The sequence below is a fragment of the Dreissena polymorpha genome, chromosome 14 (assembly GCF_020536995.1).
Source record: "Dreissena polymorpha isolate Duluth1 chromosome 14, UMN_Dpol_1.0, whole genome shotgun sequence".
Taxonomy (NCBI): Eukaryota; Metazoa; Mollusca; class Bivalvia; order Myida; family Dreissenidae; genus Dreissena; species Dreissena polymorpha.
In genome coordinates this window covers 8,404,908-8,476,996 of record NC_068368.1, presented here as the reverse complement: position 1 = coordinate 8,476,996, position 72,089 = coordinate 8,404,908, and the positions used below count along the sequence as shown (strand labels likewise).

Sequence of the window (72,089 nt, the reverse complement as noted above, 5' to 3'; positions counted from 1 at the left end):
CAAGTCTCACTATTGCCGGTAGAGCCCAGGTCCATCCCGGTTTGCTAACGCCGGTCGACCGGCGGGAACCGGGATGATTCATATAATTTTTTTAACGCGGTCACACTATTTCCCGATGCCGCCCCGGTTAAAGCCGGTCAACAGTCCGGCAGAGTCCCGGTCAACCCGGACTGGCTACGGTTTATCCCGGTGAGGCCCGGCAGAGCCCCGGGTAGTGCTCCGGTTGAGCCCCGGTGAAAGCCGGCAGCGTCCCGGCATAGCCCCCGTTGTCGCCGGTTGTGCCCCGGTTGAGCCCCGGTGAAAGCCGGCAGCGTCCCGGCAGAGCCCCGGTATACCGGAACACCGCCGGCACTCACCGGGGCTATACCGGCATCAGACCCCGGCAGAGCTAAGGCAACGCCCCGGTTTCAACCCGGTAATGAACCGGCGGAGCCCCGGTGAATGCCGGTGGCGTCCCGGCAGAGCGCCGGTTTACTTATGTACCGTAGCTATACCGGGACTATACCGGGGCTCCACCGGTTCATCCCGGATCAAGCACCGGGGCTCCGCCGGCATCATAGTGAGACTGGGCCTTTACCATGATAAAGAACGGTGTTCAGATTGTGCACGTTGTCTCACGGTGAACTTTTCGCGCTCGATTTGCGCGCTCGATCTGCGCAGTGAAATACCATATCCGGTAACTTCGTATATTTCCGAGAATGATAATGAATATGTGTTGTTGTTTTTTTTTCATTTCCTTTTTTCTCTTGAATGTCTCGTTAACGCAAAATAAAATAACAATATTTTAAAATATGTTTATAAACACCAATTTATATAATGTCTTCAAAAAATGTCTCAGAAAAAAAATCTTCTTACTGTCTCCGTAGACACTCGTATCTTTTCGGCATAGACCGTCAAGTTTTCTCGCATGAATATGCAAACAATACAAACTATGTCGTAGCCAATGCTTAGTTATTTTGCTTCAATAATATTTTTTTACAATTTTTATGACACGGTCATGTTATATAATGATGTTATGTATTTACAAGGCGGATTGTTGAGATCTGCGAAGAACAACTTATTGCGCATGAATTTAGGGGTAAATCGGAGTTTTGGGAATATGGTTTTTGGCAGCCAGCAAACTCGGACAGATTAAGAAATTTGTATCATTACTATGCTCGAGGCCAAAAAGCAACGAAAAGTGGTGTACTTACGTTGTTATGAGAATATGTGAACATCATTTAGTGTTTTGAAGTTTCAAAATTGTCGAGTCATTCTCGTCATTTAATAATTATATTTACTATATGGCGCTAATTTCATTCATTAAACCCAATTGCCACTGTAGTGTAATGGTTGCGCTGACGCGCTTCGAAATTGATAATCAATGGTTAAAATCCTATCGCCGGAACGTTTTTATGTAATTGTATTATTTGTCTTTTTCAGCTATATACATGAAAATAATGTATTTACCAAATATTGAATCTGAAACGCGTTACATGGAGCATATGCGATTTAAATAAAAAATAAAGCTATGTTTTGGTAAGTGATGTTTTCAGCGCTGTTAATTGATAAGAAATCACAATAACAAAATTTATTTTCAATGAATTGGAGATCTTTTTAAAAAGTCAGCTTATTAATGAAGCAGTTTTTTTCTTTACAGAAGTGAATCGTCTATTGTCTGACATGCGCGAACATGTATATTATTTTAGCCTTGATATGACTTAATTTAATAAAGGAATTGGACAGTGTACTCTCTCAACATTTTGGGAAGACCCCCGTCACCAAACCATTTGCTTCTCAAGAGTTTGACAATCTGTCAGCAGACGAAGAAGATGATGAAAGTGATGCCAGGAGGTTGACGAACAAGAAGAAGATGAAGAGAATAATGATGGATGTGAAAATAATGATTTGGCTCCGAACGAAGATGAAGATTTGAGGCAAGTTGAAAAGTTCTGTATTGATGGTTGTGGATGCCTTGATATGACTTAATTTAATATAGGAATTGGACAGTGTACTCTCTCAACATTTTGGGAAGACCCCCGTCACCAAACCATTTGCTTCTCAAGAATTTGACAATCTGTCAGCAGACGAAGAAGATGATGAAAGTGATGCCAGGAGGTTGACGAACAAGAAGAAGATGAAGAGAATAATGATGGATGTGAAAATAATGATTTGGCTCCGAACGAAGATGAAGATTTGAGGCAAGTTGAAAAGTTCTGTATTGATGGTTGTGGATGCAGACACGACTTTGCTCATAAACTGAATGTAGAGAAAGTGTATGAACAAATTTTGAATGTCCGTGAAATGGAAAAAAAGCAAAATACCTTTATTTCATGGGCGTTCTTCAAGATGATAAAAGCTCGGCTGTCACAAACAGAGGAACGAAGAGACAGCGAAGTAGGTGTACTTTTAAAGTAAGTGGAAAAATAGTGTGTCGTCCAACATTTCAAGTGTGCTATGACATCAGACGAATTGCGCTCACAATTTGATGTCTCACATGACACAGCATGGCGTCATGCCTAGAACCCACGGCAATTTAGGCCGACGCCCAAAGCACCCACTAGGGTTTGACGACGTTCAGCGAGTAGTCAAATACCTTGAAAATTACGCTGAGCGCGAGGGTATCCCAATGACGGCGGCACCACGGAGAATGGAAAACATACCGCTGACATACTTACCTGCGAGCACTACTAAGCTCGACTTGTTCAAAAACTACACATAGAGAATACTAGGTTAGCGTTGAATACAGAGAAGTTTATGTTGCGAGGCTTAGAACGCTGGAAGCGCGAGCCTTGGCGAGCGCTTTCGGTGTTCTAGCCGAGCAACATAAACTTCTCTGTATTCAACGCTAATCCTAGTATTCTATTTATCCCATTTGATTTTTTCAACGTGACATTTAACATAAATAGATCTAATAACCTTAACAATAATTTTAATTCAGTCATAAAAGCGCTTAAAATCTAACAAATGTAACCATGCGTAGTGATATACATGTATTTGTTTTCTTTGAAAACGCCTTATCGGATATCTCGAACTCTCGTTATCTCGATATTTTTTCTTGTTCCCGCCGACTTCGAGATAACGAGAGTGGACTGTAATTCATTTTATTTTCGAAAGAAAATGATCAAAATCCAATATGGCGGCGATTGCTCCTGACAAAATGCTGTCGATGTCAACATACATGTACACCATCGACGACCTAGTTCTGGCTACCATAACTTTAAATGTCGCTTTTTATGATTTTTGACTGGCGCGACTTTGTACAGGTCTGTCAATACTAAATAAACTGTACGCTGAAGTTTCTGTAACTATCGACGACCTTGACAATTTTGACGAGTAAACAGACCATTGCAGCGACTGACACTTTATTTGACAAAATATACAGGGCAATACGTTTTCCGACCTCGGACGACGAATTTAAGGACGCGCAGAACGTGTTTTTTATATAATGTTATGGGTGTGATCCGATGCATCAATGGCGCCCATGTTAAAATCATTTCCCCGAGAACAGGGAACGACATAAGTACAAACAAAAATCAAAACACGTAAGAACTAGTATCTTACCTTTAATTATCCTTTAAAATCCATCTATTAATCCATTTAACTCAATAATTGACGATTTTGCATCTAGGGTCTTTAATAATTATTTTAGCATACTTAAATAAAGACCCTTATGCCATTCTATCACTTTATTCAAATGAGTTTATGAACGCGATAAACTTTCTTCTTCGTCACACGCTACGTCATGTACTCTACATTACTGCTGTTCAAATGAACCGGAGAAGTTTACCTAATAATAGCCGTTGGTAAACTCGGTTGCATTTGCAGACTTCTGCATACAAATAGTCTGGTTTACTATGTTTTTCCGTCCAGAAAAATGGTAGATTAGCAAAACTATACATTTTTGGAAAGATTATTATATGGGCAATTTGAAAAGCAATGTTTACATTTGCGGTGATACCTGTATGGCAGCCATTTTGGATTTTCAAAATGGCCGCCGTAAAAATACATATTTTACTCTATTTCTGCCTCTAATAACCCTAAAAACTTTTTAAAATATACTAAACCTATGTTTTCAGGTACAAGGAATCCATTGGTTACATAATCAGACTTCTGACTGTAACAGTTCTTTCTTTTGTCAGGAAATATGCATCCAGGGAGCAGCCATTGATACAAAAAATGTTAATATTTTGGTATATTGTTATATTGAGTATATATATTATATATATGTATATTGAATATATATATTTGTATATTTCGCCCTTTCTCTATGCATTCGCTTTCTTACCTATATGTTATGAGGGTGAGTCTATTACTATTACTACTCTGTGAGGATGAGAGCGCAACAGTGCAGAGATATTACTAGTAAAAGCCGTAGATGACAGAGATATTTACATTGAGTGAAACTAAAAAGCATAGAGTACATATATAATAAACCTACGTACTCTATGCTAATTATATTACCTAAGTATATATACAAGCTGGCCAATCAAAATATTGTTTTCATATTTTAATTAAGTCATTTCATTTGCCCGTCATAAAAGTACATACACTGCTCACGTGTTAGTTACATTACAGTATTTATGTTACATTATCTACTTGGTGGAAGTGTATATAGTGTTTTTTTTTCTTTTGTATTTTCAGTGCATAGCTCATCATGAGTGAAGATCCTGATGGAAGCACGTTGTCTTTGGGTACGTCCAAGAAGTCTACAGACTGGAAACTGTTCACCATTTGCCAGGAGAAATAAATAACAAAGGGACAGTTGTTCTAAATCCCAGGACAGAATCGTACCAGAAGTTACTGGACATAGTGGCCGGCAGAGCCAGCGCACAGGATGGAGAATATGTTACCATACAAAGACGTCTCCAGGACTGCACAAAACAAACGATGCTCGAAGCTAAAGCAATGTGGCATCGAAGCTGCTATTCTTGCGCCACTAATGAGATATCCTTGCAGCGCGCCAGGGAACGCTTTGAACATTCCATGTCCACAGGAAGTTATGCTGTCAAAAAACGTGGCCATAAGAGAACAAACTCAGAAACGGAAGCAAACACACCAACCACATCAACGACATTCACACGATCTGCAACAGCACCTTTGTCAAAAGATAGATGTTTCTTCTGTCAAGTGGATGACGGCCAGAGTCTCTTCACTGTCCGAACCGAAAACGCTGGGAATGATCTTAAGAATGCGATGCAAATTACACAATACCCAGTGCTGATGACAAGGTTAAATAATGCAGTCGCACCAACTGATGCCCATGCAATCGATGTGAGATACCACAAGCTGTGCTGGACGAATCATGTGTTTCGTGTCCTCAGGGATGATGCCAGAAACCAAGCCAGGCCCACGACGGCAGACCTACCAATGCAAATGGCATGCTTGATTGAGTTGATCAATATTGTGGACATTGAAACTCAAAACAAAGCGTATCTTCTCATGGATGTCATTGAGACAACATACATCTCGATGCTGGGAGGTAGTGATGAGGCAGAGAAGCACACACCGACGTTGACACGACAATGGCTGAAGGACAAGGTGCTCTCAGAATTGCCAAGTGTAACGTCTGTGAGACAGAAACACAGACAGAAGCCTTCTGTACTTTATTGTCCTGAAGCCTGCGATGAAGATATGGTCAACACGTCTATGATGAAAGACCATGCAAGTGAAATGGATAACGCAAAGATGCTCTACAAAACAGCTAACCTAATACGCAGACGCATTACAGACTCCACCGAGAAGAAACAGATCGATACAGTCACAGTAACAAGCACAAAAGAAGATGTTCCAAATGATTTGTACAGCCTGATACGATGGATTTTGGTAGGACCCACAGAAGAGCTACAGACAGAGATGAGGAGCAGGACAGTCGACCGATCAGCACTGACCAGAAGTCAGAACATAATGTATGCTTTCAAGACCCGAAGGCAGGTACAACACAAACCCAAGCATGCACTGGCCACATTCCGGACACAGTCTGTACGAGAAAATCCACAGGTTCTAGGGTTGGCACTTAGTGTTCACCATGACGCCAGAAACAAGAAGTTGGTGAAACTCCTCCACGCACATGACTATTGTATACCTTATAGCCGTGCCCTGCTCCTTGAAACATCAATTGCCAATGCTGTTGTAGAAAATACAAGAGAGTTCAATGGCCTGTAGATACCACCGTTCCTCAAGAAAGGGTCGTTTGTGTTCTTTGCTATTGACAACACTGACTTTGCAGAGGACACAGCTGATGGGAAAGGAACCACACATGGGATAATCACAGCTGTGTATCAAAAGGCAAATGCTACTGGAGAAACCATCGCACCCAGCTTGGAACCTCGTGAGGCAAAGAACACATCGGTTCTTCTGTATCATGTTCCCATCAAGCCATGCAGCAAACCAAAGCCTTTTTTGAAGCATCAAACATATACCAATGGGTCGCTTCCTATCTCATGAAAAGACGAAAGCTGATCTAACAGTGTACCTTGCTGAGGCAACACTCAAGTACGATGCAAACTCTCCAAAGTTAGTCATCACGTCAGCAGCAGGCCACACTAGAAGCAATCGGTGCATGCAGTTTTACTCAAACAACCACGAGGAAGCTGACACACTGATGATCAGCTTAGCAGCGGCAGCATCACAACGTTGTCCTGAGTCTTCTTCACCCCGGATACAGACGTCCTGGTTCTGGCTATTGCAGCCTATGACAAGCTCTGCAAAAACACATCGATGACGATGGTATCAGGAACCGTGGAGGTAGGGCCAATCTGGAGAGCGCTAGGAAGAGAAAAGGCAGCAGCATAACCGATATTTCACGCGTTTACTGGAGCAGACAATATTGGTCGATTCTCAGGAGTGGGTAAAACGAGGTGGTTTTAACACTACATCAAGGCTGAAAGGGACGTAGTCAGTGCACTGATGAAACTACCGGAAGATGGTGACCTAACGCATAAGGTATTAGAAACATTGGCCAGCTTTTTATGCTTAGCGTATCGCCCAAAAGGTATTCCGATTGCAAGTATTCCTGACCTAAGATGGCATCTGTTTTGCAAATAACTTACAGAAAGTAACAAGTTGCCTCCAACAACTGGTGCACTTGAGGAGCACATTGAACGTGTGCGAGTACAGAGTAGAGTTTGGTGCCAAGCCACTGTCATGTGGCAACAGCAGTTTGACCCACTCAAACATGGCTACCATCAGGGCGAAAAAGGCCATATACTCCCTATCACCACCAAGGTTCTACCAGCTCCGCAGGCCATTGTCGAGTTAGTCAGATGTCAGTGCAAAGCCAATTGCTCAACCCAGCGGTGCTCATGCAGAAGAAATGACTTAACTTGCACCGACCTTTGCTTGTGTGAAACGGACTGTGAAAACGATGCGGACTATATTGTCGGATACGAAACACAGGACAGTGATGACAGTGATGACGAACTTTAAATGGCATATTCTGTAATCGTGTATGTTTGATGCCATTGACTGCCTTTGTATATTTGGTTATTGACTGCCTGTGTAGATGTGAATGATATGACTGCCTGTGTAGATGAAGGCATTAGACAGGATTTTGTATCAATAACATTTTTATTAAATAAAATATTAACATTTTTTGTATCAATGGCTGCTCCCTGGATGCATATTTCCTGAAAAAAGAAAGAACTGTTACAGTCAGAAGTCTGATTATGTAACCAATGGATTCCTTGTACCTGAAAACATAGGTTTAGTATATTTTAAAAAGTTTTTAGGGTTATTAGAGGCAGAAATATGGTAAAATATGTATTTTTACGGCGGCCATACAGGTATCACCGCAAATGTAAACATTGATTTTCAGATTGTCCATGTAATAATCTTTCTAAAAATGTATAGTTTTGCTAATCTACCATGATTTTGAACGGAATATAATTATTGACATTGTGAACCTGACTAAAACATAATTATGTTTAAACTTGCACAATGTGCTATTTTTACCATCTTATACTTTACACAGCTCTATGCCTAACGTGAATTAAATAGGAAAGCAAACATAGCAGATTATTCATGAACTGTGCGATATGTGTATGGCTTGTTGTACATTCTAAATATTTAAGTTAAATGTCAAAAGTAGATCTATATGCTTTGGTTATAAACAATGCACATTACACGAAATAAGTCAAATGTGATCAATTGACAATTCAGAAATGTCGACATACAGTACATGTAGAAAACATGTGAAATAAGTCGCGTTTATAATAAATCGTCAAAAAAAATGGGGAAAATGACGCAATAAGTATGTCATTTTATGACGCCATCAATCAGCTGATTCATTATACGGATGGCGAAAAATTATGTCATATGACTAGATTTAAAGGTTGAAGGTCGTATAATGTTGAAAATTAAGTTTTGTCGACTTTGTTTCTTATGAAAAATCATTCAGTGGTAAAGTAAATATAAATAAAAAAAAAATAACAAAACAAATATCGTGTAATTTTATATTTTATTTCAATATTTCTTTTGGTGAATGTGTCATATATATTTTTTTTCTGCAAAATATGCACATTTTCTTCTTATGGGTGACCTTAAAATTCGATCAATGAACCAAACAATATCGACCTAATTTTAGCGCATATCGCATGACGTCATTTAAAAAGTAGTCCGTGCACGCGACATGTATATTCCACAGTGTTGAATACAAGCAAGTATATTCCACAACGTGTTATACCGTCAATGTCGCGGTGAAAATGGGATAAAAAGCAGTGTACTTCGGAACATAGAGTGATCAAAATCACTGCTTTCAAAGACATATGGTCCAAATGCATTCCACACATTCGGATAGCCTCTCACCGTGATGATGTCTGCACTACGTGTGAAAACATGAGAAAACGCGTGGTAGGCGCTCTAGAAGAAGAGGACAAACTTGAGGCGACGACTGCGTACGGTGACCATATAAGGCGTTCTAAGATGGTATTATGATTATTAAAAAAAAATTGTAACTCCGTTTATATATTTTGCATCTTTTCATATTGGTTTTTGTTTACATTAAAACGACTCAGTAAACACATAAATTTCATTCTGTTTGAATGTGATAATATGACGATAACATTGACTATTTTTTGGAAGAGAAATTATGTATAATTGCTGTCATTATTTGTATTTTCCAAGAAAGAGAGCTCTATAATGAGTGTATACGCAGAAGTCGGGAAACAACGGACGCGGATGGATACCATCATTTCACCTTTGACGTTAGCTTAAGTGTGAGCCTTCCTCATTACTCCAACCAGATGGGAACGCTATACTTCCTGTCATCGAGGAAGATCCATATCATTGGTTTTAGAATAGATGGCGAGACGCGCCAACTTAATTTCATAATTGATGAAAATGAGACTATGGCTAAAGATGGTTGCGATGCTCAAGGCCCGAATGCTGTCATCTCAATGATTGATTGGGCGACCGAAAACCATTTCGGTAATCCGGCGTCTTTTGACATTCATGCTGATAACTGTCTAGGTATACCTATTTATAATAAGTCTATAAAGTATATATTTGTACACTTTTGTGAAAAGTGTGTGTCACATTAGCGTATTGTTTATGGTTAACTATTTTTGTTAATAGTTGTAATTCGGAACTCTCCATTCTGGGTTTTTCCGAAATTTGAGCACGCGCTGTAGGTACAAACAAAAGCCGACTAGCATTTTTTAAACGAGCGTGAATCAATAATTTATATTATCGCTGAATAGTGAACACCACTGTTTCTGCTCAAACGTTCGTTATAGTTGATAGAAATACCATGATTTTATCATTTTTCTTTAGATGAACTAATCTCGATCGTGTTTTATTTGCAAGAATACTATGTTACACGATATAATACTGCATGTACATGTAAACAGCTTCGGTCACGTAACTATGTCATTGAATATACTGTGCGTAGGCCTGGGCATACAGTTTAAATGGAAGTTTGTCAACGAAACTACCAAGACATTGACTCCATCGAATATATATTATACTATTCAAATATATTTAAAATCATACAGACAAGTACAAAAAAACTTACTATCCTCAGTCCATTCGTAGTACTAGAACTAATATATCGTTCTATATCAGTTGGATATTTATATGTCTATTGATATAGATCTATTGTGATACTTTTCTTTAATCTAATCTGAAAAGTAAAGAAAATTATTCGCTTAAGACTAGAACCTTAAGATAAGAAGTTACATCACTAACGAGCTTTACCATACATTCCTTTCATTTGCTATATCTATAAAGCATGCCGAAAAAAAACAAGAACATGAATGATGTTTTTCAGAAGAAATATTGCATATGTCAAGCCGTTTGTATAGGTTCCTTCATTAGCATACAGCTGACAAAGTATGTTTTTCATGTCTTTTAAGGATGTTAGCTACTGGACCCATTCGTATAGGCGGCTGTACATCTGAACGGTGTATTTGGACTTTAATCATGTATTCAACGTCTTATATATGTGTATATCAGTGTTTGATTTGTTATGTGTAATTAATAATAATAATAGTTATAGTTATAACAACAAAAGACTTGAATTTTGACATTTCTTAAAAGAAACACTACCGTCGTTTAAATACTTATTATCCAATACTGAATGAGAAGCAAATCGGATATCGACGCTACTGGTCATTACTGTATTAATGACAATATTTGTACCTCCCGCGCGCGCTCAGAAATCGGAAAAAACGCACAGCGTGCGAGTTCCGAATTAAATATATTTCAAACATGCATTTTATGCAAAAATTTAATAATAATATCAACTACTTACATATTTGTACGTATCTTAACCATATGTTTTCATCATACATCATAATTGTTTTTCTATTTTAGGTCAAAACAAAACCGGTTCCTGTTGGGCTACTTTATGTGGCGAGTTATGTCTGGACAGCAACACACAATCGAGTACCTTATGCAGATATCAAGTTGGGAACTCAACGCAATATACTGATATTAAGATTGATTCGCAATATGAACGTATGAGTGCTCATAATAATTTGATTCATTCGTATATATGTGTTTAATTATTGTTTAATTGTTAACGATATTTATGAAATTAAAATCAAATGAAATGAATGAAGTTAAATGCATTTAATTGACAGAATAATACAAAAAAATATAATAAATATAGCTTTCAAGACCAAACACGCAACTAGAATTATTAAGTGTATTACCTGATTACCATAACAGGACATGTAAAAGGCCACGTGGATGGAGGGTTTGGTAATTTTAAGACGCTTGACAGATTGTGAAACTGTGGACCAATTGGAGGCCGTGGTAAATAAATCGTCTAAAACCAACATCGCCGTGCGATACCCGGCATCAGTGTGGCCATACCACGTGTTCGTGACGACATTTTGGGCTAACGCGCCAAGACGAAAATTGTAAATATTGCCTTCTCTAAGAAAATTCAAATCCATGTAAGTATCTTATTATTTACTCGATGTTGACGAAATAAAGCCCACGCTATAAGTACAGTTAAGCACTGTTCCCGGTTATATAAAGAATTGATACCAGATCAGTAGTTTGGTCTTTCGTTCTAGGCAAACTGATAGTGTTTACGTTGCGAACGACAAGCACATTTTAAATCTTCAAAATATTCGTTTTTTTTATGCCTTTTTGCAGTGCACTAATATATCCGGCCAAAAATTCCATATACAATGTGTTTGGTTATATTATTTTAGCCTTGATATGACTTAATTTAATATAGGAATTGGACAGTGTACTCTCTCAACATTTTGGGAAGACCCCCGTCACCAAACCATTTGCTTCTCAAGAGTTTGACAATCTGTCAGCAGACGAAGAAGATGATGAAAGTGATGCCAGGAGGTTGACGAACAAGAAGAAGATGAAGAGAATAATGATGGATGTGAAAATAATGATTTGGCTCCGAACGAAGATGAAGATTTGAGGCAAGTTGAAAAGTTCTGTATTGATGGTTGTGGATGCAGACACGACTTTGCTCATAAACTGAATGTAGAGAAAGTGTATGAACAAATTTTGAATGTCCGTGAAATGGAAAAAAAAGCAAAATACCTTTATTTCATGGGCGTTCTTCAAGATGATAAAAGCTCGGCTGTCACAAACAGAGGAACGAAGAGACAGCGAAGTAGGTGTACTTTTAAAGTCAGTGGAAAAATAGTGTGTCGTCCAACATTTCAAGTGTGCTATGACATCAGACGAATTGCGCTCACAATTTGATGTCTCACATGACACAGCATGGCGTCATGCCTAGAACCCACGGCAATTTAGGCCGACGCCCAAAGCACCCACTAGGGTTTGACGACGTTCAGCGAGTAGTCAAATACCTTGAAAATTACGCTGAGCGCGAGGGTATCCCAATGCCGGCGGCACCACGGAGAATGGAAAACATACCGCTGACATACTTACCTGCGAGCACTACTAAGCTCGACTTGTTCAAAAACTACACATAGAGAATACTAGGTTAGCGTTGAATACAGAGAAGTTTATGTTGCGAGGCTTAGAACGCTGGAAGCGCGAGCCTTGGCGAGCGCTTTCGGTGTTCTAGCCGAGCAACATAAACTTCTCTGTATTCAACGCTAATCCTAGTATTCTATTTATCCCATTTGATTTTTTTCAACGTGACATTTAACATAAATAGATCTAATAACCTTAACAATAATTTTAATTCAGTCATAAAAGCGCTTAAAATCTAACAAATGTAACCATGCGTAGTGATATACATGTATTTGTTCTGGTACGCAAAATAGTCTTTAAAAAATTCACACACAAACTGTAAAACAAGTAAAAATATCACCATATGCCTACATTCAATTTTACGCAGTATGCGAATTTTAATACATTACGACCGCGAAAAGACGATTTTACTTTACTATAATTCATTTTATTTTCGAAAGAAAATGATCAAAATCCAATATGGCGGCGATTGCTCCTGACAAAATGCTGTCGATGTCAACATACATGTACACCATCGACGACCTAGTTCTGGCTACCATAACTTTAAATGTCGCTTTTTATGATTTTTGACTGGCGCGACTTTGTATAGGTCTGTCAATACTAAATAAACTGTACGCTGAAGTTTCTGTAACTATCGACGACCTTGACAATTTTGACGAGTAAACAGACCATTGCAGCGACTGACACTTTATTTGACAAAATATACAGGGCAATACGTTTTCCGACTTCGGACGACGAATTTAAGGACGCGCAGAACGTGTTTTTTATATAATGTTATGGGTATGCCGTGTGTGATCCGATGCATCAATGGCGCCCATGTTAAAATCATTTCCCCGAGAACAGGGAACGACATAAGTACAAACAAAAATCAAAACACGTAAGAACTAGTATCTTACCTTTAATTATCCTTTAAAATCCATCTATTAATCCATTTTACTCAATAATTGACGATTTTGCATCTAGGGTCTTTAATAATTATTTTAGCATACTTAAATAAAGACCCTTATGCCATTCTATCACTTTATTCAAATGAGTTTATGAACGCGATAAACTTTCTTCTTCGTCACACGCTACGTCATTTACTCTACATTACTGCTGTTCAAATGAACCGGAGAAGTTTACCTAATAATAGCCGTTGGTAAACTCGGTTGCATTTGCAGACTTCTGCATACAAATAGTCTGGTTTACTATGTTTTTCCGTCCAGAAAAATGGTAGATTAGCAAAACTATACATTTTTGGAAAGATTATTATATGGGCAATTTGAAAAGCAATGTTTACATTTGCGGTGATACCTGTATGGCAGCCATTTTGGATTTTCAAAATGGCCGCCGTAAAAATACATATTTTACTCTATTTCTGCCTCTAATAACCCTAAAAACTTTTTAAATATACTAAACCTATGTTTTCAGGTACAAGGAATCCATTGGTTACATAATCAGACGTCTGACTGTAACAGTTCTTTCTTTTGTCAGGAAATATGCATCCAGGGAGCAGCCATTGATACAAAAAATGTTAATATTTTGGTATATTGTTATATTGAGTATATATATTATATATATGTATATTGAATATATATATTTGTATATTTCGCCCTTTCTCTATGCATTCGCTTTCTTACCTATATGTTATGAGGGTGAGTCTATTACTATTACTACTCTGTGAGGATGAGAGCGCAACAGTGCATAGATATTACAAGTAAAAGCCGTAGATGACAGAGATATTTACATTGAGTGAAACTAAAAAGCATAGAGTACATATATAATAAACCTACGTACTCTATGCTAATTATATTACCTAAGTATATATACAAGCTGGCCAATCAAAATATTGTTTTCATATTTTAATTAAGTCATTTCATTTGCCCGTCATAAAAGTACATACACTGCTCACGTGTTAGTTACATTACAGTATTTATGTTACATTATCTACTTGGTGGAAGTGTATATAGTGTTTTTTTTTCTTTTGTATTTTCAGTGCATAGCTCATCATGAGTGAAGATCCTGATGGAAGCACGTTGTCTTTGGGCACGTCCAAGAAGTCTACAGACTGGAAACTGTTCACCATTTGCCAGGAGAAATAAATAACAAAAGGACAGTTGTTCTAAATCCCAGGACAGAATCGTACCAGAAGTTACTGGACATAGTGGCCGGCAGAGCCAGCGCACAGGATGGAGAATATGTTACCATACAAAGACGTCTCCAGGACTGCACAAAACAAACGATGCTCGAAGCTAAAGCAATGTGGCATCGAAGCTGCTATTCTTGCGCCACTAATGAGATATCCTTGCAGCGCGCCAGGGAACGCTTTGAACATTCCATGTCCACAGGAAGTTATGCTGTCAAAAAACGTGGCCATAAGAGAACAAACTCAGAAACGGAAGCAAACACACCAACCACATCAACGACATTCACACGATCTGCAACAGCACCTTTGTCAAAAGATAGATGTTTCTTCTGTCAAGTGGATGACGGCCAGAGTCTCTTCACTGTCCGAACCGAAAACGCTGGGAATGATCTTAAGAATGCGATGCAAATTACACAATACCCAGTGCTGATGACAAGGTTAAATAATGCAGTCGCACCAACTGATGCCCATGCAATCGATGTGAGATACCACAAGCTGTGCTGGACGAATCATGTGTTTCGTGTCCTCAGGGATGATGCCAGAAACCAAGCCAGGCCCACGACGGCAGACCTTCCAATGCAAATGGCATGCTTGATTGAGTTGATCAATATTGTGGACATTGAAACTCAAAACAAAGCGTATCTTCTCATGGATGTCATTGAGACAACATACATCTCGATGCTGGGAGGTAGTGATGAGGCAGAGAAGCACACACCGACGTTGACACGACAATGGCTGAAGGACAAGGTGCTCTCAGAATTGCCAAGTGTAACGTCTGTGAGACAGAAACACAGACAGAAGCCTTCTGTACTTTATTGTCCTGAAGCCTGCGATGAAGATATGGTCAACACGTCTATGATGAAAGACCATGCAAGTGAAATGGATAACGCAAAGATGCTCTACAAAACAGCTAACCTAATACGCAGACGCATTACAGACTCCACCGAGAAGAAACAGATCGATACAGTCACAGTAACAAGCACAAAAGAAGATGTTCCAAATGATTTGTACAGCCTGATACGATGGATTTTGGTAGGACCCACAGAAGAGCTACAGACAGAGATGAGGAGCAGGACAGTCGACCGATCAGCACTGACCAGAAGTCAGAACATAATGTATGCTTTCAAGACCCGAAGGCAGGTACAACACAAACCCAAGCATGCACTGGCCACATTCCGGACACAGTCTGTACGAGAAAATCCACAGGTTCTAGGGTTGGCACTTAGTGTTCACCATGACACCAGAAACAAGAAGTTGGTGCAACTCCTCCACGCACATGACTATTGTATACCTTATAGCCGTGCCCTGCTCCTTGAAACATCAATTGCCAATGCTGTTGTAGAAAATACAAGAGAGTTCAATGGCCTGTAGATACCACCGTTCCTCAAGAAAGGGTCGTTTGTGTTCTTTGCTATTGACAACACTGACTTTGCAGAGGACACAGCTGATGGGAAAGGAACCACACATGGGATAATCACAGCTGTGTATCAAAAGGCAAATGCTACCGGAGAAACCATCGCACCCAGCCTGGAACCTCGTGAGGCAAAGAACTCATCGGTTCTTCTGTATCATGTTCCCATCAAGCCATGCAGCAAACCAAAGCCTTTTTTGAAGCATCAAACATATACCAATGGGTCGCTTCCTATCTCATGAAAAGACGAAAGCTGATCTAACAGTGTACCTTGCTGAGGCAACACTCAAGTACGATGCAAACTCTCCAAAGTTAGTCATCACGTCAGCAGCAGGCCACACTAGAAGCAATCGGTGCATGCAGTTTTACTCAAACAACCACGAGGAAGCTGACACACTGATGATCAGCTTAGCAGCGGCAGCATCACAACGTTGTCCTGAGTCTTCTTCACCCCGGATACAGACGTCCTGGTTCTGGCTATTGCAGCCTATGACAAGCTCTGCAAAAACACATCGATGACGATGGTATCAGGAACCGTGGAGATAGCCAATCTGGAGAGCGCTAGGAAGAGAAAAGGCAGCAGCATAACCGATATTTCACGCGTTTACTGGAGCAGACAATATTGGTCGATTCTCAGGAGTGGGTAAAACGAGGTGGTTTTAACACTACATCAAGGCTGAAAGGGACGTAGTCAGTGCACTGATGAAACTACCGGAAGATGGTGACCTAACGCATAAGGTATTAGAAACATTGGCCAGCTTTTTATGCTTAGCGTATCGCCCAAAAGGTATTCCGATTGCAAGTATTCCTGACCTAAGATGGCATCTGTTTTGCAAATAACTTACAGAAAGTAACAAGTTGCCTCCAACAACTGGTGCACTTGAGGAGCACATTGAACGTGTGCGAGTACAGAGTAGAGTTTGGTGCCAAGCCACTGTCATGTGGCAACAGCAGTTTGACCCACTCAAACATGGCTACCATCAGGGCGAAAAAGGCCATATACTCCCTATCACCACCAAGGTTCTACCAGCTCCGCAGGCCATTGTCGAGTTAGTCAGATGTCAGTGCAAAGCCAATTGCTCAACCCAGCGGTGCTCATGCAGAAGAAATGACTTAACTTGCACCGACCTTTGCTTGTGTGAAACGGACTGTGAAAACGATGCGGACTATATTGTCGGATACGAAACACAGGACAGTGATGACAGTGATGACGAACTTTAAATGGCATATTCTGTAATCGTGTATGTTTGATGCCATTGACTGCCTTTGTATATTTGGTTATTGACTGCCTGTGTAGATGTGAATGATATGACTGCCTGTGTAGATGAAGGCATTAGACAGGATTTTGTATCAATAACATTTTTATTAAATAAAATATTAACATTTTTTGTATCAATGGCTGCTCCCTGGATGCATATTTCCTGAAAAAAGAAAGAACTGTGACAGTCAGAAGTCTGATTATGTAACCAATGGATTCCTTGTACCTGAAAACATAGGTTTAGTATATTTTAAAAAGTTTTTAGGGTTATTAGAGGCAGAAATATGGTAAAATATGTATTTTTACGGCGGCCATACAGGTATCACCGCAAATGTAAACATTGATTTTCAGATTGTCCATGTAATAATCTTTCTAAAAATGTATAGTTTTGCTAATCTACCATGATTTTGAACGGAATATAATTATTGACATTGTGAACCTGACTAAAACATAATTATGTTTAAACTTGCACAATGTGCTATTTTTACCATCTTATACTTTACACAGCTCTATGCCTAACGGGAATTAAATAGGAAAGCAAACATAGCAGATTATTCATGAACTGTGCGATATGTGTATGGCTTGTTGTACATTCTAAATATTTAAGTTAAATGTCAAAAGTAGATCAATATGCTTTGATTATAAACAATGCACATTACACGAAATAAGTCAAATGTGATCAATTGACAATTCAGAAATGTCGACATACAGTACATGTAGAAAACATGTGAAATAAGTCGCGTTTATAATAAATCGTCAAAAAAATGGGGAAAATGACGCAATAAGTATGTCATTTTATGACGCCATCAATCAGCTGATTCATTATACGGATGGCGAAAAATTATGTCATATGACTAGATTTAAAGGTTGAAGGTCGTATAATGTTGAAGCTTAAGTTTTGTCGACTTTGTTTCTTATGAAAAATCATTCAGTGGTAAAGTAAATATAAATAAAAAAAAAACAAACAAATATCGTGTAATTTTATATTTTATTTCAATATTTCTTTTGGTGAATGTGTCATATATATTTTTTTTCTGCAAAATATGCACATTTTCTTCTTATGGGTGACCTTAAAATTCGATCAATGAACCAAACAATATCGACCTAATTTTAGCGCATATCGCATGACGTCATTTAAAAAGTAGTCCGTGCACGCGACATGTATATTCCACAGTGTTGAATACAAGCAAGTATATTCCACAACGTGTTATACCGTCAATGTCGCGGTGAAAATGGGATAAAAAGCAGTGTACTTCGGAACATAGAGTGATCAAAATCACTGCTTTCAAAGACATATGGTCCAAATGCATTCCACACATTCGGATAGCCTCTCACCGTGATGATGTCTGCACTACGTGTGAAAACATGAGAAAACGCGTGGTAGGCGCTCTAGAAGAAGAGGACAAACTTGAGGCGACGACTGCGTACGGTGACCATATAAGGCGTTCTAAGATGGTATTATGATTATTAAAAAAAAATTGTAACTCCGTTTATATATTTTGCATCTTTTCATATTGGTTTTTGTTTACATTAAAACGACTCAGTAAACACATAAATTTCATTCTGTTTAAATGTGATAATATGACGATAACATTGACTATTTTTTGGAAGAGAAATTATGTATAATTGCTGTCATTATTTGTATTTTCCAAGAAAGAGAGCTCTATAATGAGTGTATACGCAGAAGTCGGGAAACAACGGACGCTGATGGATACCATCATTTCACCTTTGACGTTAGCTTAAGTGTGAGCCTTCCTCATTACTCCAACCAGATGGGAACGCTATACTTCCTGTCATCGAGGAAGATCCATATCATTGGTTTTAGAATAGATGGCGAGACGCGCCAACTTAATTTCATAATTGATGAAAATGAGACTATGGCTAAAGATGGTTGCGATGCTCAAGGCCCGAATGCTGTCATCTCAATGATTGATTGGGCGACCGAAAACCATTTCGCTAATCCGGCGTCTTTTGACATTCATGCTGATAACTGTCTAGGTATACCTATTTATAATAAGTCTATAAAGTATATATAGTTACACTTTTGTGAAAAGTGTGTGTCACATTAGCGTATTTTTTATGGTTAACTATTTTTGTTAATAGTTGTAATTCGGAACTCTCCATTCTGGGTTTTTCCGAAATTTGAGCACGCGCTGTAGGTACAAACAAAAGCTGACTAGCATTTTTTAAACGAGCGTGAATCAATAATTTATATTATCGCTGAATAGTGAACACCACTGTTTCTGCTCAAACGTTCGTTATAGTTGATAGAAATACCATGATTTTATCATTTTTCTTTAGATGAACTAATCTCGATCGTGTTTTATTTGCAAGAATACTATGTTACACGATATAATACTGCATGTACATGTAAACAGCTTCGGTCACGTAACTATGTCATTGAATATACTGTGCGTAGGCCTGGGCATACAGTTTAAATGGAAGTTTGTCAACGAAACTACCAAGACATTGACTCCATCGAATATATATTATACTATTCAAATATATTTAAAATCATACAGACAAGTACAAAAAAACTTACTATCCTCAGTCCATTCGTAGTACTAGAACTAATATATCGTTCTATATCAGTTGGATATTTATATGTCTATTGATATAGATCTATTGTGATACTTTTCTTTAATCTAATCTGAAAAGTAAAGAAAATTATTCGCTTAAGACTAGAACCTTAAGATAAGAAGTTACATCACTAACGAGCTTTACCATACATTCCTTTCATTTGCTATATCTATAAAGCATGCCGAAAAAAAACAAGAACATGAATGATGTTTTTCAGAAGAAATATTGCATATGTCAAGCCGTTTGTATAGGTTCCTTCATTAGCATACAGCTGACAAAGTATGTTTTTCATGTCTTTTAAGGATGTTAGCTACTGGACCCATTCGTATAGGCGGCTGTACATCTGAACGGTGTATTTGGACTTTAATCATGTATTCAACGTCTTATATATGTGTATATCAGTGTTTGATTTGTTATGTGTAATTAATAATAATAATAGTTATAGTTATAACAACAAAAGACTTGAATTTTGACATTTCTTAAAAGAAACACTACCGTCGTTTAAATACTTATTATCCAATACTGAATGAGAAGCAAATCGGATATCGACGCTACTGGTCATTACTGTATTAATGACAATATTTGTACCTCCCGCGCGCGCTCAGAAATCGGAAAAAACGCACAGCGTGCGAGTTCCGAATTAAATATATTTCAAACATGCATTTTATGCAAAAATTTAATAATAATATCAACTACTTACATATTTGTACGTATCTTAACCATATGTTTTCATCATACATCATCATTGTTTTTCTATTTTAGGTCAAAACAAAACCGGTTCCTGTTGGGCTACTTTATGTGGCGAGTTATGTCTGGACAGCAACACACAATCGAGTACCTTATGCAGATATCAAGTTGGGAACTCAACGCAATATACTGATATTAAGATTGATTCGCAATATGAACGTATGAGTGCTCATAATAATTTGATTCATTCGTATATATGTGTTTAATTATTGTTTAATTGTTAACGATATTTATGAAATTAAAATCAAATGAAATGAATGAAGTTAAATGCATTTAATTGACAGAATAATACAAAAAAATATAATAAATATAGCTTTCAAGACCAAACACGCAACTAGAATTATTAAGTGTATTACCTGATTACCATAACAGGACATGTAAAAGGCCACGTGGATGGAGGGTTTGGTAATTTTAAGACGCTTGACAGATTGTGAAACTGTGGACCAATTGGAGGCCGTGGTAAATAAATCGTCTAAAACCAACATCGCCGTGCGATACCCGGCATCAGTGTGGCCATACCACGTGTTCGTGACGACATTTTGGGCTAACGCGCCAAGACGAAAATTGTAAATATTGCCTTCTCTAAGAAAATTCAAATCCATGCAAGTATCTTATTATTTACTCGATGTTGACGAAATAAAGCCCACGCTATAAGTACAGTTAAGCACTGTTCCCGGTTATATAAAGAATTGATACCAGATCAGTAGTTTGGTCTTTCGTTCTAGGCAAACTGATAGTGTTTACGTTGCGAACGACAAGCACATTTTAAATCTTCAAAATATTCGTTTTTTTTATGCCTTTTTGCAGTGCACTAATATATCCGGCCAAAAATTCCATATACAATGTGTTTGGTCCGAAAAACATATTATAAAACACCATATAAGATATCCAATGTACATACAAAGTTTGGCTATCACGAAAAGCAACGAATTCCATTCTAGCACGACAAGTCGATATTCGGCTAAAACGACCAGTTGTTATAAATGTAGCATTTTTTCGTGATGTAAATAAAAAAGATAAAACATTAAATAAACAAAAGAGAAATAAATATTGTTTCCAAGATCAAATTTGAACTATTATACACACTTAATTGTTTTGTTTTCTTACAATATTTATATTTCCTTTGTAGGAATCATGAGAGCAAAACCAACTCTCCATTTCAGAAAGCGAAGTAAGCGTGCCAACACGAGACGTCAGAAACACGAATGTCCAACGTGGATGTCATCTTGGATCAAAACCGAAGATGAAATATTTAATAGAGTGAAATATAAACACACAAAACATAATGTTAACTGATCATATAGTCCCAAATTGAAATGTCCCTAACAACCAAGATGGAAAGACGGTCATTATATTATAAACCGGAAGACGGTATTAATCCAAGATTTGAAAACAATGTGTGTGAGGGCAGTGATGGATTTTCGGATGAAATCAAGTGCGATGGATTCTAATTACACAATGAAATAGCTGAAATGTTTGCATTAATACCATCTGTGATGACAAACCTTTCAGCAGAAGGTATTTATTTTTTATGTATGTCAATATAAGAGACCACGAGATTGACAACCAGAGGAAAGACTCCGTGTGAAGAAGAAGTAAAAAAAAAGCCAAAATGGACTCCAGTCGAAATGCTGTTGTAGATCTCATTGTTTTAGAGGAAGTGTAATCAAGTAGGATGACATGAGATAAAACATAAAATTAAATATATTATTAATCATGTGCATAATGTTTTTTTTATTTTATTTTTTCCAATATTAAATCTTATGTAAGTGCTGAATATTTACCTCAGTCAAATCAATGTTAATGTAAGGTGTTGCTTGTCGCCTTTGTAAATCTGATCAAAATTGCTTGAAAATAATTAATTAAAGCTTACAATCAGTGAGTCAAATGTTGTGCTATTAAAATTTTCAAAACTGTAAAATACTTCAACTGCCAATAAGAAAAGAGATTACTTCATTTTATATATATCGGCATCGAGCATTGTATGTGACCGAGATAATGAGGAAATTTGGGATAATAGTAAAGTTTAATATAATACAAATGCTTAATTGCCTTTGCTATGTTCGCGAGATTTGTCACATGGACTAAACGAAGATTTGTCCTCTTTGTGTTTATCAATACACGGATTTTGCAAAAAAAAGGTTATGTTTTCATTCTTTTTGTGTTACAAATGAACACTACACAGTATATGTTTTATTATCAATTTAAATTGATAAAGTAGCGTTAATAAAAAATAAAATACAATAAAAATAAAGAAAGGCAACAAGTAAATGACTTTTGACCACAGATACGTAATCACAAAATGTTAATTATGACTGCGATTTGGTGATAAAGCTATGCTCACAACTATACAATCACAGGTACGTGCGTTTTCAAATGTTCTCGCATATGAGCCCGAGTGATTGTCTAATGATTACAGATGTCGCACTCTCTAGTGCGTTCTTCCCTGGCCTAGTGGGCATCTTAATCGGTTTGTATTGCCGAGTCTTTACCACAATTTCGACAAACGTACTTTTTTACGTCTTCATGTACATTGCATCTGTAATAAGTAATAAACATTATAAGCACATGTATCACACACGTACATAGTTTGCTACTTGTTTGCAATATTTAACCATTTGAAGATGTGGATAATATGTATTTTATAAATTTATAACGCGTTTTGGTTAAGATTGTTTGGATCACATTTTTGTATAGGTACCGTTTAAATAGTGAAACTGCAATCGACATAATATCCAAAGGTTTACGCTCGAAAAGAAAATGAGAAAGCCTACTTTTTTTACTGACTAAAACGCTATACGACAATGACCTGTGTCTCTGTAGTCGTCGCCTAGATGGAAATCCAACGCCGCTACATTGAAGGGTAACATCCCAACGTGTGACCTTTCATGATATACCAAATTGCGTCTGTGCTTATACCCTCTTGCGCATATAGCACATATATACTGCGCTTATGTCGTCATGCTGTGTATCTGAAAACATCAAATATGTTAAATGAAATAAATTGAAAGATCTATGCATTTTTGTTCTGTATTCACCGCGCTGCCACCATATGAGTATTATAATCATATTACGTATGCGTCATTTATGTTACCGTTTCAAAATATTCATCAACTTAACCATATACAATTATAAAACACCAGTGCATTTTTAAACTTCTAAATGATCATTTAAAACAATTATAAAAATGTTTACAACAGTACAGCTCAAACTTTGTAATAGACTTAACAGTTGGAAAGAACATGGTCAACTGTAGAATCAATGGATAGCCACGTTAATTGCAACTCCGATTGAAATATCAATTGTTATTAATCTAGGTGTGCATTAAATATCAAAACGTACTTACTCATAGTTATGAGTAAATTTATTATTCTCTATTCTCAAAATACTATTAAAATCTCATCATCTTTTTAACCCATATCGTCATCATTATCATTATCATACAAATAATAAACCAAAGACAAAATAGGAGTGAGTGCTTGTATTTGACAGGACTTTCAACATATAAATGCAAAAAACAATTCTTCTGACGCCCATATGTGTTATATGTGCAATGGAGATAGACCTCAACGGCACCGCTCAGTTGATGAGTCTCGAGACGACTGGAAACGGTGTAACATCTTTGTTCAAGTGTATAAAGAACTGAAACGATACTATTTAAATGCTGTAGGGCATGTAATTTGGAATACTTCACATGCACATGTGTGTCATGTGAAAAGGTGCAAATTTATTCATAACAATTAGACGTCAAGTATATATCTCAAATAAAGAGTTACTGTTTGAATAAACTGATCCCCGCCGATGCCCAAAGTGCACACAGGACGCCCACAATGCCCATCAATCACGCTAACTTGCTTAAATATTATAAATTAACAAATGTGAAACATTTATTTGTTCAAAGAAGCTGTTAATATCTGAAAGATTCGTCCACCACCACCAATCAAGAGAAGTGTACATGACTTCACGTACACCCCATACAATAATCAGTAGTAATAAACGATTCAGGTAAAACCGCGAGCGGGATACACAACCCTACTGCCATATTTGTTTTCTTATTTTTTCTTTTAATGGCAGGGGGACGTATGAGGACCCATGGCTCGAGACCGGTGTCTAGGTGCCTTCATCACCTCCCGAAACCTCTTATTTTAGAGAAATCTACAAATAAGCAGCTATTAGTATACTGTAAACATTAAGTATTCTTTAGTAAAAAATGTTATTAAAACATTATCAATTTCATTGCGCAAATTAACATAACAAACAAACTTCAAAAGCATCCCGCACACGCCCCGGACATCAACAAGAAACAAACAAATCACTCAAACCATAAAATCCATAAAACACCTAAAAAGAACGTTGATAAATCATAAGTATTCCGAGAAATATATAAATGCATATAACGATTTTTTTTCCGAAAAACATGACATCCATAACTTAAAAACCCTCATTCAACAATATTAAGTAAAAAAATGAGTCAAAATAATCAAGAAAACTAAGCTGCTTCAGACTTAAATGAAAATACACCCATCGTCTTTCCCAGTAAAGGAATCGGTTCGTGTTAAGATCCCATCTCACATGGTCTAAAAACCGAACTGAAAATATACTAAATATAGACTTTATAATTGCAAAATTATAAACATAAAAGCAATATAACCAATTATTTAACCATACATATGTTCATTAAGGGCGGGCGGGCGGGCGGGCGAGCGGGGTTATCACCCTTTCGTTTTCTTGTTCCATAACGTTTGCCTGTCAAATACACCCTCGAATGGCGACTCAATAGATGTGCAAATCATATATATCCCACACAAAACCCGTGTATTATTCGCGCTAAACCATTACCATAATCTCTCTTCTAAATAACACGTATTCATACTATACCGTATTTTTCAAACCGAGAATAATTTCATATAAATATGCTTTTATCCAAATGTAACTAATATAATCTTACAAAAAATGCAAACGCAAATATACAGCCGCATCTTTCACTAAAGAATAAAACAATCAAACAAAGGCGTTCATTAGTTGATATGTTCGTCTCAATGATAGAAGAGTTATTGTGGACTGTGTATCGAAATCAAATGATTCAATTGAAATCGACATCAGAAGGGTGTGTCACACATTTGCCTCATTAAGTTGGAACTTTGTCAGACATATAGTCTCTATGTTAGATTGCGAGGCTTGTTTTCTGTGAAAGTTTGACTTTTTGTGATAGCATCTGTGCAGAACAGCATTGTCATTATTGTCCGACAATGTGTATTGTGTGTGTGGGGGGGGGGGGGGGGGGGGGGTAGGTGCCGGATAAAGAAAATATGTTAAAATTCGAATTATATTTTTGTTTATTAACTCGTAATTAAGATTGGTTCTGTTCAGAAATATAATTAATAACTGGTCGTTTTAGCCGACTTGTCGTGCTAGCCTGGAATTCGTTACTTGTCGTGTTAGCCAAATATGATGTGTGCATTGGAAATCTTAATATATGGTATTTTATGATATATTTTTTGGACAAAACACATTGTATATGGAACTATAAATGTCCGAATATATTTGTGCACTGCAAAAAGGCATATAAAACGCATATTTTGGAAGATTTAACATGTGCGTGCAATGCCTGCATGCATCGCAACGTACAAACTATCCATTTACCTCGAATGATAGACTAAACCACTCGTCTAGTATCAAATATTTATACAAGCGGTTAGGGTTAGGGTTAGGGGAATAGTACTCAACTTTTCCCATAGCGTGGGCTTCGTTAAAATCGAGTAAAAATAAGATACTTACATGGAATTTCTTAGCGAAGGCAATATTTACAATTTTCGTCTTGGCGTGTTAGCCTAAATGACGCCACGAATCACGTGGTATGGCCACACTGTGGTCGATGTCGATATTGTTGACTGCCGCTCCGTGTACGAGTTTGAAGGCGGTCACATCAGCGAAGCGGTTTATCTCTTCACAAAAGTTGACGTCAATGTTCTTTTTCGGAAATGCATCAAGGGAGAAAACCGCCATGTGCTTATCTGTCACTGTGAATTTTTGTCGGAAAGGTTGTCCGAACATTTGAGCGTCTTTTCTGTCCGCTACACAAGTACCATATTCATCATTTGCTAAATGTGTTATTGTTGCGTCAAATACTGTATTTTTCAAGCGCTTTATATGCATTGTAAACTATCTGCACACCGATGATTAAGCATTACAAAATTAAGTATTTGATAACCTGAAATGACCACTTGCTCGCGTGTTTTTTGTTTTCACCTTTTTGTAGTTTTTTATAAATACTTTTGCTAACATGCATCAAGTAGGTTTGACCACAAACAAATTAATACCAAAGCAAGACATATGGATTAGTTGCAACTGATTATTTGAATGATACACATAGACATTACATCTCGAACAATGTGAACGCCAAAAAAATGCTAAACATTATACAGTTAAGCTCTTTTGCTCCTGAACGAGAAATATTAAGTATACTAGATAGTCGATTTTCTCTTCATGTTGCTCTACAAATGACACAAATTTTATGAAAAATACCTTTATCTTAGAAGTCGTAAGGGCTTTCGCATATGGAGCTTAAGGTCAAAGGTTCAAGTCCCGCACCAGACTTGTCATGAGTTTTGATGTCTTCAGTTCAGTTTCTAATCACTGACTGTCATATTGTAAAGCGTCTGGCAAACAACATAGACATTTTGAACAAAGATGCCCATCAAGTAAAGCTATGCTATAATTCAAAACTGGTTTGGGCTCATACGATATTTAAAGTGAGGCATATGTTTAGGTGAAGTTGAGTCATGCTAGTGAGTCACAACTTATTTTTCCTAATACGCGAGGATTGTCGCGTAAAACACACATTTACTTTGCTTATCTAGGTACCGTTTATTGTTCTGGGAAAAGAGGGATTTTAATGCATGTGCATTAAGTACAGTCCCTCATTAGCTTGTGCGAACTGCACAGGAACGTCTCTTTCCGCATAGGCTGGATTTTCGTAAAAAAAAAACTCTTTGTAAGGGAAAATTGTGTAAAAGCGGAAAGTTTTGTTCATGATTAGCCTCTTAGGACCGCACAGGCGAATATGGGACACCACTTTGCGCACATGCATTAAATCCTGTTTTCCCAGAGCGCAGGTAAATTTATAACCTGTACATCGGTACACGAACCCGTCAGCCTTTTACTGTCCCAACGCGTATGAGGAAGAATATGAGGTAAGTTACCCATGTGCTATTATTTACAATTAAAATATTAATCTGTATAAATTTGTCAACTTGATTATTTAATGACAAGTATAGGCTAGATTTTTTATGATAAACAACGCATTCATTAATATGTATACATAAAAATAACAAATATTCAATTTTATTAAAACTGTTCACTTTTCAGTACTTTCGTAACTGGGTTTCAAACAAGTCAATATTGCACGAGGATCACTCCGCTGATCTACGTCATTTTCGGGTACAGTCTAAATCATGGACGGCGGATAAAAAAAACGTATCAATAAGGCGACATGGTAGTCGACTTGGTAAACAGCACCGTTTTTGCGACAATTTTGCGTAAAAATAATGAACGAGATCTTGCTGTAACCAATTTCAGCATTTTTTGCACTCCAACGCTTTCCTGCAAAGCATGATAACGCACCGTTGCGACACATAATATTGGACGACATTTATATGAATTAAAGTGGGTCGACAATTGAGTGACATAGGTCATATTGCGCCAGAGGGAAATAATAATGCATTAAAAGGATTTGTTTTACGGTCATATAAACGTTAGTCTTGTATCAATTCCGAGCAACAGGTTAAAGTGGAATTATATATTTTATACTGCATGTGTGAGTGAACTATTTAAAAAATATGTTTCAATAAATCTGTGTTTCTTTACACGCATCTAATCTTAATTGGTCATTTTTTATCAAATATATCTGGATATAATTCTATCACAGCTATTAAGACATAATGTTCAAGTTTTTTGTATTTCTAGAGCGAGAACCAGTTTAGCACCAACGTTAAACTGTAAGTGGTAAGTAACCGCAAACTGTAAGTGGTAAGTAACCGCGACATTTGCGTCTATTTTTAGCTCTGGAAAATCCGGCCAAAACACATCTATACTATAGTTTTGTAAGTAGATCTGAGCTTTTTTATAGTTACAATTCATATAAACATTCATTATAGTAATAAGAATATCTATAACTGATAGTAATGCAATCTTACAATCTCTAAAGAGTCCTCTTTTTAAAATTTTAAATTAAGTTATAACCGCTTATTCGTAATCGTACTGTCATTTAAAATCGAAACTGAATACAGTCAAGTCTGACAATACAGAGTGATTATACTGCATGGAACGTTCTATTGAGTACATAACAGATATATAGTGACCTTTAAATGGCCGTATGGCGTTGTACTTATTGACTGCGAATTTTTTTTCTATAACATACCTTTTCTTTTGAATGACATTGTTTGATCACAAATAATTATGTAAATTGATTTCATCTTTAAACACGCGTATTGATAGCACATTTTAAAATAATTTACAAAGCTGTTTGTTTTTGTGAAAAAAAGCTGGTTGACATATCTACGACAGTGATTATAAAAGTTATACTATAATTATGATTGTCTTGAAAATAGGCAGATAACTGTCAAGTGATCACAAGTGGCAATTCCCCAATAGCGGAATACATTAATGTTTTATGGTAAATATTTTTCTTAACGCTTTCTAGTTTAACAAAAATGATTATATTACTGTGTCAAATTGTTACCCGAGCTTTACTTAGAATTTACAGGCCAACAAATAATTCTTCAACAATAAAGTTCTCCTTTAACGATTAAAGGGGCCTTTTCACAGATTTTGGCATTTTTTGACTTATTCATTAAATGCTTTATATTGATAATTGTAAACATTGGATCGTAAAAGCTCCAGTAAAAAATCAAGAATAAAATTAAAAAAAGGAAAAGAACATTGCCCGGAGCAGGTTTCGAACCAGTGACCCCTGGAGTCCTGCCAGAGTCCTGAAGTAAAAACGCTTTAGCCTACTGAGCTATTCCGCCGAGTACACATACTTGACGCATTTTATACCTTATATAAGCAATCTTCGTAGTTTCACAAAATTTAACGACAAAAACAGAACTCTCCAAATTATTCAATCGTTTCGCGTTGCAACGCTTTATAATTTTTAGGTTTTAAAATTGTCAAAAGATGCATATAATGGCTATATTAGACCATGGTAAATGTTCAGTATTACTGTTTCCTCACAAATATCATAACTAAAACGAAAATTTGCGAATCTGAAACAACTTTTTTCAATTTTGTCAATTTACCAAAGCGTGAAAAGATCCCTTTAAATAATTGATTCAAGAATTCGAAAACGGTTAAACCACAATTTGCAAAGGTCTTACAAAAGCATCAATGTTTAATCGAATAATGTCTTTATGTGTTATCAATATGGATTCAAGAAACTTAATTTGTTTATAAGAAATGTTTTTTTATTGATTTGAGATCAGATGAAGGGTGTGTCTTCAATCGGAGTTAAAAAATATGCGAATTTTCAGTTGTGGTCTTAACATTATTTTGAACTATCAAAGTAATTATTGGATTTTAATTTGCTGTTGCGAATGTGACCTTAGCAGCAGTTATTTCATTTGATATTAGAGATGAATTTCCAACAAATTACATGCAGTGCATATCTCTAAATCTAAATATAAACTCTGAAATAACATTGGATGTGGAAATTCTATCTATCTATCTATCTCATAGTACTGCCTCACGCCTCTCGCGAGTATTATGGGCAGGGTGCGCGTTGGCTGTTAGTAAAGTAAAAGAGTAAAAGCTGAGAAAGGTATCTTTCAGCAAATTAAGAATTTGTACAATAATAAGGATAGTGTTGTTAGGTTGTTAAGAGATTTAAAAGTCATGTAGTATACAAGGGGTAAAAAATGGATAAAAGCAATTCCCATGGGTTTAGTGGCTAAGTTGGGCTACTGCCTGCTTGAAGCTCTCAAGGTCAGGCAGCATTGCGACGGGGTGGGGTAACCTGTTCCACAATACTGTGGTGTGGGGGAAGAAAGAGTACTTAAAGTAATCGTAACCTGTTTGGACTTGACGAAGACTGAGGGGATGCATGTGTCTGTTTAACCTGGTTGGGGCTTCAAGATAAGATGGGAGGGATATGGCCACAAGATGGTGGTAGACTTTGTAGAAAAGGACGAGTTTGGCATCTATGCGTCTGTTCTCAAGGGTGCGCCAGTTGAGTGTATTTTGAAGTTGTGTGACACTGGTGTAATGGGAGTAGTCATTTTTACCCATCTGACTGCTCGCCGCTGAATCATTTCTATGTTGTGTTTGTTGACCTGAGTGTGTGGTGACCATATGGGGGAAGCATATTCAAGTTGGGGACGTACTAGTGTTTGATAGGATAGTGATTTGACCTTTTCATGTTTTGTCTTGATGTTAAGTTTGAGGAGACCTAATGTTTTGTTTGCATTTGTTGTGATCCTGGAGATATGTGTGTTCCAACTTAAATCATGGCAAATGTCAACACCAAGGTATTTTGCGTCCTTAACTGGGGATAGGATTTGACCATGAAGCTTGTATTGGTGCGCAATGGGCTTACGATTCCGTGTGACATGGAGAACCTGACACTTGCCAGGGTTAAACTCCATGTCCCATAGCTCTTCCCATTTCTCTAGTTTACTGAGATCGTCTTGTAAACTTTGACAGTCCGCCTCGGATGTCACTGTTAGATAGATGGCAGTGTCATCAGCAAAGAGGCGAACTTGGGATGTAACAAGGGAAGGGAGGTCATTTATGTATAGTAGGAAAAGGAGGGGGCCAAGGACAGAACCCTGAGGCACTCCAGAGGTAACTGGGACTTGGTCAGACTTAGTACCATCTACTACGACTGATTGGGATCTGCCGATTAGGAAGGATTTGATCCAGGATATGGTCTGGTCAGAAGCACCATGTATCTTAAGTTTATGCAGTAATTTGAGGTGATTGACTTTGTCGAAGGCTTTACTAAAGTCTAGTAGGATTAGGTCTGTCTGTTTACCTGATGCAAGAGTTTTCGCTAAGTCATCTACTAACTCTATAAGCTGAGTCTCACAGGACCGCCTTTCGCGAAACCCGTGTTGCAGCTCATAGAGTATGCTGTGTTTGGAAAAGTGTGTGGATAGGCTAGATGCGATAATGTGTTCTAGTAGTTTGCATAGGACACATGTGAGTGATATGGGCCTATAGTTTGCTGGGTCGCTAGTGTTACCTTTTTTAAATTGAGGAGAGACGTTTGCCTTCGTCCAATCTGATGGGAGTTGACCAGAGTCTAAGGACTTTTGGAAAATCAGTGAGACTAGGTCAAGGATCTCATGCCGGAGTTCCTTGAGGACAATGGGTTTGATCATATCTGGGCCAGCAGCCTTATCTACTTTAAGGTTTTGGAGTAGTTTCAAGACTCCTTTGGGGTCTATTTCTATCTTGGGCATGGTGGGGTACGGTGAATTTCCTAGGGTATTTCTGCATAGCTGGGATAGAGACAGAGGGGAGACTCCTGAGAAAACAGATTGGAATTGCCTGTTTAGTATATTGGCTTTACCAAGGCTGTCTGAGATAAGGTTTCCGCTTGTCTCACATTTGAGTGGAGAAACACCTTGAGCGTCTTGTTTTGCATTCTTTATGATGGAATACAACTTTATAGTGTTGAATTTGCTGGAGTGAGTGTCTGCATGTTGTATATCTAGGATGTCTTCAATGTATAGTTCGTATGACCTTTTTATTTTGGATTGAATGAGGTGTTTGATGGTTCTGAATTTCCTAATGTAGGGGTTTTGACCTTTGTGTTTTTTGACCTTTTGGTAAAGGGAATCCCTTTTTCTGATTAATCTTTTTATGTCTTGGGTAACCCAGGGGAGAAGTCTTTTGGGGCCTACTTTTTTGATAGGGACAAATTTTGAGATACCTGCCTGGATAAGGGCCTTAAATTGGTTCCAGAGTTCATCCACTGATGAGGTCTCTGCGTTTTGGAGGATGCTGACTTTGGAGGTATTGATAAAGGATTTGAGTTCATCCCATTTGGCTTTCCTAAATAGTGGGATTTCCCTCGGGGCTTGCCTATTTATCTGGGGTTTTAATCTGGCCTGGGCGATAACTAAGTCATGGTCGGAGATACCTGCTTGGACATTAACATGGCTGACTAATGTTGGGTTTGACGTTAAAAACAGGTCCAGGATGTTATCATTTCGGGTGGGCTTGTTGACCATTTGTGTGAGACTGTGATCATTGAGGATTTCAAGCAGCTTGTCATAAGACTGGGGAAGGCTACAGTTAGGTTTGGTTATTGGGATGTGATCACAGTCCCATGATAGTTTGGGGGTGTTAAAGTCACCAAGGATCCATTTGGTTCCTTTGAGGGGTCTTGAGAGTTCAAGTGACCTGCCAAACTCCGTGATACTCTGAAGATCATTTTCGTTTGGTCTGTAATAGGCAGCAACATACAAGGGTTTGGACTTATTCATATTTATTTTCACCCATAAGATTTCACAGGATGTGGTGAGTTGTTGCTGTACTGAAGAAATAAATTTATTTTTGACCAGAATGAATACGCCACCTCCTTTACCATTTTTCCTGTCATTACGGTAGGGGGTGTAGCCTAGGGAGGATGGGAAGATTTCGCTTGTGAGGTGGTCTTCATTTAACCAGGACTCGGTGCCTACAACAATATCAGGGTGGTGGGTATCAAGTAGGACGTGGAACTCTTGTTTTTTGTTTGCAACAGATTGACAGTTCAAATACAAGACCCTTAGGTTGGCATAGGGTGGGATTTTAGATTTTACCTTGCCAAATATTATAACAGGAGTTGGATTTTCATGGGGTAGTGATGAGAAGCTATTTGGATGACTGGTGGGGGAGCTGGAGGTGCTGGATATGTTTGATATGTTAATGGAGTCGCAGTGGGTGCACATCCATGAGAACGAGACATCTAGATTTAGGAGGTGATGGTATGTGTTGTCTCCAACACCTTGGCATGCAATATGGTGCCAAGTTTGACATTCGTCGCACTCTAGGGCTTGATCAGAGTCTAGAACATCGATGCCACAGCTTCCACATGGATAACTGGGCTCTGGGCCTGGATTAAGCTCGATGTCTGCTGAGAGGGACAGTAGGAGTAGGCTCAAATAAGCTAGGGAGGAATAACACTGAGGTTTTACATGGGCATTTGACCTGCTGGACTTTTTCAAGCGTAGCAATAATGAGCACGAACCCGTAAAACGATGTGTAACAAGGTGATTTGGCCTAATAGAAGGGCGAGGTTGAGTAGTGTCCAACTCATTTGGGGTCATAAATATCCTAAGAACCGCTGACAATACTGAAAGGGTGATTGAAATACCTGTAAACATGGTTGTAAACTAATGTGGTAGTAACAGGATGTTTACTTCCGGGAGTTAGCGAAAAAATATGGCGGTGTCAGGGTACGTATCACCTAGTCAAAATAGGCGTGTGAAAAAGGTGTAAAATGCACCTTTTCAAAGGGATTTCTCTGCTTCGTGAATGGGAATAGTCTCAAATATACAAATGTTAACCCTTTATTACTAATAAAATATAAAATAATAGCTGGAAACAATAGTTTGCAGAAATTTTTCTTCGGTCAGAGGAAGACGTGTTAGTTGACCAACGCATGCGCACACTAAAAATTGTCAGATCAATCAATGCATGCCTTCGATGTAATTCTCATTGACAAGAATATTTTTTCTTGCAACAGGCCCCTAAAAATATGTGTACTGTGTTGTGAGACCATGAAATAAAGGGTTTATCATTTTGACTACAAAGTAATATGACGTGCATTAAACAAGTGATTGGATATTTTCGAGAAAGTGTTCTTCTTGGTGTTTCCGTGGGGTCAGACATGTTTCTGTGTTAATTGTTGTGTATTTTATATGCAAATAATACAATGAATAATGCGAGGGTTACACATTAGTTTTTTTCATCATTTATGAATGATTATCATGTTGATTCTGTCATCTTCGAAATAAATATTGTTTTGGAAATAAATCAACATTCAAGTTTTATTCTACTCTCATACTTTGTTTTCATACACGAACAGTATTTTAACACCGCCACTGACCATTTGGTACACCCATGAGGTCACGTGTTTGACGTTTTGGTATTGGGGAAACCTACTGCCCAAGTGTAAGCCAATTTCTCACAACAATGCTTCGCTAAATAATTACAATTAATTGCGTGTGAAAAAAATATAGTTTCTTATCAGATTATACTTTAAATCAAATAGGTATGTTTAAGAAACAAATTGATTGAAGTGAAGTTAGTGGCCCGCTTTTGGAGACCTGACTGTATTTGAATTAAATCGGGGCAAAATTATAAATTTCATCAAGTGGAGGCAAAACTTAACAACCGGACAAATTTCAGTAAAGGTTATTTAACACAACTTGTGACAAGCAATTATACTCTTAATCCAGGTGAGCGATACCAGGGTATAGTATTATATACCCTTAACACATGTGAGCGATACCACTTTTTTGTTTAGGTGGTATAATTATTGTATTGTTTTCTTAGATAATAATACATAATTGAAACCAATGTTGTGTAATAAAAATAAACAAAGGCCTGGTGACTAGTTAGAAACAAAAGCAAATTATAAAGACTGAATTATTAGGACTGAATATCTTCAATTAATAAATGTTCAATTCGACTATACAAATGGTCTTATAAGCTCATATGAGCTTAACGTAGTCATGGTTGGTTAGCTTTTATGATCGCCTTTTGTCTGGTGTTGTTGTGAGTCGTCAACATTTAAATTATGAATACTCTAGAGTCAACATCAAGAGTTTGAAACTGGGTCACTCGAGGTCACTCGAGGTGAAAAACTAGTTTGAATGTCATTAATAAAAAAACACTTGTTAACACACTAGTCACATTATAGTACAATGGTTCAGGTCCGTTGAAAAAAATAGTTTTGGTCCGTTGAGAAATAATATGGCCTAACGTGGGGGGGGGGGCAGTTTCATTGTTTGGTAAAGAAAAACTTGTTAACACTAGACGTTGTCACAGTTTTAGTACAAATGTCATGAAACATGTTGAGATTTTGTTTTCTAATGCTATCTGCACCGAGAAAATGGCTTCAATCCGTTTAAAAAAGCATGGCCACCAGGTGACGAGGCAGTTTTTCTTATATGACTGTTGCATAACCTTATCAACACTCTAAATTTTATTCAAATCTTAATGAAGCTAGGTCAGAAAGTTTGTCCCAATGATATCTCCGTCGAATTCGAAACTGGGCCATGTGGGGAAAAACTAGTTCAGAGGGTCAAAGAAAAAGCTTGTTAATATTATAGAAGTCACATTTTTAGTCAAGTCCTCGTAAAACATGTGTTCTCTTGATATCTTGCCCGAGTGCGAAAATGGTTCGTGTCCGTTGGAAAACTGGCAACCAGGTTTTCCTTTCATGGCTATTTTGAAACCTCGTTAACACTCTAGTAGATGCCACACTGGTCGTTGAATCAGCATGACGCTTTTTTCTAATTATAGTTGGGCCGAGAAACAAAAATGGTTCTAGTGTGAGGGCTGGGATATTTTTTTATATTGCTGGTTTAAACCAAGTTACATTTTTTGCACTATCAACACGAAAATTGTTCAGAAAGTTTGATTTAATGATATATCAACTGAAAATGTTTCCGGTATCGGTTGCATCCTTTTAACACAAGATGCATTTTGCTGAAAATCATTACAATCATTAAAGAGAAACTATGATTCTGTGATGTTGAAATTATTTTTTTGATGATGATATTGGTGGTTATGATGATAATTATGATTACAGCAATATTATTTTTTTTAAGTCCGTGACAGTATGATGTTCTTAGACTGTTTACAATGTCTATCGACTGCAGAAGGAGCTTCGAGTCATGGAGGGTGTATCCAAGGGTTCACTACTTCAGGAAACGTTTCTTGGATTTGTATCCTCGATTCCAAAGAGTAATTGGTAAGACGTTATATATTGCAGTTCGCGTTAATAGCAAATTACAATGTCATTATAATTAATATGTGCATTAATATTGTAGATTCGTATACAGGAACAAATATTTAAGTGTTACATCGCCACTGAGTTTTGAAAAAATGCGATTTTTTAATAAATCATTATGAAGTGCATGTCACATAGTTATAGTGTTTTATTTTATATGACTTTGTTCTTTCTTTCTGTTCTTTCTTTGTTGTTTTGTAAATGTTTCAATTTAACATGTATACTAGGTTATATAACTATATGTATTATCGTGTATTATCAGGTTCTCTTCCATTCAACATAAATTCTGATTTAATTGGGAAAATTGATGAAGCTTTCAAATGGTATCAAAATGATTTGGAAATTGTCTACATTGAGAATGCATTTTTGCCGAGAGAGAACACCTTTGTCGACCTAAATGCAGATTTACAGTCAACCCGTAGTGCAACAGGTTCACAAGTCATTCTGTGTTATGTGCAGGGACAAAGTATTAATGAAAATTTCATCCAGGTATAAGTTACAATTTATTATTTTCTCATGCATACACATTACCCAAATGTAATTTTGTAAATGAACTGTATTGTGTTTCTCTTCTCAGTGATGAGTAAGTGGAAAGTCTAGATGCAAAACTATTTTGAATATGTTTTAGATATTGGGTCATTTTATTGACTATCTGCACAACGTAAATGCCAGTGAGCCGTTAGTTTGGATTGTGGACCTTGCAAACAGACCCTCGGGCTCGGAACAAGAATTTGTAACAAGTTACATCAACACAAAAAAAGAGGTCATTAGCAGGGTCATATTTGGTTCCGGGCAGCTTGAAATCGCTACAACTATATCAGATTACATTGAAGAGAACTTGGCGGATATTCTTGGCCTGATCGTTTATTGTTTGTTGTCAGTTGGGACAGTGCATGCAAAAGATACAGATGTTAATGTTAATGACTATTTGCATAAAGGACTGTTTCAATCTGCTATGAATGCTTACAAGCTTGAGCATAAAACTGCCGATAAAGCCATCGCAGAAAAAATGGAAACAGGAGAGGAATTATTGCCAAGAAACATACACGCTGTGCATAAATCAAGCGCAGAAATGGCATTGGACGAAAAGCATTTAAGCATGCTGTTAAGATGTAATGTTTTGATTCCATATAGTGTGCATAAGTACGGAATTCCAGCCAAGATCGTTAATCTTATACTGGATGCAATAGATTATGAAGAACTGTTCGTTAAGTATCTATCACAAAATTCCAAAGATGCAATACTGCAGTCGTGTTCTATACCCCACAAATTGCATAATTTGACGTGTGTTACATTGGGTGAAGGTATTATAAAAGACATGTCCACTGTCATTCAAGATTTGAATGCCAAATGTGAAACAACAAATCAAACAATCACTGTGATGAAAAAAATGTTGTTTGAAGTCAACAGTTACCTGGAACAAACCACGTTTGGCGATGATGTGAACTGGATATCAAAACCACCTAATTGTACCACCAAATTTGAGGAAGGATTTATTAAGGTAGCCTGATTGGGTTTTTTTAAATTGAAAAGGAAGTTTGATTATGCATATTTTATGTATTGCAAAGTTGTTTGAGTGAAGAATATAAGGAGCAGATCACTTGTACTTGCAATGTTAACACTTTTATAGCCAAAGAATTTTAAAGCTTAGTAACGTTTTTATGCATTCATCGTTTTTTTCAATAGTACACCGTTTGAATTATTGTTCTAGTTGAACAATCAGTTATCACAATTTTAACAATTTTCGTTTATACTAATATGTCTGAAGTAATTGAACTTTCTCATTCTGTTGTTTCATAATAAAACGATTTTTATTCCGGTTCAAAATGAATTAATTACATAATCTGTTTTCAGGTTGGAAGGAGTTTTTTGCATTGGAACAGTTTACAACAATTTCACGATTTATTTAAAACCAGAACACGGTGCGAAACGTATTCAGGTGAAAGAAGCAAAAAATCGTAACGATCACAAAGAGGTTATGGAAGTTGATGATGAAAGTAAACCAGGGGATGTTGACGAGTGCAAAGTAGATTGTCGTCAACAAATACCAAAAATTATGAAGCAACATGGATTCTTTGTCCCGTATGCTGTAGAGGTTGTAAGGTTTGAACCGACTGCTCAGATGGCGATTGAAGATGGAAGCAAAATCTGCTCGCCTTATCATGATGAGCTTCCAGGTGATTGTAAGGACGGCGCAGTCTGTGGTTCAAAGGACGGTAGCATTAGAATGCGTGATGCTTGTAGACATTACCGGTTTGGGACTCTTGGTGGGTTTGTCACAGATGATTCTGGGAATTTATTCGGATTGACATGCGCTCATGTTGTTGACAGTCCATGCCCTAAACATGAGGTTTATAAATGCGAAGGAGAGATCTATCGTCGTTTTGCAACTAGTTCACCCAAAATGACTTTTCACTTTGGTGAAAATCCGTCATTTGCGCTTGTTGACTTCGCAGCAGTTCAGGTGGAAAATGGTGCATATAAATCGTGTAATCAATACATAAAGGACGAAGACGGTTTGCATTGGTCATGGACGGTGTATGAAGGCAAGCATTCAAATTTGGTAGGTAAAAGGGTTTACAAATATGGAGCTTATTCTGGCTTAACTCGCGGGCTGATTGCATGCCCCGACTTGGAGCTTCCATGTTCAGATCTACCTTGCGCCCAAACGGACATGTACCTTATCATGATTGACAATCTTCCAGATGCGTTGCCTCAATCGCCAAATGATCCGGATGTGCTTCCACAAGGGCCTTTTTCAAAAAAAGGTGATAGTGGATCTCTGGTTTGTTTTCAACACGTTTTAAGCAATGAACAATTGATAAGAAATTCTGAACAAAAGACTATTACAGTATTGTCAATGATTCAATGCGGTGAAATGGAAGTTTATGGAAAATCTTCATCTCAAAGTTTGTCGTTCATGTTAGCGACTGGACTGCGGTGTTTATTTAAAAAATCAAATGTCAATTTAACATGCGTTTGTCCACCGCAACAAGAAAGCTGTTAAGAACGTCTGGAAAGAATTCTGTCTACTGTTAAGTAATTCCTATCCTAAATGAATTATTTTATATTTGTAACATTCGCTTACATCGGTTGCATGAATTAGTGTTCTCAAAACTTTGATAGATGCACTTTGTTATGATTAGTATTTTTCTGCACTCTTAAATTAACATGCTTTTATAATACAAGCTTATTTGATTTTATGAGAATTGTAATGATTTTTTTTATAGATATTGCATATTATTTTTATATAATGATAATTTATTTGCCTTTGTATGGTTAAAAATTTTACTTGTCAGCTTTTGTGGTATTTTTTTTTGTTTTTTGTCAGATTTTAACGCATCATGTTATTTTTTACTTTCACGTATATAGTTATGCGTTTTGTAGCTGACGGACTTTAAGTTTGTTTGTTAAAAAAATAATTATACGAACATTAAAAATATAATGACTTCAAGTAAAGTGATTTTAGTAAAATAAACAACATCCTGTCTAACAAAAACAATTCAGAAAACGCTATACCTATAAGTACTGTCATAGTGAAACATAGCTTAATTTGGCTTAAATCGTTATAATGTACACACAGACATGTACACAAATAATCTTTTGCCTTGTATACAAGTTTATTAACAATGCAGTGCTCCGGCTAGGATTTGAAAAGGGCAGAAATGCAGAAACTGCCTTTTTGGTCAAAAGGGCTCTTTCAAGGGCGGTCGTACCATCCGGGTTGTTCCATGTTTTATGTTTTGCTTTATGATTGTTTTGATAATATTATTTTTTTAATTATACTATTGATAACATTATATTTGTATAACAAACTGTTGAATGTTGATGCAACCATAAATAATCAATCAAAGGGACCTTTTAACGTTTGATATTTTTACAAAAAATGAAAAAAAACTTCGGATTTGCAAATTTTTGTTGGAGAGTCTAGTTATGATATTTGCGAGGAAACAGTAATACTACACATTTTCTATGCTCGAAAATATCCGTTGTGTGCATCTTTTGACGATTTAAAATCTGAAAGTTATAAAGCGTTACAAACGCGAAAGGATTGAATAATTTTGAGAGTTCTGTTGTTACCACTATAGTTTGTGAAAACGAAGATTTCCTATATAAAGTATATAATACGCCTGTAATAACATGATCATGATGGCCGAGTGGTTTAAGCGCTAGACTTTTACTCCAAGGGTCAGTGGTTTGAGACCAGTTGATGAGTACATTATTCTTTATTTAATTTTATTCTTGTTTTTAATTTAGCAATTTAGTTCCTGTTTTTACATTCATAAATTTTAAGCATTTAATGAGAAACTTCAATACGTGGCAAAATATGTGAAAAGGTCCCTTTTAAATAACAGTTACAATGTCACAGATAATGCAAAATATCGAGATATCATTTTGGACAATTAGAAGTCTACCTGGTGTGTTTCTCAATGCCAATCAAGTGCATTTCAAATTATATTGTATACATAACAAATCTGTTGTAAAAAGTCTTATTATATTCGGATTATAATGTCAACTTGTAATGCACTTGCATTTAGGATATTTTTAAAAGAAGCATTCTTAACAATTTAAATGTCAAATGTTGTGCATCCACTATGACAGTTTGTCTTATGATTGAGGTGTTTGGCATTGTCCTATAATATATTAATGTATAAAGATGTAACCAGTGCACATTAATCATTATTAACAAACTCCCTTCGAGAAACACGCAGAAAATACTTTCTTTTATACCTAATGATAAAATATGACATTTCTGCAGTGAAATAACAGCAGTGAAATGAAAAAATGGTTATTTTCACCGGTGAAAAGAACAAATTTTCGGAACTCCTTTTTCTATTTTGAGATTATCATAAATAATTATACATATATTTTCTATGATCACGAGTGAATTCATTCCACGGAATCCAACAAATTTTCTTTTTATTTGATGCTTTTTCACCGTTTATTTACATTGTTAAAGAGTTTAAATGGAGAATTTTGCTGTTATACTGAAGTCATTTCGTCACACTAATGACGTCATTATGTGTTTTGAAATTTATTGAGGCATGTCAAGGATAAACTCCAAAAAAAGGTAAATTTTCTATTTTCACTCGTGAAATAACAAACGATCTTACACTGACATGAACAAATATCCTCAATATCACATAAACAGTCAAAATATATTATTTTCTCAACTGTAATTTGTTAAACTACAAATATATCTGCTTCAACCTTAAACAATTTGTTCTTGTTGTCTATTATATTTATAAGAACGTTCGGACAAAACTGAGATTTAGAACAATGTATTACTTGTAATTAGGGACCAGATCGACAGGGATTTGTATAGACCAGTCGACGAGTGACCTCACGCGCTCCTGCAAGGTTAAGACTCCGCCAACTTTTTGCAAAAAGTGGTGGATTTTATATAAACACGTCTAGAGGAGCCATAATCATCGATTTTATTGACAATTGATTGAATATTATTAAAACCCTGTTCGAAGAAGAAGGAATATATTGTTTTGCTGGATGTGATGTCGGTAGACCATGTCGGTAAACCAGTCTGAATGTCGGTAGAAAAGATCGTTTCAAATCCATAACTCGTCAAAGAATTGACCGATTGGCTTGATACTTAACATGTGCATTGGCCTTGGGCAGTAGATGCCCCCATATAAATTTGGGTCACTAGGTCAAAGGTCAAGGTTACTATCACACTAAGTGTGAAAATCGTTTCCGATCCATAACTCGGCAACCACCAATTGACCGATGGGCTTGATACTTCACATGTGCATTTTCCTTGGACAGTAGATGACCCCTATTCAAATTAGGGTCACTAGATCAAATATCAAGGTTACTATCACACTAAGTATGGATATTGTTTCCAATCAATAACTCGTCAACGAATTGATCGATTAGCTTGATACTTTACACGTGCATTGGCCTTGGACAGTAGCTGGCCCCTATTGAAATTGGGGTCACTAGATCAAAGGTCAAGGTCACTATCACACTATTTTCTTTTCTGATCAATAACTTGTCAACCAATTGACCGATTGGCTTGATACTGCCCATGTATATTGACCTTGTACATTAGATGACCCCTATTGAAATTGGGGTCACTAGGTCAAAGGTAAAGTTCACTGTTACAATAAGTGTGAAAATGTTAGCGATCAATTACTCACGAATTGACCGATTGGTTCAATACTTCACATGCGCATTGGCCTTGGACAGTAGATGACCCTATAGAAATTCGGGTCACTAGTTCAAAGGTCAAGGTCACTATTACACTAAGTGTGAAAATCGTTTCCGATCCATAACTCGGCAACCAATTGACCGATTGGCTCGATACTTCACATGTGCATTTGCATCGGACAGTAGATGACCCCTATTGAAATTGGGGTCACTAGATCAAAGGTCAAGGTAACTATCACACTTAGTGTGAAAATTGTTTCCGCTTAATAACCGTCAACGAATTGACCGATTGGCTTGATACTTTTCAGGTGCATTGGCCTTGGACAGTAGATGGCCCCTATTGAAATTGAGGTTACTAAGTCAAAGGGCAAGGTCACTATCACACTAAGTTTGAAAATCGTTTCTGATCAATAACTTGGCAACCAATTGACTGATTGGCTTGATACTTCACATGTGTATTGACATTGGACAGTAGATTACTCCTATAGAAATTGCGGTCACTAGGTCAAGGTCACCTTTAAACATTTAGAGTACGATCGTTTCCGATCAATAACTCGTCAAAGGAGTCACCAATTGGCTTGTTACTTCCCATGCGCATTGGCCTTGGGCAATTGATGAACCCTATTGAAATAGGGGTCACTAGGTCAAAATCATTGTTACACATTGAGTGTGAAATAGTTTCCCATCAATAACTCGTCAACTGATTCACCGATTGGCTTGATACTTCCCATTCGCATTATCATTGGACATTAGATGACCCCTATTGAAATTGGGATCACTGGGTCAAGGGTCAACGTCACTGTCACAATATGTGTGAAAATTGGATGCGATCAATTACTCTCGAATTGACCGATTGGTTCGATACGCTTTTAAGATAAGCTTTTACATTGATACTAACTTAACTGGTTCTGAATAGCCTGTCAATGAATAATTCACAGTATATGACGCAGAAACAGCTGTGTCTGTTCTGCCTAGAATGCTAACTTTGTACTGAACAGGGTGATGGATTATTTGGTAACATATTAATGTTCTGAAAAAAAAACAACCAAGACGAAATATTTCTTGAAAATTTATATCTTGTTCCTTACACGAATAACGGCATGAATTAAAGTAACTGAATTGTTTGGTCGAATACAATGTGTTTTAATGTGTATATGTTCAAATATAGCCAAATATGCTAAACACAATCCTTTACGCATACCATGTATCCGTCTTGAGATATAGATTGAAAGAATTGGATCATGTTTAATAGTGTATTAACTATTTCATCAAATGAGCATGTGTGACTAACAAGAATGTTAAGTGTTCGAAAGAAATCATTTTACTGGTCCAACCGTCTGTTGTAGTGGCAAGTGCTGATGAATCTTGGATGAATTGCAATAGTGTGGACTTGAATGAGACACATATGGTACAACATACGCTCTTTCAACATCTTGGGATTACAGAACCACTCATTAGACACATAGGACACAATACTCGGACCATGAAGTTTGCAAGAGTGTCAGTATACACTTATTTCATGGATGCGCGGTGAACAGTCAACACTGTTTCCCAAGGTATCAGGGATGACTTTGGTACTAATGCCCGATGCCTATAAGCCGAGGGCAACAGTTCCAAATGTCAGCCCTGATACCGAGGGACAACAGTTTTGACTGTTCACCAAGCATCCATGAAATAAGTGTTTTATTACCTGATCGAATTTCCAACATAGAAATAAAAGCAAACTAAATTTTTATTTACATACAACAGTAATCGATAAAATAAATAATTTTTTGATTATTACCTGATGTCTTATATAAATGATAATTAATTATTTTTTGCTTTTTCCTCGTCGAAAAAGAAATTTGCAATGTTTTAAACTGTTACCAGTGAATATCGAACTGTTGACCGGTCAACAGTTTGAACTGTTGCCCGCTGAAATAATGACGTCATTTCGTCGAAAAAATGACGTCATTTTACAGTTAAGCAGTCAAAATTATTTATTTTATCGATTACTGTTGTGTGTAAATAAAAAGTTAGTTCGCTGTTATTTCTATGTTGGAAATTTGATCAGGTAATAAAACACTTATTTCATGGATGCTTGGTGAACAGTCAAAACTGTTGTACCTCGGTATCAGGGCTGACATTACCAAAGTCATCCCTGATACCTTGGGAAACAGTTTTGACTGTTCACCGCGCATCCATGAAATAAGTGTATACTGTTTAACTGTAAAATGACGTCATTTTTTTGACGAAATGACGTCATTATTCCAGCGGGCAACAGTTCAAACTGTTGACCGGTCAACAGTTCGATATTCACCAGTAACAGTTTAAAACATTGCAAATTTCTTTTTTTACGAGGAAATAGCAAAAAATAATTAATTATCATTTATATAAGACATCAGGTAATAATTATCTTTGTCCTCTCGTGAGTAAATATATTTTAATTTATGATTATTAGATTTTATAAATTAGCTCTACATGTTCCTTCATTAAGTGTACATGATAGTATTTGTGGCCGATGCTAATTTGCAGGTGAAGCTGTAGAAGGTTGCTTACGAGCAGCTCTTTTATTGGTTTAGGCGATGCCGTGGAAGTGGTTAACATGTGGGTATTTCTACTACAAATGCCTTTTAGATAAGTTGTAGGCCCAATATTGTACACACGTAGTCGTACAAATTTGACAGAAGGTTGTAGTTTTGTCAGAAAAGACTATTGATTTATGCTTTGAAAATACTCACACACTAGTGATTCAAACTCAATGTATTAAATCAGTTTGTAATCAATAAACAAAATAAACAATAAACAAACTATAAAAAAATAATGCAGAAATACTACACTTCAACCACGCAATCATATTATATATTTATATCAAAAGTATCATTGTAGGTACGGAAGGCACAAGACATTATGGCGATAACAAAATGGCATAGATGATTTCACTCCGTTCTTGCGAAAAATATTGACACGATCTGGTACCGTTTGCAAATCTTTGACCCGGAATCGCAGTTAGTTTTTTGACCCGTAGATTTCTTTTTCGTGCACCCGTTCTACGCGAAATGTACTTTGAACATAAACAGATTAGACTCTGAATTAGGATTTATCGATAAAAGTAGTCACGTGTCCACCTTTGCTTGTTGTTCATACGTCACATGTAAAGTTTGCACGTTTATTAACTTACTTATCTTCCATGATATATATTTAAACTGTTGCATTTCAATACGTTATGACGACAGCGTCGTAGCCACGCTAAGGCACACCGAGGCAGTTGCCTCGGCTAAAATTTGCAGAGATTACAAGGCAAAAAATGAAAATTTATCTCAAAGAATAAAATCTATATAAGAAATTGAGGTAATTTAATAAATTTTAGGCACTATGATATTCACAAACAAGTATTATCATTGGGTACAATTGGTTTCTGTTGAGGCAGATAATTATTTCAATTTAACAACTTCAATTGATGTCAAAATGGCTCAGCAAAATGTTTTTGAAAATCCGTATATTAAACGAAGCGTCGCATTGTACACGTCGATGCTATAATCAGGACATCGGAACGTACCGATCTAGAATCGGGTGTTTTACGGCCAGGTCTGTATCTATTTTGGACCTAGACACACTTCGGGTGGTTAACGTTTTCGGCTTTATAGGTATTCTCCTCTTTATGGCCGGCGTCGAGTTAAATCCGGGACCGTTTCAGGTGGTAAGAATCTTTGTTTACATTACAATTTTCAAATTATGATATCCCGCGTATTAAACTTTTTTGATATAAAGAAGTTAAAGTCTTTTCTTTTTTAATAGTCATTGTAGTTGATGATAGAACTGACAGAAAATGATGACTCAGTGCTAAAATTAATTTTACACATGAAAATTGAAAAAAATGGCCAGAAACTTACTGATTTAAGTTTAATATTTGTACTCATCCTGATAATCAATATGTTCCTGTGGCTTAATCGGTAACGCGTCAGACTCTGGATCCATTGACCACTATTATATTGTCACTGCGTTTGTTCGAAGCCCAGTAGGTCCTTGTTTTCCAAATAACTTCCATCTTCCTTTTTATATGTGCTTATGATTGAACACGCTTTTGATTTAAACAATTATGTAGCGTCTACGATTCCGATAATTTAGGTATAAAATGTGGTTTAAATGGCCTCTAAAACGCACCAGGGACGTTCTAGGTATAATACATTTTCGGGGGGGGGGGGCATGCCCCCGGCCACCTAGAATGACCAAATACTGCCTCGGCTTAAAGTTTGGTCTGGCTACGCAACTTTACTACGATATTTTGAATACACATATTAAGAATACAGAGAGGAGTTTGTAATTAAGTTTGGAAAACCAACAAATCATGTGTAGTTGGGAGACCAGGTAATATTTCACGAAATCTATTTTTAACTTTGGAAAACCTTACTCGAAAGTTGGTAAAAAGTTGGTACAGAAAAATTGTCAGTCAGATTTAAGGAAATCAGAAAGGAATGCAGTTATATTTGGAATTGTAAAGGTAAATTTTATGTTTGATATTTTATGGGGAATACGTGTCCGATTGTAATGCAAACACGGAAATTAACCAGGTCAGCTTGACATAGATTTGTTACAAACTTAACTTTTCATAGGTATAAATAATTTATCCTGCTTAAAAAGAACGTTATAGATCTATAATTGTACGTAAAGTTAACGAATATAATAGATACTGATTATTGTTAATCGAATACAGCGATTTTTACCTTCTTTATAAAGTAACCGTTAAAGGGTACTTTCCCCAATAGATTTATTTCGAAACTCGCGCGCTTTGGGTTTTCCGATTTCTGAGCGCGCGTGGGGGTACACACATTGTCATTAATACAGTAATGACCAGTAACGTCGATATCCGATTTGCTTCGCATTCAGTAGTGGATAATAAGTATTTAAAAGACAGAAGTGTTTTTTTTTAGGAAATGTCAGAGTTCAAGTATTTTGTCGTTATTACTATTACTATTATTTATTAATAATTACACATAACAAATATAACACTGATATACATGTTTATCATACCACCGTATTGATATCTGCCTGATATAACTTTGCCTATTATTTATTTATATCATGGTCAACAGGAAGTAAATAAAGGACGTCATGTGTAGAGGATGGTCGTATTACTCGGAATCAACTATAAAGTAATAATTTTTAGTAAAATCGAATCAGATTTAACAAAACAAACAATTTGATATCAAGATGTAATATATTTTAGTGCAACAAAAACAGCTCATGACGTCATTGTTAACAGGTCAAACGACAAAAGTCATACACTTTCCCGTTAAAACTGCAGCTTTTTAGCGATTGTATCATTATTTCTTTAAAATTGGGGATGTTGAGGTATGATAAACATAAAAAACAGGTTACTGCCTGATCCGTTTGAAATATATCAGGCTCGGCACGAATAAAATAACGGCTCGGCAAGCCTCGCCGTTATATTATTCTAAGCCCTAGCCTGATATGTTACAAAAAGATCAGACAGTAACCTGTTATTCTCTATATGTCAGACGTTAACTACAGGATTAAAGTCTAAATATACCGTTCAGATGTAAAGTCGCCTATACGAATGGGCCCAGTAGCTAACATCCTTAAAAGACATGAAAAACAGACCTTGTCAGCTGTATGGTAATAAACCTATACAAACAGCTTGAGATATGCAATATTTTTTTCTGAAAAACATAATTATTCATGTTCTTGTTTTTTCGGCATGCTTTATAGATATAGCAAATACAAATAATGTATCGTTAAGCTAGTTAGTGATGCGCCTTCTAATCTTAAGGTCTTAGTCTTTAGCGAATATTTTTTTCTTTACTGTTCTTATTAGATTAAAGAAAAGCATCACAATATAGCTATATCAATAGACATATAAATATCCAACTGATATGGAACGCTATATTAGTTCTAGTACTACGAATGGACCGAGGATAGTAAGGTTTTTGTTGTTTGGTACTTGTCTGTAGGATTTAAAATATATTTAAATAGTGTAATATATATACGACGGAGTCAATGTCTTGGTAGTTTCATTGACAAACTTCCATTAAAACTATATGCAGAGGCCTACGCACAGTATATGCAATGACGTAGTTACGTTACCGAAGCTGTTTACATGAACATGCAGCATTATATCGTGTTTGGTAGTATTCATACAAATTAATAACGATCGAGATGATTCATCTGAAGAAAAATGATTAAATCATGGTACTTTTATCAACTATAACGAATGTTTGAGCAGAAAAAGTGGTGTTTAATATTCAACGATAAGAGAAACTAGAAATTACGCGGCATGTTTGACCCAGATGGTGCCCCAGGGTTGGTTATGGGGCCATGCATAGTTGAGATTGACTGTATTGTCATAAGAGATGTTGAGTATCAATTTGGAAGTAAATCGGTGAAGAAATGAAGAAGTTAATGTACAATAACATAAAACAAGAGATGTGTTTGTCAGAAACTCAATACCCCGTAATGCGCCACGTTGATTTATAAAAAAAAATCATTTGGCAGGTTCATTTATTACCTCCCTTTAAAGCTTATTACTTCCCTTGGATTTTTTTATTTTTTATCTTTGACCTTGAAGAATGACTTTTACCTTTCACCACTCAAAATGTGCGGCTCCATGAGATACACATGCATGCCAAATATCAAGTTGCTATCTTCATTATTGCAAAAGTTATGGCCAATGTTAAAGTACATAACATAAACAAATGAGGGAAAATCTCTGACCCGGCCCAACCCCGACCCCCATAGCTTTTGAACCAGGGTTCATATTAAAATTCCAAATAGTGCAGGGTCGCGCATATGCTCATAGCTACCATATGTGTACGTTTCAAGGTTCTAGTGCTTATTGTGTATTGGGGAGATAGTGGCCAGGACGGACGGACAGACGGTGGAGATATCCCCATTCTGTTCGAAAAGCGTAGGGATAATTATTGATTCACTCTCTTTTAAAATATGCTAGTCAGCTTTTGTTTGTATCTACCGCGCGTGCTCAAATATCAGAAAAACCCACACTAGAGAGTCCCGAATAACAATTATTTAGGAAAAATATTAAAAATCCTAATTACCACAAACAATCAACAAATGAAGAAAAGTTGCATCAATTTCGTTCTAAAAGCAAATTTGGCCTATCTGCAAGTGAACAAATCAAATTAGTTCTGAAAGTGAAAATTGCAAGCAAAGAGGCATGTATTAGAATATCCATAATTCCCAATCAAAGGATTTCACGAGGCGAATTTCCTCAAATGTCTAGGTTTTTCGGTTTATTTTTATGCAACTTGATCGGTACCGGTATTTTTTCAAATAAGGAAAAAAAACGCTTGAATAAAATAGTCTATATCTTGTTATCTGAAGTTGTCCATATCCTAAACTTATCAACTGCAGACTTCAACACAATTTGAACTTCTTTTTTTTCAAGTTAAGAACTTAAACAAATCCGTAAAAATTATAAATTATTTCAACCTGAGAACCTTAGCTTAAACATACGTAAATGCTTTATTAGAATGTATACATGTTATTTTGTAATCAACATTTTTTTTATTTCAGAACTTTGCACATCCTTAGATGATTTCAATATTCTAATGCCAAATACATACTGTAACTAAAATGACAAACATTCAAAGTCGGACAGAGTATCCATCATGGAGTGTGTACCCCAGGGTTCAATACTTCCGGAACCGCTTTCTGTGTCTATATCCACGATTTAAAAGAACAGTTGGTAAGTTACGACTTTTGTTAAAGTTGGAATGTCGTCACATGGCTATTTTATTGTTAGAGTTTTATCATAATATTTCTTAAGGGCAAATCGTTGTTTTTATGATAAAATCAACCTGTGTAAACGTGTAGAACGTTGATTTAAAATGCACAACTATTATAAAATTTAATTTATTAAAACACAAATATTCGATTAAACCTTATGCATTATTTTCAATTCCTATGACGGTTGTCAATGTGCCTACTTTAACATTATCATACGTCAACAGGAATGCACAAACTCCGTAAATGTTTCCCTTTGAAATTCTTAACATATGTCTATTGCTGAGGTTGGATGGGAACTTTTGCCTATGCCAAACGTCTGTATTCTTGTTGTTCTGTTGTTGTTGTTCTAATTCTTCTTCTCCTCCATCTTCGTCTTCGTCTTCTACCCCTTCTTTTCGGATAAAACATGAGCAAATTAGTTAGCTTTATTCAAGCACAACACTATATTTTACCGTTGTTAGTATTATCTTATTTCAGGATCTGTAGAGTTGAGGATAAAATCTGATCTAGATGCAATATACAGTTTGTTTCACGCTGACCTTGAAATGAAGGTTATTGCAAACTCTGCAATCCGAATAGAAAATTGTATTGTCGACCGATCATCACTACCGAGGTCAACTAAAGAAAGCGTTGATAAGAAGGGCGAGAAAACGCAAACACTACCGAGGTCAACTAAATAAATTCTGGATCAGAAGAGCGAGAAAACGCGAGTGTACCTGTGCTGTATTCGTGGATATGGCGCTAATGACCCTCAATTCAGCAAGGTATCTGTCAGTTTCAGAATATCTGATCGTTTACGTGTAGTTTTCAAAGTAGCACAAGTAAGTTTTAAATGAACCCATGCAAATTACTGTGCGTATGTTCGGTGATGCTGTTTGGTAATTGACTCCTTGCCATACATGTACGGAAAGGAATGACCGTATGTGGATTCATTTTGCTGAATTACAATTGCATACTGCTTAATATAAATTGCATGTTGGTGTATGAAAAATGCTTATCGCAATTTGCTTTTGCGTTACATATAAAGTTGTAACGTATGTGCGCTGCCTTGGTACTGCTTTTTACCAATTGGTTGAACATTGATTACAGTTGTCGGTACTTAATCGCATATTCGGGAGTGTACATTAAATTGACATGACGCCTTATCTATGATCGCTCCGCCCACTAGAATTGATCCACCAATCAGCGATCGATTAATCGGGCGCACTCGTTAGCAACGACCTGTCCGCCATTTTCTAGACAAGCTACATGTTTAGGTTCACTTTTATTCCAACGAGTTCATTATGTTTTCCTCTTTAAAAAAAACGATTAAAAATGGTTGAACGGTGTCAATGGGGATTATGTAACTCGGACAATCGATATCTTGACAGATTAGTTGGTGACATTGAAGATAAATTAGATGAATTAAATTTATACCATTTCCAACGCGGCAATGCGGTCTTGACAAGAGCGAGTGGAAGCTTCAAGAATTACCGAGATCCCCTTTATAGAACATTAATTTATTTCACAAACTTGAAATGTCATATAAGCAATACCTAAGCATTATTAAGTATGTATTATTTCACGTGTGCATGTAAAATAATTAAGCATTTTGGTACCCATTTCGTGTAACTTTACGAAATCCCCGTTAAAAATCGCGTTTCTGTGTGTTTCAGAAACAAGTGAAAACCATTTTGTTATTATTTTAATAAAGACGTATCGATAAATGTTATTGTAAAAGAGTTATTATTACTGATATTAGTTAACCAATAAATGCGGTAACTTCGGGGAAGTCGGTACCTGCGCGAGCGTCTGATATTGGTAGCCTTATTAATTTAAAAAAATCGTATTCCATTTTGTACAACGCTAATTTTATATCAGACATGTCCAAACTTACTGTGTTGTTTTTGCGCTTTAAATTATAGTGATTAGTAAATGTCCCATAAGCAATGTTTAATATGATTAATATCACTTTTATACGCAATAACATGTGGGATTGAGGTACCCACCCGGCGTCAGAAATGCGTAAAACTTCACCGAATTCCCAGTTATAAAGCGCTATTTCGTGTCAAATACACGGGTAGGGGGGAATGTTTCGGTAATAATTTTGTTAATAACACGGGTAAATACCGGTGAAATGTTAATTTGTTGCAAATACCACCATTACACGTAATAACGGCCATTAACGGGTTCGATTTCGGTAAGCGCGCAAGTGTTTGAGAGCGTGTTTAATGTTCCGATTTACCCGTTATAAATAGCTGATGTTCTCTTTAATCGTATATTTTTTGCATTTGCAGAATAACTAAATGGCATCAACCCCTTTACAAGTGTAATATGGTGTTAAACAAGTTCATACAATCATCCGGAATATCGCGTAAATCTATATGCAGTCTATAGGCAAAGAAGCCATTTTGGTGTTAGCTTGTCTAGGTTTTCTTCCCGCTGAGCCACGTGATTAAGTGGGCGGAGCGATCACTGATAAGGCGTCATGTCAATTATTTGATATTCGAATAAGTTCTTTCCGAATTTTAGATCGTGCATTACACGTTTAATAATGAAAGTTAATGCATTATGACTCGAATATGTAAAAAGACAAAGGTAACAAGAACAAATCAGTTTCAAACTACATGTATAATGCGACATAAGATCAATCAAATGCGACTTGACAATATGTAATAATTATGGAATTCACATAAGGCAAAATTTACTAGGGCACGAAACGTGAGAGATTCTCGACATCGAATTACTCAGGTTAATATACTTTTTTACTCCAAACTTTGATATAAACATTATTTTAACTGATCCTGTTAGGCAAAAGGTACTTTACAAAATATGAAAAGTTCACCAAAATCAGATCTCCGAAAAAAGTAAAGGTTTTAAAGATGGCCGCAAAGATGGTCGCCAAAACCTATTAATGATAATAACATAGCTCTAGTGTAAGTTTATTATGTTACACAGGAATCCAACATGGCCTCCAAATTGGCCATCGACACAAACCGAATGACCGAAATTGTGGGGGTCGTTCTTCTCCTCAGTACAGACTTCTTGTGTATTGTTATGAATATCACAGTGTTCAGTTTGACAAGGGCAGCAAACAGTATTGCAGTGGAATCTGTACCTTCTGCAGCTGCATTGAGAGGATTCACTCCCTACAGAACAGTTACAATTGATGATTTTTAATACTTTTTCAGGTGAAGCATCATTCCTTTGGGCCACGATTGGAATTAATTGGCATTTGACCTGTTACCATGTCTTTTCAGTCGGGTTCATATTATTTGCAATCCCCGCCCATACTATGCTTTGATACGAATCGGCTATCGAATACTGTTGCAAGTGATGCTGAGGGAAGTTGCTCTGGAGTTTCGACAGTAGCCACCGTCTTTGTGAAAATTGTATGGCGCATATTATCTTGTGACTTGTTTGGAAAGAAAAATGAACGAGCTAATGACCTCATGATAGGAGGAGGTTTAATTAATTTCCGAAAGACTAATGTTTTCGATGTCGAAAATTGTATATGTTAAATCACAGTCTGAGTAAGCTTCATAAAAGAGAAACTTATTGCACACGTCGACCACTAAAAGTTATTTCAAAGGGGTAATGTTATACACTTTGTGTTCCTTTGACTGTTTGTTTAAAAAGCCGAAGTGGATGGTTTTAGAGTCCCTTTAGGAGTATTGCAGGGGCAAGATGACAAAATCTGTATCCTCGCCCACCATCTTTGTGGTACTATGACGGGATCGATCCACTATTACTGTCAAACGTTTAATGTCTGCAACCGCTTGTGACCCGGCGACATTACATCCCCTTTTTTCAGAGCCTTTTTTATCAAAGGAAATCATGCCTGCCTTCTGTTTGTCACGAGACAAAGTTTTTTTTTTGAATGATAATGCTGTTTCTTGCGTGAAACTTACAATATGCTTCACGATTTTTCTTACACTCTGGTGTTTACTGCCTTTGATAGAAGGACCGTCTGCGTAGTCGTTGAACTGAATTGTCACTTGTTTGTAATGCCTCAAAGTTAAATGTTTATAAGACCCGGCAATTGCGATACATCAGTCGCTCTTTTTCCATGGTGAACGATCAAGCAAACAGCCTGCAGCATGATCTCTCATAGCCTTAATGATCTTAGTCTTGTATGATTTATAAAGCATGGTATTGGCTTCAAAGAGGACTGGTGGATTTGGGTTCATACGACATTCATGGAAAAGATCTCCAGACACTGATACAGACAGGAAACGATTGAACTGAAATGCACTATCAGTAGCATGATCGGAAGCAATCATCACAGCGGAGCTATTTCGAAGAAATTTGGCTTTGTCTTTTCTCTTGCATTTATAAGTAACGTCTAACTTTACTATGATATATCTTATGTTCTCGTTTACAGCCGCCTCAAATGCATGAACATTCACATATGGCCCAGCCACTTTCCCATTGACAATATTTATCTGAGTAGGATCAGCTGTGAAGGGTGAGAAGGTTATGATCTGTATCCTCATTTTCTCGAGATCAGAAGTATGCGCGCTTCAGTTGACACATGGTGTTGTGAACCTGTAGTGTAGGTCAGGTATTTGAAATCCTGCAACGCACTGTTGCAATCGGATGTAACTGCTGCAGACCCAATCCATGTTTGCTCAATGGCAAGTTTTCTGCTTAACCCAGTCAAGCACTGATAGCTCCTAAGAACAACGTGAACACCATCAACGAACTTTCTTTAAACGTCTGGGTGATTCCTCTTGATTGCTAATTTGCTACAGGTAGCAGCAAAAACAGGTCGCATGTAATTTGATGGCCCATCAAAGAGCCAAAAATGGTGAACAATTGGACAAATGCATCAGCCAACACCAGTTACGATCCGCATCGATCAACATCCATACCATGCTTACCATGAGCTGATAATTGACAACCTTCCGAAGCGTATTTGTTGGATAATAATTTGGACTGGAGGTCTTGGGGAGTTAATGCTTCTTCTTCTATAACCGTCTTGAATGTTATCAAAATATTAAAAGAACACCCAATGGGGCAACAGTTAAAAAAGAGCATTGTTTATTTCAATTGCATCTGCATTAAAATTTAATTATATCTGTTAGCGGATTGAACCAAATATATATTTACAACAATAACAAAGCAAATTGTAGTTTACCTCCACTTAATTTGATATCCCTGTGTAATACGTGTTTTTGTAATTGTGTATGCTATTTTCATATAACTTTTCACAAGGTTTTTGATCAGGTAAAGGCTACTTTTCGAACATGACACGAAGGCTTAGATACACATGGAGCAATTTAGTTAAAATCTTACAATGTTTGAACAATATGTGCTTTTTGGAAAAGTAATTGTGCACCATCCAGGCATTTGTTTTAGATTACTACCGGTAACTAAAAATGCTTTCTCAATGGTACATTGAGTCTTGATAGCCGACAACCTCTGTTTTAGATCTAGACCCATGTTAAGTCACATTACAATGAAACGTTTGTCGCATAGGTTTGCGATGTTGAATAACATTTGTACTTACCTTACAATGGCTCTCTCGCATGTTTAATGATCTTAATGTTTTTCATGTATTCTAAACAATGGCGATGCACGTAACAATCATCACGTTTGAGTCAATAGTTGCGGTCGTTCTCGTTGTGTTTTTTTTGGCATTCAGACGCCATTCTTGATTTATGTGTTGCGTAATAAACTAACATTTTTTTAATTATCGTAATGTTTTTTATTCATTATAAATGCATTTATTATCGTAATGTTATCTTTGCCCCCCTCTCTCCCCAATCAAAAAGCACTTAAAAACATCTGAGATAAACAAGTTTCCAGAAGTCCGATCTTGATTAACTTTTGATATGTTATATAGTACCTTGTTCCATACCAGTATCAGTTTAAGTACCCTTTTTGAGCAATGTGCAAATGTCATGAAATTTCAAACGTTAACTATCAGACACAGAGAGTGGCCCCAACGATGCAAAGTTGCGAGATAACCATGCAACACGCGGTTGCGATAATGGATTGATAGATCAATTGTATATTTTAGACATAAATATTTTGCACTTTGTGTATCAGTCAGAGGTGTGGGAAAACTTTTGAGCACCAGTATGTTTTGACGATGTTATGCTGAAAGATTATATGGTGGTCCTCTACCAAATGTTTTCAAATCATGCCCGTGGGTACTACATTTGCACCGCCTTAGTGATAGCTTGCTATCTTAATATGAATATAGTAAACAATTGGAAAATCTCCTCTGATACTGCATGACCCAAAGGTTTGGTGTTTAGAATGTTTCATCGCAGGCTGATTCTCTACAAAATTTAATGAAATCATTCCGCTTAGAAAAAATACCTTTGCCTTTGGGTCTCTTGTGTAATGGTATCCCTTCCAAGTTTATTAATGGTTATTGTCAGGTGAAAAACACTACCACGAGTCTAAAACGAGTTGCTTGTTGGTAATAGAATGGTAGTTGTTGCACTTTAAATAAAAAATTATTCTTTGATTCAAAATGTGGTGCCCGTGTCAATAAAGTTCTGTTCAAAGTATTTTGCAACGAAACGTCGGTAGACTTTTGCATTAATCATGTGTTTTCTCTAATATTATGAATCTAACACTTTTTCAGAGTATGACGGATATTCTAGACGAATTAAACAACGAACGCGCTTCGGAACGATGTCACTTAATCTTTGCCTTGCATCTAGACAAGTTGCCGTCAACGGAAGAACGTAGACAACTTCAAAACGATCTGGATAAACGCTTGAAATGGCATCCAATAAGATGGGATCAGTCATTGTCAGTGGTGTTCGGAAAAGACAACACAGTACTTCCAATAGCCGTTTCAGATTATTTTGAGAAACTATTGCTTGAAGTGTTTTCAGATATAGTCGGCTGCCTGAAATTGTTCATACCAGATTCAACATGGGGCAAAACGACTACACATTTTGATTTGGCGAAATACGTATGTACATACAGAACACGTAAATCAATCGCGACTTATATAAGGTCCATGGAGATGACGACTTCGTCTTTAACCATCCCTCCAGAGACAATTCAACGCGACAGTTTGTTGAGTCTGGCAAGGCTGATAAAATGCCTAGTTCTTTTTCCGTGTTATGAGCATCTCTCTATACCGTCAGACGTTTTACAGGAAATTATTGTCGGGGCTCAATTCGAAGACGAATTCATACAACGAATAACACCTGCAACTAAACATACACTTTTAAACATTAACACAAATAAGCAAGAAGTGACTAAATTGAAATTCATTTACGATGATCGAAATCAATATTCCGACTTAGTGAAATCAATAATTCAAGACGTATGGCCTCTCATTCAAAAGCTGGAAAACGAATATTCCAAAAGATCAACAATTTGCAAGCAGATGTTGTTTGAGGTTGCACATTACCTTGAGCAAGGTGCTTCTGAAAAGAAGACTGAAAAGCAATTGGAGGCTCCAGCGGTACCTTCACATCTACGAGAGGAAATTTTACGGTACGCTTATATATTACCGGCCAAATTTATCTTCTTTATATTATTTTAAAGCTTCTACTTCGCAGATGCAGTGGAAATTTAAATCAGCCACGAACAACTTTTTGCCCTCTCAGTTATACTATACCTAATTATTGCAGTTAATAAGCAAGCATACAAACATAATAATAATAATAATACAAGTATAATTATTATATGATGATTCATATTGCTTGTAAAACGTAGGGATTTTAATAATGTGTTTTGCTTTTGTTTTTAATTCGTTTATTTAGTGTTTTTTGTATAACTTATATATACTAGTACTTGTGTTGATATCACCGTGGGAAATTAAAAAAGGATATATTTCCCACAAAAAAATGAAAACGAGCATTTTGTATCTCGTAAAATCTATGTTACCAGACCACATCTAGCGTTGAAATTTTGGATTTTGCTACAAGGGACACCGATTTTTATTGGGTTAACTTTGTGTAAAGAAATATTTTACGAAATATTCGTTGATTTTGTGTTTAAAGTTTATTAATAAATATACATGAATATTAACCTACGCGTGTATGCTACTGCAGTACATTGTTTTGATTAATTACGTGGCTGAAATAGTACTGGTTTATAAATAGTGGTGTCATTTTTGGCATTTCGTGTATGAAACCAACAGTTTTTTTGTTTATCTCATGTACGCAGCAATATGAAATGCAATAATTAATTAAATTATGTTATTAAAGACGTCGATATTCGATGATCGCCTAATACATCTTACCGACAGCCACGGCAGGTGAGGAGACTTGGGTATATTTCAAATGGCATTCAATGTTTCTGTTGTGTGTGTCATTTTTTGTCTCTGTCACGCTTTCTCTTTTATTTCAGTGTAAAGGGCGTCTATTGTATTGGAACAGTCTACAACGAGTTCACTGTGTTTTTACACCAAGAAGCCGATAAGGAGCTCGAGAATCGTGTTCGTAGCGAAATAGATTCAATAATAAAAATGCATAAAATGCATTTCGAGTATTTGATTGAGAAGATAATAAAAACACCCATCGCACTCGCAAATCGATATGCGACGCAAATTGAAAACGGAAACGTCATACGTTCGCCAGGGTCCGCAACTGAGTTTCGATATGGTACACTCGGGTCGTTTGTTAAGGGTTCGGATGACAAAATGTACGCGATAACCTGCGCTCATGTTGTAAGTCATCCAGACAATGACTTAGATGTTTTCATTACAGAAAGAGAAAGAGCTGATGACTTCAGATTGTTTGCAAACAGTTAACCACATTTAACAGTATGTTTGACTGAAACGTCATATAGCCTCATTGACGTTGCAGCATTGACATTAAAACCCGACATTGAACAACAGTGCGAAACACAATTGATAGATGAGAACGGAATAATTAGACCATGGCATATTTGGAACGAAAATGATTCGAACGAAAGCGATAACAGCATTTTATACAACATTGTGTACAAATATGGCGGATTCTCAAATCTGACTCATGGAATAATTGTATCGGCGGACATTGAGATACCACAACCTGCCCTGCTTGCTGCTGCGGTCCAACTACAAGCCCCTAACGGCTACCAGATTATGATAGGTGAATTGCCAGGGTCAGATGGTAATATCGGACAGTTTGCACGACCGGGTGATAGCGGTTCAATTGTTTGCAAAACGCGTTTAGTTGCTAATGCGCGATTGTTGAACAATGACAATGAAGCACGCATAACAGCTATATCAATGATACAGGGTGGTGACTCGGAAATTGAAGGACAAGTGTCGAACCAAACATTTTCATTTAGATTAAAGCCTGGATTGCAGTTGTTGACGGATAAGTCTGGTGTGCAATTTGGGCCAACATCTTAATTGTACTGTCAAATCATATACCAAAATGCCTACATGCATTGTAAGCTTGTGGTTATGTCTGATGTCACTTATTTGTAGGAAATGCGTATCATTTCTTTTATGACAATTAGTAAGATAATTTGTATTAAATTGAAATTAAAAACTTTGAAGAAAATAACTTATTTGTACATTATGTTAACGCTATATATGAGTATTGATTTGTTATCATATAAGTTTGTTTTAGATAATTAGGAATTGTACGTTTGTTTTATTATCACACAACATAAAAAAGATTTATACAGAACCATCAGTTGTAAATGTATTCACTATTTCTGGAGGTGTGAAAATCGATTTCATGCACAGATATACAACGTTGCTGATAAAAAACAACTCGAATAGCTGACTTGCATGCCCGGTTGGCCGATACGGTTTGTATATGTTATACACATGAATGTTGTAACAATTCATGATACTTAAAATACTAAATCACTTATATCGTTTCGTATGTATTTTAATTATTGTACATTCGTAATTTTTATAACGTGCTTTTCTTAAATTGAGCATTATTTAAATAACAGCATTATCTTTGTTCACTTAACATGTATATGTTTCGACAAATTGTATGTTGACATTCAAAATTATTAAACTTTTTGACCAAGATGTTTTATTGTTATAAAAATCTTTTCGAAATGTACAATTGGTCGTTTTCGTGGCTGAATCTTTGCTCATAATCATTTAAAGTTTTGTCCTATTGCCCACGGGACTTCTTGCAATGATCTCGCAACAGATGCATATCAGATACATTTTTCAAAATCCATTCAGATTATTTATGCATATGTAAAATAATAAAAAATCTTACTTACATATGTTTTCGATTTACGTGCTGAGACAAATGTAAAGGTTGCCTTGATGTTCTTTTCTTAAGTAAATACAAACAGCTGCGTTAACTTTAAATGTTTCACTTTTCATATACATTGTATATGAAAAATTATTTTACGTCTTGCTCTCTATTTACCTACAGTATTTACAATCATATTCTTTGACTGTATAATGTTCTTGCAATTTGCTATATTGTTGAACAGATAATCCTTAAAGACTTTTCATGAAACTGTAAGATTGAAAACATAAAAGGTTTACTGTTGATCCTAATTTGGCGGTAGCCACTCTATAATTATGACACTCTGCGTGAAGAACAATTTGTTGGTTGAACAAGGAACATTGGTATAAATTATTCAAAGTATGCTGTAATATTACCCTTTATTCTAACCGTTAGTTCAGGAACACGGACCCTCATTACCGGTTAAACTTTAATATGCTTGATGTTAATGTTTGAATGTATGAAACTTGATTTGTGAATTGCAATGATTGTTTTATATGCGTATTATATTTTCTTATTACATTCATTATACTATGCACTTATCCACGTATGCTGTTTTGCCGGCCTGGGAAAGGTAATATTGACCAAGATTGCAGTTTAATTATATACCATGTATAATCAAATAATAGCAGTGATTTTATTTTAAGTCATAGTCGATTTGCTTTTTATTGCCATCTAGTAATTTACTTTTATTTCAACCTATTCAAACATAAGGAGATCATTCTAACAAATAAATCAATTATATATCACAGACGGTTTTTTAATTAAATTTAGCTAAGTACAAAATTCTTAATTGAACCTTATGTAAATGACATCATATGTATTTATTTACGTCTGTTACCATCATAATATGTTAAAACTATCGCAAGGAAAAGACCCCCGATAATGTTGTAGGTCTAACCTTTTTAGCTCACCTGAGCACAACGTGCTCATGGTGAGCTTTTATGATCGCCTTTTGTCCGTTGTCCGTCGTCCGTCAAGCGACGTCAACATTTGCCTTGATCACTCTCTAGAGGCCACATTTATTGTCCAATCTTCATGAAATTTTGTCAGAAGATTGGTTTTAATGATATCTTGGATGAGTTCGAAAATAGTGACGTTTGCTTGAAAAACTTGGCTGCCAAGGGGCGGGGCATTTTTCCTCATATGACTATATATGGCTATAGCAAAATCTTGAAAACACTCTAGAGGCCACATTTATGGTTCCTTCTTCATAAAACGTGGTCAGAAGATTCATCCCAATAATATCTTGGACGAGTTCGAAAATGATGTCGGTTTGTTGAAAAACATGGCCGCCAGGGAGCGGGGCATTTTTGCTTATATGGCTATAGTAAAACCTTGTTAACACTCTAAGAGGCCACATTTATTTTCCGATCTTCATGAAACTTGCTCAGAAGATTTGTCCCACTGATATCTTGGATGAGTTCAGAAATTGTAACCTTTGCTTGAAAAACATGGCTGCCAAGGGGCGGGGAATTTTTTCCTTATATGGCTATATATGACTATAGTAAAATCTTGTTAACACTCTAGAGGCAACATTTATTGTCCAATCTTCATGAAACTTGGTCAGAAGATTTATCCCATTAATATCTTGGACGAGTTCGAAAATGATGCCGATTGGTTGAAAAACATGGCCGCCAGGGGGCGGGGCATTTTTCCTTATATGGCTATAGTAAAACCTTGTTAACTCTCTACAGGCCACATTTATTGTCCAATCTTGATGAAATTTGGTCAGAAGATTTGTCTTAATGATATCCTGGACGAGTTCGAAAATGGTTACGTTTGCTTGAAAAACATGGCCGCCAAGGGGCGGGGCATTTTTTCTTATATGGCTATATAAGGCTATAGTAAAATCTTGTTAACATTCTAGAGGACACATTTATAGTCCGATCTTCATGAAGCTCGGTAAGAAGATTCATCCCAATAATATCTTGGAAGAGTTAAAAAATGATGCCGGTTGGTTGAAAAACATGGCCACCACGGGATCGGGGCTATTTTCCTTAAATGGCTTTAGTAAAACCTTGTTAACACTCTGAGGTCACATTTATTTTCCGATCATCATGAAACTTGGTCAGAAGATTTGTCCCAATGATATCTTGGATGAGTTCGAAAATGGTTTTGGTTGCTTTAAAAACATGGCCACCAGGGGTGGGGCATTTTTCTTTATATGGCTACATATGGCTATAGAAAAACCTTGTTAACACTCTAGAGGCCACATTTATTGTCCAATCTTCATGAAATTTGGTCTGAAGATTGGTCTCAATGATATCTTGGATGAGTTTGAAAATAATTATGTTTGATTGAAAAAAATGGCTTCCAAGGGGCGGGGCATTTTTCCTTATATGGCTATAGTAAAATCTACGTTTTTTTCTTTTGTTAAGCAAAATAAAAAATGGACTAAAAAGTAATAACAGCCGTACAACGATTACTTGCAAGTTGAAATAAACTAGTAATAACATTTCCATTTATGGTAGATCATTTTTATTTAATAGTGTTTTTCCCAGACTCTTACTGCGTGGCGCTGCGCCACGCCGCCGTTTTTATGCGCCACTTTGCCATTTTTCAAAGGCAAAGGCCGCCATGCGCCCTTATTGATAACATCTTAATTGCCTCTTGACCAATTTCTAGGCCGAATAGTATCAGAGTATGGCCCCAAGGCAGAGATGCGCGCGGTTGTGAACTAGTCATGCGTGAATAACTCCGTGTTAATATCAGTCGATTATTTCAGTGGCATTGTCAGATCGATTTCAAACTTGCGCCGCAACGGTCCAAGTCTAGCATTAACAAGGCGAACACAAGAACGCTTCCTGGAGCAGGCATCGGCAGTGACCATGACTTAGTGCTCACCACCATCAAGCTGAAGTTAAAGAGCAAGCGCATCACAAAGAACCCTCGTATTAGAATTGACTTGCAGAAATTGAAAGATCAAGTGATAGCAGATGTAGTTCAAGCACAGATAGGTGGCAAGTTTGCAGCCCGGAACACATTAGACAATGACATCGACAACATTAGCAATAATATCAAGGATGTCATCGGCTAAAGAAGTGCTTGGGAATGTGAGAGAGAAAAGGAAGAACAAGCCATGGATGACGACCGAAATCATGGACATTTGTGACAAAAGAAGAGAGCTTAGGCATGAAAAGTACACCATCCTGGACTCTAGGGCAAATTACCAGAAAGCGAACGGGGATGTAAGGAAATAAATGAAAGAGGGCAATGAGGAATGGATTGGGGAGCAATGTATCATCATCGACTAAGTGATGACCACAGGCAGCAGTAATAAGGCCTACACACCCTCAAGACCCTCACAAAGACCAGTCAGCCCATGGCCAGTATTATATCAGACGCGGAAGAGAATTGTGGGTGCCACAGTCCTAAACAGATGGGGTGAATACTGCAGTGACCTCTACAACTATCCGCTCTATCCGGACTCCAGTCTCCTTCAGAACGATCCAAGACCAGAAGCAGACTACGAAAGTCTGCCTATACTTAAGGTAGTACAACTGTAATGGGCAATATGCCAAATCCCATTAAAAGTATTATTTTCATAAACTTCATACCATATGTGGTCTTATTACACATTTTTTTAGGGCGGCTTTCCATGCCAAAAAAATTTTGTGATTTTTTTCTGTATGATGACCCATAATTTGAATTTTCTTCTAATTTAAATTACCCCTGGGGATAAATAAATCCAATAAACTCATATTTTTTAGCATTGTTTGTTAACAATGTTTGTATATATAATACAGGATATGATTTTAGATGATAAAATAATATAATACAAGACAATTGAGTGATAACAATAATGAAAAAAATCTGATTTATTATGTAAGGTCCTTCTAAAACTACAAGTTCGACTCGTGTATACAAAAATCACCCATACAATTAATTTTTTTATAGTTGTATGTTATTTCTTTGGAATTTGAGCATTTATATTTTATCAGAGACATGTGAACAACTTAAATCAAAGTAAAAAAAGCAATTTACCCGTGCATATTGCGAACAATTCACTAAAATCTAATAGGACTATTAGAAATATTTTTCAAGAAATTCAAAACCACATAATGGCAAATGGTCAAAATATACAAAATAAACAGAGTCATTTACCAATTCAGTAAACACCTTCAATGTTCTTACTCTCTTTATACATATATTTATTACATTATGCAGTTATGCTAAATCTGCGAATGTATGGATTGTGTTGGTGAGGTGTGGGTGGGGATGGGGGGTGGAGGTAGGAGTAGGTCTGAAAAGTGAAAAAAAACAAAGTTGTATACTAAGTATTTTTTTCTGTTAACCAAGATCTATAACATTGTTAGATTTGAGTTCTAATGACCACCTACCTAACAAGCTTGTATTCATTTAATAACAATGTACAAACAAAAATATTAATGCCAAATTTCATAACGAAACTAAATAAGCGTATACTTATAAGTTCCTTTGACATGGTGAGGGCTTTCTACACTATATCCTGCAGTTAGTTACAAATACTCAGGCAAATCTGTTGAAACTTGGCATGCGTATAAAAGGCAATGTAGGGATTAAGTACAACCCTTCATTTTTTCACCTTATGTGATTGATCAGATCACTGTTACTAAAAAAGAAACAGAAAATCACACAAAATGGATCCTACGATAACTAAAAAAGTACTAAGGGTGCTTTGATGAAATTGTGTGCACTTATAAAGGGCATTAGGGAGATTATGCAATACCATATTTCTTACCTTAGTTGAAAGCACTGTAACTTGAAAATAAATAAAGAAATGCACGTTATCTGACTCCTGTAATTACTGATCAACTACTGAAGGTACTGAAATAAAACATGTAATTGTAATTTTCTTTCAAATCATTCGTTTAAGTATTTTTAGAACAACTTTATGTTATACTTTTTTTTAAATAAGTGACAAGGCAAACCTTCAGCATTTTTTAAAATGAAAACATCACGTATTGCATCCTCTCCACCCCTGTTATTAAGCATTGTCAAATACACAAATTTTAGCCCCGGTCCAGCAATATTTTCAGCCGTAGGACTTTCATTACACTTCATGAAATGAGTGAGCACAATATTGGTCAGTTCTGGGCTTAAGCACTGTTGAAAGCAATTTTCTATGGACACAGCCAATGGGGAAAAGCTGTGGTCATTAGTTCTTTTGAAGACAAAATCACAAATTGGAGCAACTTACTAAGTGCTGCCACATCTGCCATAGCATCGTGTGCATTGTATGTTTCACCAAGCAATTGTATAACTAAATCAATTTGCTTGCTTCAAGGACTGCTTTGGATATAATTTTCTGAATATTGATAGAGAATCGATAAAAGCACAGTTATACAAAATATCAATTGCGCTAACATTTACCAAGATCGAAACAAAAATTGTTAAATCAAAACGACGGGCAACTAAGCACACATATTGACACTTTTCAAGCCAATGTATAATTCTTTCGACAACCACTCATATTGACAATGGCTGCACAACTTATCCAATGAATGTCATTGTCCCGACACTGGCTGCACAACTTATCCAATGAATGTCATTGTCCCATCAGTCATTGAAAAGCCTGTAATTTGTAAAGCCTCTTGACTTATTGGAACAGTTGGCGTGACGTATGTTGCAAACTGACAACCAGACTGGACTTCCACCGATGCATATGAGTAACCTGCGGGAGTTCCCTTCCTTCAACTGGAAACATAGTTGACATTGCAATCTAGTGAAATATTGATATGCAATATCACATTTAGAATGCAACTTAACATAATATATTTGAATTTACGTTACGTTAATAATCATACTGCTGATCAACCTGCCGTGAAATCTGTTTATAGAAGAATAAAATCATGTTTTTTAAGAAGATTATTGTTATTTTTGACATATTACTTTGGCTATTATTCTAGGATTGGGAAAATGTTCAGCTAATTTGGCGAAAAAAATTGTATTTCGAATTTGGAATGGGTCAGACATTCTGACCCGCAGGGGTCAGACATTCTGACCCGCAGGATTTGTATAAAAAGGCCCGCCAAACGTTGCCTGTCTTACACTTGTGAGATTGGCGGTCAACATAGATAATTGGTTTTACAACACATTTTATATAGTTTGATGTTTTCCATGTAATGATTGTTGCCGGCCTAGCTACGCGCAATTTGCGTACTTTGGGTTCGACGACAAACTATCGAATCAATCGAGGTTTAAAGTTTTAATAGATCGATAAAGGTATCTGAAATAGAAACAATTAATACATCGAATTAGGTATATAATCAAGATAATATATGTATGCATTCAAATGAAATACACATTAATAATGACTAGCGTTGCATGGCGGTGTGAATATTACTCGCAATAAGTTATTTTAATAAAAAACTAATAAACACAACCGTAACCGTCAGATGTCTTAAATAACAATACAAACAATTGACAGATAAAATTAATAAAAGATTTAAATAAGTTACCTGCAGGAATATAAAATGTCCTACACACATAATATAATGTTTCAATCAAAGATTGAATGGCTGTCTGAAGCAACCTTCAGCAAACAACTGAATAAAGGAGGGAAAGTGTATGATTAGTTGTTACGTGCACGTGCTAAATTAGGTTAAACTCAACTATATGTTAACTTTAAAATAACTAAGACTACAGACTTTATATCATAGCTACCTAAAACTACTCGACATGAATAACAAATAACTTACTAACGATAAATATGAATTTATACCCTGTGACATATTCCCCCTGCTTCTAAAGAAATGTCGTCCCGACATTAATTTATATATGTTTTATAAATTTATAGAACTCGCGGTGATAAAACATATACGTTCATCAAGTTACTACTTCCAACGTTTGCAATAACACAAACACATGGTATCAATCATAAGTTTTATTATAAAACATTCAAGTACAATAACTTGCACATTTTTTTTCGTAATAACACAAACAAATGGTACGTATCCATCATAAATTTTATTATACAAACATTTAAGTACAATATATGGCAATTTTTATAAAGACACATATTAACATCATTTTTTAAAATAACTCTATAACTTATGCCACACTTCTGTCTATAAGCAAACACTTCACATTATCATATCACTGTTAGTCTTTACCGTTCATATATAACACGAACCCGCAACGTAGAAGTTCGGCGCTTTACGTTGGCGGTTCGAGCGACGTATGGGTACACTACCGTCGTCATAGTTGTCACGTGATTGTGTCCGTCGTTGCGGTATAACGTATCTCGGAGCTTTTTGCTCTTTATTTTGATGTTGCTCCGTTATTCCCAATGGCAGCAACAAGTTTCTGTGGACACGACGTATACGTTTGGAGTGAGGTTGATCCTTCTTGACGTCATACACGGGAATTTCAGTATTTGGCTGGTCAATTACCACATATGGCACATCTTCCCACTTGTCAGCGATTTTCTGTTTCCCGCGTTGAGTCACATTTCTTACTTAAACCAAATCACCTGGAATGATTTTAGTGGGTCTAGCTTTAGTGTCATATACCCTCTTACTTTTCTCTGCATTTTGAAATGCGTTCTCTTTCGCACGACTATACGCAGTCGCCAATCTGTCGCGAAGTTTGCGGCTTTACTCATTCTGGAACACCGTCCCATTATCGTTCGACGGTAAATCAAGTAGTGCGTCGATCGCTAACCTTGGGTGACGTCCGAACATTAAGTAGTACGGCGAATAACCAGTACTGGTATGAATTGTGCTGTTGTACGCATGAACCATCGGTGCAACATACGACTTCCAGTCGGATTTCTTGTCCTCCTCGAGTGTGGACAACATGTGCAGCAATGTCTGGTTAAATCTCTCTGTCATCCCATTACCCATAGGGTGATATGGAGTTGTTCTAGATTGTTCAATTCCAGCTAACTTGCACAGTTAGCTTATAAGGCCAGACATAAAATTGGTACATTGATCACTGTGTAAACGCGCCGGAAAGCCGTAATGCACAAAAAACTTCTCAAAAAAACTTTCGCTGTTGTTCTTGCTGTCTGATTTGTCGTTGGGAACGCCTGCGCATATCGCGTAAAATGATTGGTGATAACTAAAATATGCTCGTATCCACCTTTTGATTTTTCTAAACTCAAGAAGTCTATGCAAACAAGCTCCATTGGTGATGAGGTTGTAATGTTCACAAGAGAACTAACTTCGGCTGGAGTTTTGCTTCTTATGCATCGGGCGCAATTACTGATCTTGTCTTTTACAAAGCTTTCCATGCCAGGCCAAAAGAATCTTTGTTTGAATAATGATAGTGTCCGATCACGTCCTTGGTGGCCGAGGTCATCATGCAGGCTTGAAAACACTATCTCCCGTAATGCTTCTGGCAAAACTAATTGGCTGTACTCCTGCTCACATATCTTAGTTCTTCGGTATAAAACCCCATCCTTCAACTCAAGACTGGGCCAGTGTCTGCTATATTTCAAAACACCGGTACATGAGTCTGAGGAAGATGATACAGAAGGTCTTGTGCCAACTTGAAATTTATGAATAACCTTGGAAATTACTGGGTCGGCCAGCTGTGACTTTCTCCAATTGTGAGAACTCAGGGCGTATGTTTGCAAGACATCTTCTGGAACTTGATCACAAGCCTCAGGTTTGTCTTTTACAGGTGCGGATGTACTGAAACAGTAGGGCGCTTGTTCAATCCCTGCTGTTACGGCAGTGGTTATAGCAGCTATTATTTCTGGTTGCACTACCACCCTGCTTAACCCATCTGCGTCGGCGTTGTTTTTACCTGCCCGATAACGTGTCGTAAAGGTGTAGTTTGATAACGCAGCAAGCCATCGTTGCCCTGTCGCGTCCAACTTAGCACTCGTTAGCACGTAGGTAAGTGGGTTATTGTCCGTTATAACTTCAACTTCCGCGCCGTAAAGATAGTCGTGAAACTTTTCCGTCATTGACCATTTCAACGCTAAAAATTCCAACTTGTGCGCAGGATAATGCTTCTCTGACGGTTTGAGTGAACGGCTTGCATAGGCTATGACCTTTTCGTGGCCGTCTTGGCGTTGATAAAGTACAGCACCCAATCCCTTTGAGGAGGCATCTGTGTGCAGAATAAACGGCAATGTATAGTCTGCATAGCCTAAAATAGGTGGATTGGTAAGCTGTTTCTTTAACTCCTCAAAAGCAGTCTGTTGGTCGGATCCCCATTGAAATGGAACTGCTTTTATTGCTTTGTTGTTTCTTTGTGTTGTACGTTTAGTCGGATGGCCTATCAGCAGGTTATTTAATGGCCTTGCAATGGAAGCGAACCCTTTAATGAATCGCCGATAATAGCCAACAAAGCCGAGAAATTGGCGTACTTGTTTCACAGACTTTGGGGTTGGCCAATTTTTTACTGCTTCTATTTTGACCGGATCTGCTTCTATGCCATCTGTTGATACAACATGGCCAAGGTAAGTGGTTCTTGTCTTGAAGAATTCACATTTTGATGGTTTGATCTTGAGGTTATATTCAGCCAAACGACAGAACACTTGGTCTAGTCTTGCAATCATGGTATTGACATCTTTGGAAAAAATAATGATGTCATCCAAATAAATGAGGCAATCTCTAAGATTTAAATCGCCCATACAGCGTTCCATCAATCTTTGAAAGGTTGCGGGGGCGTTGCAAAGTCCGAATGGAAGGCGGTTACATTGATAAAACCCTAGTCCACCCACTTGAAACGCTGTCTTTTCCTTGTCCTCTTCTTCTAACTCCACCTGCCAGTATCCACATTTCAAGTCCAACTTTGAAAAGTACCGTGATCCTGCTAACAGATGAAGTGTGTCCTCAACTTTTGGTATTGCATAACTATCTTTCTTGGTGTTTGCATTTAGTTTTCTAAAATCTATACAAAATCGTATGGTTCCATCTTTTTTCCTGACTATTACACAATTCGATGACCATGGACTTTTAGATTCTTGTATAGCTCCCATTTCTAACATTTCTTTGAGATGTTCTCGGACTTCATTGAAAAGAGCTGGGGGAACTCGTCGAAAAGGCTCTTTAAAAGGTTCTGAATTTGTCAGTTTGATGGAGTGTTTAACTGCGGTTGTGTGTCCGATGTCAAATTTTGATTTTGGAAACACTGTATCCCATTTTCTAAACAACTTGCATACCTCTTGCTTTTGTTCCGGACTTAAATCAGTTCCGTCGAGATCAACATCATATTCATTTTTCATGTCCTCTAGTTTTGTTTTGTTTTCTGTTTCAGTATTGACAGTTGATATGATTGCGCTTGATGGTTGCAGTATTGGAGCTTCACGCAGAACTTTCACTTCCTGTAATTCACACAGTTCTTGTTTTGCTCTTATCTTTACAGGTCTTGCAGATATGTTGCACAATCTCACAGGTACCCTCGCAGTTCTTCCACGAGTATTTATGGAGACAACTCTTGGACATACCAATGCCCCATGACTTTCAATTTGGCATTGTTCTGTTACTGCTGCTTCAGTGTTGTGAAGTTTTCGCAGAAGACCTACAACTGTCCTGGTTTCATTTGGCTGCAACATTATGTCTTTGGATGCAAGTACTTTGCCGATGTTTAAATGTATTGCATGAAAAGCCGCCTTCCATTTATCATCCGGACATTCATCACTGCACATGTCTTTCATATGTCTAATAATGTTTGTGCCAATAATGACATGAGCACTACCATGACTCTCGCTAACCGGTGCAACAAGAAGAATTGTTTCCATTTCCATATCCAAAATTTCGCTTCTAATCGTTGCCTGTATATATCCAGAATATGGAATGTTGGTGCCATTAGCTGCTTTTAGTTCAAGATCGAATTCTTTCAGTGACATCAGTTCTGGCTTTGGTGTCATTTTGGTGTAAAAGTTTTCAGTTACAACACTGACCTGCGACCCACTGTCAATAAGCGCGGTTGTCTCTTTTCAGTTAATGGTAATAGTAGTTAGGTTAGCATCGCCTACCATTCTACTAAAAATGTTTTCCACTGGTTTCTGTTTGGGGATAGTGGTATCTTCACAGCCCTCATTGACCCCATCAATAAGAGCTGATTCCCGTTTAAATGATGTTGAGAGTTGCTGTCTCTATGATAAACATCTTGCGGAAAAGGTCGTCTTCCTCTATATGGTCCTCTGTTTCCGGAGTAACCTCTGCCTCGTGAAAACGTTCTCCTATTTCCGGATTGTGGTCTATTATCATATCTCTTGTAATCTCTTGTCACATTTTCACTTCTATTGTCCTTCCTTGCTACTTTCTCCTGTGTTAATACATCTAGTTGTTTTTGCATACTTTGTAATTTCTCTGTTAGATCATTCAATATTCTAAATTGTTGATCTCGTTGCATTGTATTGATCTGTTTGGTATGTTCTTTTCTCTCTTGTGATACTGTCATTTCCTGTTCTTCTCTTCTCACTCGTTTCCGTAACTCTTCAAATGTGAGAGAGTTTTCAAAGAACACTCTAGTGGCATTCTTTAATTCAGAGTTTCTCAAGTATTTCCAATACTTTGTTCTCAGTATTTCATCCTTCTTGTTTTCTTGTATTTCGCCCT

General features: G+C 36.8%; 1 protein-coding gene across 9 annotated transcripts; it reads left to right on the top strand.

Moving 5' to 3' along the window:
• Positions 1 to 28,551: 28,551 nt before the first annotated feature.
• LOC127857867 (uncharacterized) lies at positions 28,552 to 60,366 on the top strand. Of its 9 annotated transcripts, none has more exons than XM_052394568.1 (7): positions 28,553 to 28,619; positions 34,592 to 34,677; positions 36,342 to 36,484; positions 50,219 to 50,390; positions 50,909 to 51,195; positions 57,012 to 57,880; positions 58,739 to 60,366. In XM_052394568.1, the coding sequence occupies exons 6-7, from the start codon at positions 57,015 to 57,017 to the stop codon at positions 59,139 to 59,141; spliced, it is 1,269 nt and encodes a 422-aa protein (XP_052250528.1). In that variant the 5' UTR covers positions 28,553 to 28,619; positions 34,592 to 34,677; positions 36,342 to 36,484; positions 50,219 to 50,390; positions 50,909 to 51,195; positions 57,012 to 57,014; the 3' UTR covers positions 59,142 to 60,366. The 9 variants fall into 9 exon arrangements, with proteins under 9 accessions (XP_052250527.1, XP_052250528.1, XP_052250526.1 ...); XM_052394571.1 differs by having other exon boundaries at positions 28,588 to 28,619; positions 36,393 to 36,484; XM_052394566.1 differs by lacking the exons at positions 50,219 to 50,390; positions 50,909 to 51,195; positions 57,012 to 57,880; positions 58,739 to 60,366 and adding exons at positions 36,786 to 37,012; positions 37,152 to 38,024; positions 38,378 to 40,206.
• The last annotated feature ends 11,723 nt before the right edge of the window (positions 60,367 to 72,089 follow it).

Coding starts and splice junctions, on each gene's coding strand:
- LOC127857867 (XM_052394567.1), top strand. CDS start 36,376: ATGTCTATCGACTGCAGAAGGAGCTTCGAGTCATGGAGGGTGTATCCA. Junction 36,485..36,785: donor TCGATTCCAAAGAGTAATTG/GTAAGACGTTAT, acceptor GTGTATTATCAG/GTTCTCTTCCATTCAACATA. Junction 37,013..37,151: donor TTAATGAAAATTTCATCCAG/GTATAAGTTACA, acceptor AATATGTTTTAG/ATATTGGGTCATTTTATTGA.